The sequence below is a fragment of the Triticum aestivum genome, chromosome 7D (assembly GCF_018294505.1).
Source record: "Triticum aestivum cultivar Chinese Spring chromosome 7D, IWGSC CS RefSeq v2.1, whole genome shotgun sequence".
In the NCBI taxonomy this organism is placed as follows: Eukaryota; Viridiplantae; Streptophyta; class Magnoliopsida; order Poales; family Poaceae; genus Triticum; species Triticum aestivum.
Window position 1 is genome coordinate 511,314,200 of NC_057814.1, and position 55,441 is coordinate 511,369,640.

General features: G+C 48.7%; 2 protein-coding genes, 1 non-coding gene and 1 pseudogene across 10 annotated transcripts; 1 reads left to right on the top strand and 3 right to left on the bottom strand.

The window, feature by feature from the left end:
- Positions 1-1,131: 1,131 nt before the first annotated feature.
- On the bottom strand, positions 1,132-14,341 carry LOC123171212 (uncharacterized; annotated as a pseudogene).
- Positions 14,342-14,717: 376 nt separating this feature from the next.
- Positions 14,718-20,331, top strand: LOC123164407 (protein YIF1B). Of its 8 annotated transcripts, none has more exons than XM_044581869.1 (6): positions 16,289-16,728; positions 16,834-16,887; positions 18,723-18,898; positions 18,990-19,088; positions 19,189-19,340; positions 19,675-20,331. In XM_044581869.1, exons 3-6 carry the CDS (start codon positions 18,728-18,730, stop codon positions 20,054-20,056), a joined length of 804 nt encoding a protein of 267 aa, XP_044437804.1. In that variant the 5' UTR covers positions 16,289-16,728; positions 16,834-16,887; positions 18,723-18,727; the 3' UTR covers positions 20,057-20,331. The 8 variants fall into 8 exon arrangements, with proteins under 8 accessions (XP_044437797.1, XP_044437804.1, XP_044437800.1 ...); XM_044581868.1 differs by lacking the exon at positions 16,834-16,887 and adding an exon at positions 18,570-18,638 and having other exon boundaries at positions 16,291-16,728; XM_044581866.1 differs by lacking the exon at positions 16,834-16,887 and adding an exon at positions 18,562-18,638 and having other exon boundaries at positions 16,292-16,728.
- Positions 20,332-21,293: 962 nt separating this feature from the next.
- On the bottom strand, positions 21,294-23,750 carry LOC123164405 (G-type lectin S-receptor-like serine/threonine-protein kinase LECRK3). The gene has a single exon (XM_044581860.1). It carries the CDS (start codon positions 23,748-23,750, stop codon positions 21,294-21,296), a length of 2,457 nt encoding a protein of 818 aa, XP_044437795.1.
- An 11,377-nt stretch (positions 23,751-35,127) lies between these two features.
- On the bottom strand, positions 35,128-35,224 carry LOC123171781 (small nucleolar RNA snoR26). Its single transcript, XR_006485398.1, has one exon. It is a non-coding gene; the product is annotated as a small nucleolar RNA snoR26 (small nucleolar RNA).
- Between the last annotated feature and the right edge of the window lie 20,217 nt (positions 35,225-55,441).

Below are 55,441 nucleotides of genomic sequence, written 5' to 3' on the forward strand. Positions count from 1 at the left end.
TGCCATGTAAAAGAAAGAGTTGCCATCTGCTTACGTGCACACTACGGCAGTTGCCATGTACCATGCAAAAACACATGGCAACTCGGGTAAAAGAAGAGTTGCCATCTGCTTACAAGCAAAGCTAGGGCAGTTGCCATGTACCTGCAGAAACATATGGCAACTGCCAGCTTTGGGTGTGGGCTAGGAGACGGGCGTGTGGGCGAAGTGATAAACGCCCACACACCAGCCCCTTCTGCGTACGTGAAACTAGTGTGTGGGCGAATTGCTAAACACCCACACACCAGCCCCCCCGTGTGGTGAAAAAAGGACGTGTGGGCGACGGAATGAATGCCCACACACCAGCTTAGTCCTACGTGGCACACAAAAACTGCTAGAACGCGCCAAGATTCGTGCAGAATTGGTTGGACGAGGATCCATGCGTATGGGCGAGTTGCCAGACGCCCACGCGTGTGGGCGTTAGACTTTTCATATATCAAACGGTGGAGCAGTGCTGCTGCGTGCATCAGATGGCGTGAACTTCAGCATCGTTCAGAAAAACGTCTCTGTACTGTCGTGTGTATAGCAGGGTTCTTCCTCCACACAATCTTGGTCCATGTTTAATAGTCCCTTCCCAGGTTGAATGGAAGGAAACTAATAAAATATAAGTTTCCATCAAACCAAAAGTGAACATAATATCATTGGAAACTACATTCAAATACGAATCCGCTAATATAATTTTTATGATATGCATTAATATTTTGCTAGTTAAGGCCTCTTTTAGTTCATAGGATAGGATTATCGTAGGAATAGGAATCTTGTAGGAAATGAGATAACATGTATCTTAAATCCTATGAGTAGGAATAGGAAACGAGATGTCATTTAGTTGACACCAAGGAATTTTTTCCATTGAGTCTAGGCTCATTTTTATTTTCCTATGAAATGTGAAGGATAGGAACCAATCCTATGTAGGAATAAGAATCCATTTATATGAAGCAAAGGGCTCTAAAGGAAAAAAATCCTATAAGAATCCTATCCTCTAGAATTCCTATGAAATTCCTTCAAACCAAAGGAGGCCTAAATGTGTGGTAAAAAATTGACCCAAAATACGACGGGGGCTAATAAACTCGGATTGAGTTAATATCTATCATGGTCTTAATAAACCTGCTTTTCGAGCGATATGGACCAAGGTAGATCATACATCAACTCAGAGATATCATATCAAGCTAATATACGTTACTCCTATGTTCTATCATACAAACCAGAAACATATCAGAAGATTCAACCCTTAAATTGTAGGAACTAATATGATTCATCTCTCCAAACTCTGAGTCCATATTGTGATAGAAATAGATAAAATCTTCTGTTAGTGTGGCCATCATATCAGAATAATTGTAGGAACTAATAAGAAGATCATTCGGAGTGCCATGTTTTCCCTGAGCTATGATATTGAAACCTTCGCAGTGCCCACAATATTGTTCATCATATGGATGCACAATCTTTGCCCCAATAAACTCACAAAAAAACATCAAACTTGCATCAAAACAAAGAAAGGAACTAGATTATAAAGAAAACATATAACAATTTTGGAGCTGCAACAAAGAAATTTGGTCCCTTGGCTGTTGCCAAGAAGTTCGTGTGGAAGTACTCAAATGGGAACCTCTTCTTAAAAAGAGCAACACTTGATCCGCCGGGTACACTAGGATTCACACCTCAAATGATACGAATTTGTGACGCCCGGATAATCAAGCTACAGTAACCATCTACTAATGATGCCACCTTACCTCGGTTACTGTTGCTAATCTCGCGTTAGTTCGAAACTGATTCAAATTCACGTTCAAAATCAAATCAAACGGTAAAAGTTTTCAAACTTTAAAACTAAAATGTTCGAGTTGTGCCAAATAATGCAAGGGTAATTATGATGTAGAAACCTCACTTTTATAAAATGTTTAAAGGCTCTAAAATAATTAAAACGGTAGGTAAAACAATTAAGTAAATACCTTTTATAGTTAATATAATATTTTCTAAGGCACTGGTCTAACTTGATATGCTAATCTAGGTGCTAAGGACGTTTCTTTTCAAAACTAAAATAATTAGATCCTAAAATATAAACAGAAAAGGAAATAACGAAAATAAATAAAAGAACTAAAACTAAAACTAACCAGAAAAAAAGGAGAACCCCCCCCCCCCCCGCCATGGCCCAGATGGCCTCGGTGCCAAACAGGCCGGCCCAGCCGACGCCTACATCACCCCTGGGGCGACCGAACCCTAGCGGTCCCTCCCCAGTCGCCCCACTCCCCACTCCCCTCGCCCCCACTCGCCCCCCCCCCACGATCTGGATCGGGATTGCCCCAATCCCGCGCCGCCCCCGCGACCTCGACGACGGCGCCCGTCGCCGGCGCCGCACTGCTGCCGTCGCCTCCCCTCTTCCCTCCTTTGCGCCCCCCCGATTGGATCGGGGGATGGAACCGCCGCCGCCGCCCGGAACGCCACCGCCGCGGCCTGCCTTGTCAACGGCCACCTCGCCGGACTGCCTCCTCCTCCCCGCCGGACTGCCTCCTCGTCACCACATCGACGGTGTCCCCGCCCCCCTCCTCGACCCTCGTTGCCCCGTGCCCTACGCCCCCGGTGAGGCCCTCGGCCTCCTCTTTCCCCTCCATTCCTCTCTGCTCCTGTGGCCATGCCGCTCGTCGCCGTAGCCCGTGCTCGTCTCGCCCCCCCGGTGCTTGCTGCTGCCCCGCGCGCCTCCACGCGCTGACCGGCCCCGTCCTCTCCTCCACCTCCCCACGTTGCGCCTGAACGGCGCCCCGGCGCGCGCCTGGCTCCGCCCCGGCCCCTCGCTCACCGTGCCGCTCACTCCGCTGTGGCTGCGGCCACCTCCGGCGACGCGTCGTCGCCCGCTCGGCCCTCATACGGGTCGGGCGCCCGCAGCGCCTAGTCGGGTGCGCCCCTGCTGGCCGCGCCCATTTGCCCATACCCAACGCCCGTTAAGGCCCCTCTGGGTCACAGACATGTGGGGCCCAGCCCACAGAACGTTTAAAAAAATGGAAATTGAAAATAATAATAATAATAATAAAATAAATGAATAATAATTTAATTAGTTAATTAATTAAAGGATTAATTAACTTAATTAATTTTGGTTAATTAAACTAAACGACTAATTAAACTAATTAATCATGATTAGTTAGTCTAGTCAATGATGAACGGGACCCACACGTCAGTTTGACCAGTCAACACCCCTGTTGACTGCTGACGTCATGTTGACGTCAGCGTGCACTGTTCTGGATAATTTTGGATTAAAATAATTAAATAAATGCTAAAAAGTGATTTAAATCTTTTAAAATAAATATAAAATAAACCGTAGCTCAGATGAAAATACTTTGTACATGAAAGTTGCTCAGAACGACGAGACGAATCCGGATACGCAGCCCATTCGTCCACCACACATCCCTAGCATAACGAACACGCAACTTTTCCTCTCCGGTTCATTTGTCCGAAAACACGAAACTCTGGGGATAATTTCCCGGATGTTTCCCCCCTTCGCCGGTATCACCTCCTACCGCGTTAGGGTACACCTAGCACCGCGCATTGTCATGTCATGCATCGTCATGTTTATGTTTGCATTATATTTATTGTTTCTTCCCCCTCTTCTCTCGTTCGACACCGAGACCGACACCGCTGCTACCCAGTACGACTACGGTGTTGACGACCCCTCCTTCTCGGCTGAGCTTCCAGGAAAGCCCCCCCCTTGATCACCAGATATCGCCTATTCCTTCTCTATACTGCTTGCATTAGAGTAGTGTAGCATGTTACTACTTTCGGTTAATCCTATTCTGATGCATAGCCTGTCATTGTTGCTAAAGTTGCTACCCTTACCTGCTATCCTAAATACTTAGTATAGGATGCTAGTTTTCCATCAGTGGCCCTACATTCTTGTCCGTCTGCCATGCTATACTATTGGGCCGTGATCACTAGGGAGGTGATCACGGGTATATACTATATATTTTATATACATGACACATGTGGTGACTAAAGTCGGGTCAGCTCGTTGAGTACCCGCAAGTGATTCTGATGAGGGGGCTGAAAGGACATGTGGCTCCATCCCGGTAGAGGTGGGCCTGGGTTCCCGACGGCCCCCGACTGTTACTTTGTGGCGGAGCGACAGGGCAGGTTGAGACCACCTAGGAGAGAGGTGGGCCTGGCCCTGGTCGGCGTTCGCGGATACTTAACACGCTTAACGAGATCTTGGTATTTGATCTGAGTCTGGCCATTGGCCTATACGCACTAACCAACTACGCGGGAACAGTTATGGGCACTCGGCGTCGTGGTATTAGCCGAAGCCTTCGTGACGTCAGCGACCGAGCGGCGCGCCGGATTGGACTAGAAAGCCTGCTAGGCTAGGTCTGCTTCCGGCCGCCCACGCAACGTGTAGGTGTGCAATGGGCGATGGGCCCAGACCCCTGCGCCATAGGATTTAGCCGGCGTGCTAACCTCTCTGTTGTGCCTAGGTGGGGCTGCGACGTGTTGATCTTCCGAGGCCAGGCATGACCCAGGAAAGTGTGTCCGGCCAAATGGGATCGAGCGTGTTGGGTTATGTGGTGCACCCCTGCAGGGAAGTTTATCTATTCGAATAGCCGTGATCTTCGGTAACAGGACGACTTGGAGTTGTGCCTTGACCTTATGACAACTCGAACCGGATACTTAATAAAACACACCCTTCCAAGTGCCAGATATAACCCGATGATCGCTCTCACACAAGGCGACAAGTGGAGGATCGCCGGCTAGGATTATGCTATACAATGATACTTGGTGAACTTACCATCTACTCTCTTCTACATGTTGCAAGATGGAGGCTGCCAGAAGCGTAGTCTTCGACAGGACTAGCTATCCTCCTCTTATTCTGGCATTCTACAGTTCAGTCCATCGATATTGCCCCTTTACACAGATACCCATGCATATGTAGTGTAGATCCTTGCTTGCGAGTACTTTGGGTGAGTACTCACGGTTGCTTTCTCCCTCTTTTCCCTCTTTCCTTTCTTTCTGGTTGTCGCAACCAGATGCCGGAGCCCAGGAGCCAGACGCCACCGTCGACGACGACTCCTACTACACCGGAGGTGCCTACTACTACGTGTAGGCCGCTGATGACGACCAGGAGTAGTTTAGGAGGATCCCAGGCAGGAGGCCTGCGCCTCTTTCAATCTATATCCCAGTTTGTGCTAGCCTTCTTAAGGCAAACTTGTTTAACTTGTGTCTGTACTTAGATATTGTTGCTTCCGCTGACTCGTCTATGATCGAGCACTTGTATTCGAGCCCTCAAGGCCCCTGGCTTGTATTATGATGCTTGTATGACTTATTTATGTTTTAGAGTTGTGTTGTGATATCTTCCCGTGAGTCCTTGATCTTGATCGTACACGTTTGCGTGCATGATTAGTGTACGATTGAATCGGGGGCGTCACAAGTTGGTATCAGAGCCGACTGCCTGTAGGAATCCCCTTTCCAACTCCTTGGCCGAAGTTGAGTCTAGTCATTGCAAAACCTTTACTAACATGGCTGTGTGGCCTATGGGCCCACGTCGCCATTTGGTGGTATTAGGATCTTTTATTCCTTGTCTATACTCTGGGACTCTGATCTCTCTTCCATTCGGGTTAAACGATTTTGCTAACTCTAACTCTAGGTTCTCGTACCCACTTCCCGCCGGAGAGCCGCTTCATTCCAGATGATCGACTGCTTCACCAGAAGATTTCGAAGATACGCTCCGAAGTTCTCTCTAGACTCTGTGCCCGTCGCTTTATAATCTCGTACCATCGAAATACCATATGGATAATTCCTCGCACTTATCGAGTATCCATTCATCCCCAGTTGTTCGTATGCTTCATAAGATACTCTGAAATACTGTCCGACCTTCTGAGGATCCTCTTCAAACTATTGTTCTGCAAATACTTGTATGCTTACATTATGGATGCTCCCATATGACTAGCAATATTCATTTGTATCTTTTGACGCCGTCATTTTGATCCTATTGATTCAACATGTGTGCGAATGCACACAATCGTCAATTGACCCTTCTAAATATCTTTCCGGCTCAAACGTCATTTTGAACATGAGCTGGTTCTTGACCAAACTATTTGTCGTCGATTGTGCCTCTGGTTTATTCAACTTATCCATCCTTGATTAAGAGCGTCTGCTTCTGATCCTTCGTTTTGGAAATCATAATTCCTTTGTTATCTAAGCATCGAATTATTCAGATGTTCTATAATCTGATGCCCTTGCATTCTTTCTTCCTCTGATTGAGTACCGATACTCACATCAGCTCCGTTGTGGATCACCAGATTCATTGTTGGATTTCATTCGACATTGTCCTTCATATTCATTAACCTTGTGAGCCTTTCCGCGGGTATAAAATGCCTTTGGTAAATTGTATCCTCTGCTTTGTCAACCATGCTCTACTTTCGAGCTTGTATTATTTACTCCAAAATTTCTGGTATAGGTTCCTAAGATGCCCCGATGGGTTGAACCAATGCCTTCCCTTATCTGTGTGAACCCGAAAGATTTCACGGGTCATACTTATCTGGTATTGCACCAGGTAAAACTTTCAACAACTAATGTCATTTTCGAAAAGCGAGAGGTGAATGGAAGGATATACATTGAAGAAGTGGGAGTCGACCTTGAACTTGTGTTCATGCCCATGGACACGATGTAGATCCTATCATGGAACCTTCTTGTAATAATAACTATTGCCTTGATATAATATCATCTGGTATCTGTGAATTGATCCTTTGTAATCGTGGTTCCGACCATATTTTCTACTTGATCCCATTTCTCAAGCAAGTGAAAACACTTGTCTTCTGCGGATCAATACATCTCCGCAACCCCTATGTCAATCTTCCTTCGAGTAATCCCTCCAATATCTCGAGAATATCAACGAACTGTGTTGCTTCCTACGAGTCTTCATCTATTATTGCTTCTCACCGATTCCAGATTTCCCCCGGGTTCTGAGTTATTTCACTCGAGAACACCGATAAGTGAATCGATTCCGCACTCCGATTCAATAACTCTAAGTAATTTTCATTGCTTACGAGTTTAATAATCCTTCAAGTCATTCCTAGCCTGATCGGCTATATCATTGTGCTAAATTTTAACTGTGCTACCTGGTCCTTCTTCCCAGAGCATAATTTTCGACGATGAGATAACCTTACGCCATTCTTCCTCGTCGTATCATTTCGCCTTGAACAGCAAGCTTAATTTTGAGTTTGTGTCGTAACTGTGGTTCCAATAACCTTTCGCTTCATCATTCCTTTGACTTGATATCATCGACGATCGATTACATCTTCATGAAATCTCGCGACAAATGTGTCGTGAACATCATCAACCTCCTGAGCTCTTCCAAGATATCTATCGAATTCTTGATGAGAAATACCACCTTTTCCTCTCGATGATTTGTGTTATCATCGACCACTTTATTGCCTTCAGTTCAACACAAACTTGTTCGTGTTTGGTGGTATACCTTGAGTTCATTGCTATCCAACAATTCTTCTTCCTTACCTTGGAATATTACCATCTTTTATGTCAAGAATGTCGTGGGAATTTCACCATGTCTTGAGAATCCTTGATACATAGTGATACTTCTCACCACCACCATTATTTCTTGTTCCCCGTGTTGTTTCTAACGGGAATACCGACAATTGAACTATGATGTGTGAATTCAAAACTTCCAGCAACCCTCTTGCCTTGAAGTGAATGGTCGATAGTTTCATTCTAAGACTTTTTGGTTATTGATTCACCATCCTAACATTGATCGTGCTACTTGGCCCATATTTTGGGTGCACCTTTTCAACCAATGTTTAATTGTGTATGTTTTCCTCGAGCATACATCATTGTATCATTTGATCTGACTAATGTTATCTACTTGTTCACATGATTGTGGAAATCCATCTCTTTGGAAATCTCGATGTATTGTCGCTGAGTCCATCAGCCACATCCTCTTCTTCTCCTTGGTTTAATGATGAATTCATGATTCAGAACTTGCTTCCATAATTCATTTCCCGAGGATCTTGCAACGCCATCTTGTCAAATTGTGTTGCACCCCTTCCTTCTTAGACATCATGAGTCTGAGTTATACTAACACCAATCAGATCTTAATCTCGGTTAGATATGATGGTTGGAGCATATTTCCAAGAGTTATAACATTGGTCTTTATGTGACCCGATAAGGTGATGTCGTGCCTAGCACACCTGGCCGGAGGCCCTATTGTTACAGATTCCTTTTCAGCAAGGTTATCCATTCTTCCATGAGGAAATTGTAAGACTTATTCTACAAGTTATTCTTGATGGATCCTTTGTGTTTCCAAAGTCTGATCTTCACCTGATGACCATGCCAATGCTATCTCGAAGCATGCCTATGGTACTCCGATTTTCAACAAGAACATTTGAAGCCCAATGCTAAATGTTTCCTGCTTAATTATCCAAACACCGCTGTATGGGTAATGTCATGAAATTTCTCTCCCCTACCTAAAGAGTTTTCTACATTATATCCTAACATGGATATCATGCTCTGCTTGACCTTCGGAAGGATATACCCTTGAAATATGTGTTTAAACACATTTTCCTTTCCATTGATCTGTTTAATCTGATAGTCATATTTTCCTTTCCATTGGTTGGTTTAACGTTGCTTGTGATCTATATGATCTAAGCAGTGATATTCTCCTGCTTATGTAAACACCTCGACGTACAACTCTGTCAGTAAGACCCTGTTACTATTGTTGAAAACATTCCGGTAACCACCGATGGATAAGAACTTTGCCTATTTGTCCGCCTCGTTCAACAAGCAGGAATTGGTTCTCTTCGTCCCTCGCCCTTGGTACCGATGTTGCCGACATAACTGACGGGCTATCCTCTGACATGCCTTACTTACACGATCGTGCAAGACGTCATCGCCCTTCCTACTTTTAAACCACATGGTGGGCCCATAACCCACAGTTCCACAGGATCGAAACCTGACTCTCCTGAACATCCCTGTTTCGAAGTTATCCCTTCCGCTCCGTTTCGTATATAATTTGCGAGCCACCTTCCTAGTGATCTATTCTGGTATCAGACGCAATACTTACTCTCATTGCTCCGAACCTCTTTCTCACTCTGGTTCAGACTTCGAGCAACTATCTATCCGCTTAGGACCTCTTATTGTACCTTTGTACCTTACTCTCGATGTATTTTATTGGTTCAACTCGAGAGATACTCTTATGCTCATTCATGGGTTAACCCCAGATTGTTTCCCTCATAAGCATTCTGTCGTAGCTGAGCTGCCCCTTACCTATTCGTAGGTACGTTGGAGTTCCTGAAGAAAAGGACGACTTCACCATGATGACCTGAAGCAGAGAAATAAAGATGTCAATGTAATGGATCGACCTCTTTGAGAAGAGCAACCAAAGACGTGAAGATCCGTTAGAATTTCGTAACCAAAACTTTCCCCCTTACACCCCTCTTAAATCTCGGGACGAGATTTCTTGTAGTGGAGGAGAATTGTGACGCCCGGATAATCAAGATACAGTAACCATCTACTAATGATGCCACCTCACCTCGGTTACTGTTGCTAATCTCGCGTTAGTTCAAAACTGATTCAAATTCACGTTCAAAATCAAATCAAACGGTAAAAGTTTTCAAACTTTAAAACTAAAATGTTCGAGTTGTGCCAAATAATGCAAGGGTAATTATGGTGTAGAAACCTCACTTTTATAAAATGTTTAAAGGCTCTAAAATAATTAAAACGGTAGGTAAAACAATTAAGTAAATACCTTTTATAGTTAATATAATATTTTCTAAGGCACCGGTCTAACTTGATATGCTAATCTAGGTGCTAAGGATGTTTTTTTTTCAAAACTAAAATAATTAGATCCTAAAATATAAACAGAAAAGGAAATAACGAAAATAAATAAAAGAACTAAAACTAAAACTAACCAGAAAAAAAAGGAGAACCCCCCCACTGGGCCATGGCCCAGATGGCCTCAGTGCCAAACAGGCCGGCTTAGCCGGCGCCTACATCACCCCTGGGGCGATCGAACCCTAGCGGTCCCTCCCCAGTCGCCCCACTTCCCACTCCCCTCGCCCCCACTCGCCCCCTCCCCCCCCACGATCTGGATCGGGATCGCCCCGCGACCTCGACGACGGCGCCCGTCGCCAGCGCCGCACTGCTGCCGTCGCCTCCCCTCTTCCCTCCTTTGCGCCCCCCGATTGGATCGGGGGATCGAACTGCCGCCGCCGCCCGGAACGCCACCGCCGTGGCCTGCCTCGTCGACGGCCACCTCGCCGGACTGCTTCCTCCTCCCCGCCGGACTACCTCCTCGTCACCACATCGACGTCGTCCCCGTCCCCCTCCTCGACCCTCGTTGCCCCGTGCCCTACGCCCCCGGTGAGGCCCTCAGCCTCCTCTTTCCCCTCCATTCCTCTCTGCTCCTGTGGCCGTGCCGCTCGTCGCTGTAGCCCGTGCTCGTCTCGCGCCCCCGGTGCTTGCTGCTGCAGCTGCAGCCCCGCGCGCCTCCACGCGCTGACCGGCCCCGTCCTCTCCTCCTCCTCCCCGCGCTGCGCCTGAACGGCGCCCCAGCGCGCGCCTGGCTCCGCCCCGGCCCCCTCGCTCACCGTGCCGCTCGCTCCGCTGTGGCTGCGGCCACCTCCGGCGACGCGCCGTCGCCCGCTCGGCCCTCATACGGGTCGGGCGCCCGCAGCGCCTAGTCGGGTGCGCCCCTGCTGGCCGCACCCGTTTGCCCATACCCAACGCCCGTTAAGGCCCCTCTGGGTCACAGACATGTGGGGCCCAGCCCACAGAACGTTTAAAAAATGGAAATTGAAAATAATAATAATAATAAACAAATAAATGAATAATAATTTAATTAGTTAATTAATTAATTAATTAAAGAATTAATTAACTTAATTAATTTTGATTAATTAAACTAAACGACTAATTAAACTAATTAATCATGATTAGTTAGTCTAGTCAATGATGAACGGGACCCACACGTCAGTTTGACCAGTCAACACCCCTGTTGACTGCTGACGTCATGTTGCATTGTTCTGGATAATGTTGGATTAAAATAATTAAATAAATGCTAAAAAGTAATTTAAATCTTTTAAAATAAATATAAAATAAACCGTAGCTCAGATGAAAATACTTTGTACATGAAAGTTGCTCAGAACGACGAGACGAATCCGGATACGCAGCCCGTTCGTCCACCACACATTCCTAGCATAACGAACACGCAACTTTTCCTCTCCGGTTCATTTGTCCGAAAACACGAAACTCTGGGGATAATTTCCCGGATGTTTCCCCCCTTCGCCGGTATCACCTCCTACCGCGTTAGGGTACACCTAGCACCGCGCATTGTCATGTCATGCATCGTCATGCTTATGTTTGCATTATATTTATTATTTCTTCCCCCTCTTCTCTCGTTCGACACCGAGACCGACACCGCTGCTACCCAGTACGACTACGGTGTTGACGACCCCTCCTTCTCGGCTGAGCTTCCAGGAAAGCCCCCCCCCTTGATCACCAGATATCGCCTATTCCTTCTCTATACTGCTTGCATTAGAGTAGTGTAGCATGTTACTACTTTCGGTTAATCCTATTCTGATGCATAGCCTGTCATTGTTGCTAAAGTTGTTACCCTTACCTGCTATCCTAAATACTTAGTATAGGATGCTAGTTTTCCATCAGTGGCCCTACATTCTTGTCCGTCTGCCATGCTATACTATTGGGCCGTGATCACTAGGGAGGTGATCACGGGTATATACTATATATTTTATATACATGACACATGTGGTGACTAAAGTCGGGTCAGCTCGTTGAGTACCCGCAAGTGATTCTGATGAGGGGGCTGAAAGGACAGGTGGCTCCATCCCGGTAGAGGTGGGCCTGGGTTCCCGACGGCCCCCGACTGTTACTTTGTGGCGGAGCGACAGGGCAGGTTGAGACCACCTAGGAGAGAGGTGGGCCTGGCCCTGGTCGGCGTTCGCGGATACTTAACACGCTTAACGAGATCTTGGTATTTGATCTGAGTCTGGCCATTGGCCTATACGCACTAACCAACTACCTGGGAACAGTTATGGGCACTCGGCGTCGTGGTATTAGCCGAAGCCTTCGTGACGTCAGCGACCGAGCGGCGCGCGCCGGATTGGACTGGAACGCCTGCTAGGCTAGGTCTGCTTCCGGCCGCCCACGCAATGTGCAGGTGTGCAATGGACGATGGGCCCAGACCCCTGCGCCATAGGATTTAGACCGGCGTGCTGACCTCCCTGTTGTGCCTAGGTGGGGCTGCGACGTGTTGATCTTCCGAGGCCGGGCATGACCCAGGAAAGTGTGTCTGGCCAAATGGGATCGAGCGTGTTGGGTTATGTGGTGCACCCCTGCAGGGAAGTTTATCTATTCGAATAGCCATGATCTTTGGTAACAGGACAACTTGGAGTTGTGCCTTGACCTTATGACAACTAGAACCGGATACTTAATAAAACACACCCTTCCAAGTGCCAGATATAACCCGGTGATCGCTCTCACACAAGGCGACAAGTGGAGGATCGCCGGGTAGGATTATGCTATACGATGATACTTGGTGAACTTACCATCTACTCTCTTCTACATGCTGCAAGATGGAGGCTGCCAGAAGCGTAGTCTTCGATAGGACTAGCTATCCCCCTCTTATTCTGGCATTCTGCAGTTCAGGCCACCGATATTGCCCCTTTACACAGATACCCATGCATATGTAGTGTAGATCCTTGCTTGCGAGTACTTTGGATGAGTACTCACGGTTGCTTTCTCCCTCTTCTCCCTCTTTTCTTTCTTTCTGGTTGTCGCAACCAGATGCCGGAGCCCAGAAGCCAGACGCCACCGTCGACGACGACTCCTACCACACCGGAGGTGCCTACTACTACGTGCAGGCCGCTGACGACGACCAGGAGTAGTTTAGGAGGATCCCAGGCAGGAGGCCTGCGCCTCTTTCAATCTGTATCCCAGTTTGTGCTAGCCTTCTTAAGGCAAACTTATTTAACTTATGTCTGTACTCAGATATTATTGCTTCCGCTGACTCGTCTATGATCGAGCACTTGTATTCGAGCCCTCAAGGCCCCTGGCTTGTATTATGATGCTTGTATGACTTATTTATGTTTTAGAGTTGTGTTGTGATATCTCCCGTGAGTCCCTGTTCTTGATCGTACACGTTTGCGTGCATGATTAGTGTACGATTGAATCGGGGGCGTCACAGAAGTTTATAGTGCACCTATAAGTAACAATGCAGAAGAGGGCAACCAATATGTGAAAAAAGGTTTTGACCAAATGAAAGTAATTGGTGCATGTTAGAATTCAGAAAGAAGAAAACAGAAAACATAAGCAAATGTACCAACACCTTTTTGCTGAGAGTAGGCGCTCAATGCCGCCTTGACCTTTTTGACAAATAAGTTTTGGTCGCGCCTAATTTTTTTTCCGGAACTCTGAAATGAACCTTTTTTGGTATTTTCTCAAGACATGTGAGTTTGAGGGCGCCTAGGTCACTTGGTGAGCCCGCTCCTCGGACTTGGTAGGTGGGTATTTATGTGGCAGAGCCATGATGAGGCATTCAACTATGTTGTTAGTGAGTGTGCCCTGCAATATACTAGTGTAAAAACACTCTTATATTATGGGACGAGGGGAGTACTAGCTAAGAACTTGGTGGACTCCGTGTTCAAGGATGCGGCAAATTTCACGAGGGCCATGAAACAACCACTGCTTGCCTATAGGCGTCTTGGTAAGTGCCAGACATAGAATGATCATGCTTCATTGCCTCACGGACGGCCTTGTGGACATCATCGCTCCTGAACAAATACCAGATTGCATCGTGCTCTGAGATAGAGGGGGACAGGTGTGAAGGAAGGCAACAAGGCCGTAAAGAGAACAACACTCAAGGCGTGTGAGCATGTATGTGCATATCATATCCACCTTAAATTGCAGCTCAAACTTTTGGGGCGTAGGAAACATGGAGCCATACTAGATGGTGTTGAGGATAATGTTGGAGATAGGATCCTTGAGGCCATAACATTATCCACCCCTGAGGAGGCTGCAGTGGTGACACTTGCGTAAGCCATCCCGAGGCAGCTTGGCAAGTGCCTCTGTGGTCTATGTTGTCTGCTCGCTTCTCTTTCCCTTCTTATTCTTCTTCTTCTTACCACAAAGACGATCCAGTGATAGGCTGGTGAGATCATCCATGCTTGTAGGCCCTTTCCTGAGCAACCAAGCCAATCGAGCGCCTCCCTATAGAAACCATGGATGTAACCGAGCAGAGCGCATATATCGTGCTTCTCATCTGTGAGGACAGAAGGACAACAGTCACCGATGAAGCGGTCACGCTTGCCATGCATTGTTAGTCGAGTTCTTTATTTTTATTTTGCGCATGTTTTTCCTTTTTCCTTTTTCTGTTTTATTTTCATGTTTTTTTCTTCTTCCGCATTTGATGATTTTTTTCCAATCCATCCACATTTTAAAAAAAAATTGACGTTTTTTAAATTCGATGATTTTTTTTCAATTCAATGAACTTTTTCAAATTTGATTAGCTTTTCCAAATTCGATGAACCTTTTTCAAGATTGATGAATTTTTCCTTCAAATTTGTGATTTTTTTTTCAAAATCGATGAACTATTTTTCAAACTTGATGAACTTTTTTGTCAAAGTCGACGAACTTTTTTCCAAAATTGATGAACTTTTTTGAAAACTGGTGAACTTTTTTTTGAAAACGATGAACTTTTTATAATAAGAATCGGTAAACTTTTTAAGTTTGTGCACTTTTATTTAAAAATGATGAAATATTTCTCAAAATCGATAAACTTTCTTTAAATTCACAATTTTTTAAAAATAAATAACAATCTAAATGATAAATAAATTGCATGGCCATACCATTTCATATATTGTTGGTGCTATTTAAATGAGAAGTGTCCAATGGTTGTGGTGATCAGATTAGATCGTTTTTCTCTGGTCCCTGGTCGATGGAACCCTAGCCGCCGCCAGGAGAGGCCATCTTTCAGCGCCGTCGTCCGGCGGCTCCCCTCCGCCGACGACCGAGGTCGTCGGTGGTGAGGGGGGGTAGCCGGATCCACGCACGTGGATCGTTTTTACTCCCTTTTGTAGTCTAGGTTTTTAGGTTGTTCATCGTCTTGGCTTCGACGGCGACGATGACAGCGTTGAATAAAGATTCTTTGGATCCTTCCCCGACGAGGCCATCGGTCCTATGGTTGGGCATGGATTTGGAAACCAGTCTGTTCAAGCAAGGATGGCTTGGCGGCGGCGGCATCCTCGTGGTGGACCTGTGTTCTCGAGCTCCGCTGTTGCCACGGCGTTTGCTCCAGCGTCGGCGTGGAGCTTGGAAGGTAATCCAGGAGTGGATGCAGATTGTGTTGGAAATATACCCTAGAGGCAATAATAAAGTGTTTATTATTATATGTCCTTGTTCATGATAATCATTTACTATCCATGCTATAATTGTATTGATTGGAAACTCAAATACATGTGTGGATACATAGACAATAACATGTCCCTAGTGAACCTCTACAGAACTAGCTCGTTGATCAAAGATGGCTATGGTTTCCTGGTCATAGACATGACTTGTCATTTGATAACGGGATCACATCATTAAGAGAATGATGTGATGGACAAAACCCAAACTATAACGTAGCATATAATCGTATCAAATTTGTTGCTATCGTTTTCTGCATGTCAAGTATATGTTCGTATGACCACGAGATCATGCAACTCATTGACACCGGAGGAGTACCTTGTGTCCTTCCTCCACCGAAATTGCCGTGCAGACGACAGTACACACACGACATGCACCCAACACTTATATCAAACGGTGGAGTAGTGCTGCTGCATGCATCAGATGGCATGAACTTCCGCATCATTCAGAAATCGTCTATGTACTATCGTGTGTATAGCAGGGTTCTTCCTCCACACTATCTTCGTCCATATTTAATAGTCCCTTCCCAGGTTGAATGGAAGGAAACTAATAAAAGATAAGTTTCCATCAAAGCAAACAGGGCCCTTCCCTCGCCGTCGGAGCTTGCCCTCCTCCTGCATAGGAAGGCGTGCCCGGCGCCTCCCTTCAGGCGGGCTCGGGGGCTTTCACCTGGAAAGCATCCGACCTGACCGGTGTGCCGAGAGAGGTGTTCAGGCATCACTTGGAAGTGTGCCTTGACGCGCGTCCCCTGAAGCAAGGAGCACAACGGCAGGCAGAGACACAAGAGTTCATCGCTCTGGAGATTTACAAGCCGCAAGAAGCTCGGGCCATCCGTGGCGAGCGTCGGCCTGCGCGTGGGTGAGACGAATGCCGTTGAAAATACGACGGTTGCGCTCCTTTCAGATAGTGTAGAAGAAGCGGCCGTGACTTTTGACCGGGCCCAGGTGGCGGCCGGTATTGGTTGATTTGTACTATTTCCGTTGGTCACTTAGGGGTTTTTGCCATGTTTTTCAAAAAAACATGAAACCTACTATATGAACCCTCTTTTTCGTCTGAGATGAAAAGACAGTGCTATTGTAGGTTCCTTGAGAAAAAATAATTAGGAGCTCGAAAACTGGTTAGACCGCTGGACATGTTCTTCTAACCAAATACGCAGGCCCAGTTCACTGGGGAAAAACATTTTTTATTTCGTACAAGGCAGAGGACGCCGCGGAAAAAATATTCCCCCGTTTCCCTCGCCGAGAAATCCCTTCCTCGAGCACGCGCGAGCAAATCCGTAGCAAAGCATCACCGCAGGTAACTAAAAAAAAATTCCGTTAGCCATTGATTCAGTTCGAGTTCTTGCTCTCAGATCTTTGCCGCATTCCTGCAAATTATCACCCCCTCCCTCCAAACGGGAAGCTGGATCTTGTTCCACCAGTAGGGGCGGCGATCTGGTTCGAATCTGTTCTTGACGTAAGTACGAATTAATTGCGCTCCTTGCCGATGTTTGAAGATGCTTAGTAGCGCTATTGGTGTTTATAGATTTCTGTGGTTAGTGTCCTGTGCGGGCGTTTCGGTGGGATCTGATCTGACACTAGAGACTGGGGATTGAACTGCGGCTCTGGTTGCCGGACTAGCATAAGGCCCCGCTTGGATGGCCGTTTTTGAGCCCCAAACCAGCGTAAAATACGGATCCGAATTGTTTTCCCCTCCAGCTGGGAAAACGCGCTTGGTTGGTCGTTTAGGCGCAACCCAAAACGATCGTTTTTTCATTTACACCCGTAATACACTTGTAAGTAATTAGTGTCTCCGGGGCTCTGTATTTTTTCCGGCCGGATTTCTTTGGTGGCCGGTAAGATACAACTGTATCTTTAATACACGCGGAAAGCTAAAACGGCCATCCAAGCGGGACCTAAGGGGCGATATTATGTTGGGCCGTTAGACTTACACATGCTTCAACTCGAGTTACAAGATGTAATCCAGGATTTGTTTTCAAATTATTGGCTTCCTGACGAGGCTCTGCATTTGAAATCTGGGGTATTTATTTCGTTTGAGTAAAAAGCAGCTGAGGCGGAAGCAGCACAATCACACCCAAAAGAAATGAAAGAGAAAATACAAGAGAAACAAATGCCGACAACGGTGGATCGACAAAAACATGAAGAAGCCTTGTGGCCGCTGCATCCACCAGAGATCGCCCACCAAGCTCCGAGCCTCCAAAGCACCGTTACCAATCAACACCTCCAAGAAGGAACATGACGATGACGACGTTGCTGCCAAGGGTTTCCCCCGGTACGCGGTGAGGAGAGAGGAAGGGTAGCCCCGACGCCCTCCAGGAAGGTCTGGCGGCACCCTCATGCACCACCGCGTCGGTGTCGGCCTAGCCAACAGGGATTTCTCCCGATCCCAACCTTCACCTCAGGCACTCCGGAGCTCGCCACCAAACAGACCCCTACCCTGCGCCAACCCGGTCACGAAGCTTCCCACGCTGTCTCACCACGGCACCGTGAAGCATGTCCTGCACAATGAAGAAGAGGAGCCGGGACTAGGGCAGCAGCACCGTCGGCACGCAGCAGTTGCAAACTTTAGAGAGGAACGCATGTGAGGTTCAAGTTGATCCTTCTAATGTCTAGGCTTCCTACTCTTATCGGGTGCTCGGCATTTCTTGTAAACATTTGGTTAGTGGTATTTATCTGTAAAGCTGTGCTCACAACATTCAAATTAAGTTATCTTAGATCTATGCTTATGGATGCCATAATTTGTTCATAGTTTTAGGTATTCAAGGGAAGCTTTTTTTTTGTTGAGAGAAAAGGCCCTGTGTCTCAAACTCTCAATGCATTGATAGAAGAAGTTTGTGTGAAAAAGAAGGTGTGGTGAAACTAGACTAGCTACTTGTGGTTGCCCATTGCATCATTACTAGACACTGCGATTGGGCTAGCCTACGGGCTGACGAACGATGATAAGATATCATGCTATTTTTCCCTCTCTTTCAAATTAGCTTTACAGTACATGTTCTCTTCAACATCGTCACATTCTGTTGTAAGTTGGCATATGGCTGCTAGTCATATCTGGGTCGTGGTGATCCATCTATTATACTTTTTCTACAATGTTTGTGTCATATAAAATCATGGATGGACATTATGAAATCAGTTTCGTAGGGTTTTTCTTTGTATATAAGAGCAATGGTGGGCTATATTGTCAGGATTCTAAGGGATGCAGTTAAAGTGGTACGTAGTTTGTAGATGACATGACCATTCACAATTGATATCTTGTTGTCTGACTATTGGTTTGAACAATCTTTGTTTTTTCAGCCCTGATGGCAGAAATGAACATTGATCTGGGAGGATTGGCAGGCAGGCCTACTACTTCACAGGCGGATCCTTTTCAAAGTGCTTTGTATGGAGCTGGACCTGGACTCATCCGAAGTGGACTAGGAGCGTACAGTGAGAAGTTTTTAGGTTCAAGCTCTGACTTTATGCAAAGCAATGTAAGCCATGGGTGCATTTCATTCATAGATGTACCTGTTTGATTTTCAAATAAAACTATTCAATGTAAGTTTTGCTTGATTGCACATACAGATCACTCAATATTTGTCCAATCCACAATATTACTTTCAAGTGAACAATCAGTATGTGAGGAACAAGCTGAAGGTTGTCTTGTTTCCTTTTCTGCATCGGGTAAGGACTGACTGCCTCCTTTTTCTCAAGAACCTCTTTCATGTCGTACCTGCAGATTTTGAGGTCTCATTCAATCCTTATATTGTTTCTCTTCCTTCAGGGACACTGGACTAGGATAACTGAGCCAGTGGGAGGAAGGCTGTCGTACAAACCTCCAGTTCAAGACATCAATGCTCCAGATCTGTACATCCCTCTCATGGCTTTTGCCACCTACATTGTAGTTGCTGGATATGCCTTGGGTGTTCTTGGAAGGTAACTGCACACCCAGGACAACTTTTGATTGTTGTACTTGTAGGACTCTAGAAGAAATGTGCAGTATGACTCTATGAGCGGTATAATGTATGTATCACTTGGTTGTATATATGTGTCACTTCATTATAGTGAGTGCTGTAAGGCAAGTGGTTCTGTTTGTTAGTTTAAGATAAGAAATAAAATGCAGATACTAGCGAAAGGTTGAAGGGTAGAGATTAACTTTTGTGATGCACTATTTTATTTCTCTAGAGGAAAACAGTGCTCCTTAATGTTCAGGATATCCTTAATGCTTCAGTGGTGCTTGTCTGATTAATAACATTGTTCCTGAATGCAGGTTTACCCCGGTGGCACTGACTATACAGTTCACAAAAGGGTTACTCGGTTGGTTTATGCAAGTCATCCTCATTAAAGCTCTACTTTACTCACTTGGAAGTGGTGAATCGCCGTTGCTTGACATTGTGGCATATGCTGGCTATGGGTTTGCCGGTACCTCACTTGCGATGCTTGTCCGCATCTTCTGGAGCTACTCATACTATTTTGTGCTGCCGTGGTTCTGTATCTGCACTGGAGTGTTCCTGGTTAAGACGATGAAGAGGGTTCTGCAGGGTGTATCGAGGACTTATGAGAGGCATCCTAGCAGGAACCACTACTTTCTTCTATTCCTCGTGGCTGCGCAGTTCCCCATGCTTTTTTGGCTAGGCAACATCAAGGGCTGATGTTCCAGTCTTATCTCAGAACAGGGATATTTTTTTCCTTTTTTTTTCTTCAAGGCGGAGGCTAAAACTCGATCAGAATAAAGTTTGAGGTTTTGTCTTACTGATGAACTTTTGTATAGCCTTGTCTATAGTTCAGGCTCTTATTGGAGTGGTAAATTTCTTGATAGAGGACCTAAAAAATATGCAGTCAATGTTATCTTATTGGCCTGCAAAGGATGTTGTTACTTTCCATGATTTATGACTAGCTGAAGACAAATGCATACATGAATTTTGAACATTGGATTGTAACTTATCCTAAAAGTACATCTTCAATTGTCACCGTTCATATTTGTGCCATCTGCTAATATTTTGCAGCTGTTATCTTGTAGGCCAACTGGCTAAGGCCTACATAACCGGAATCTGGAATCTATTATATTACTAACAGAGTAAATATGATCTTCGGTAACTAAACTTATTAATTGAATCAAATTGATCATTGTTCCCTAACATGTGGTTTGGCATCAATCTTGATTAAGTTCTTTGCCACGTCACGGTGCTTTGAAGTGACTTGGTACTGCCAATGTGACAAAGGCACACCAAGGACGCACATGGACAATGAAATTTGCATGCAAATGCGTTTATTTATTCACCCTTCATGCCTTTCTTTCTTGTTATTATACTCACCTCAACTCCAAGGTTATTATTCATTCACCTTACCATTGTTCTGTTAGTATCTGTTCGACAAATGAGTGATAAGCATTTCTTTGCCTCTGATTTATGAACTTATATTAGTTGATCTTTGGCCGAATATCTATGAAACACCCAGATGGGTTTCCCTGAATTATGACTCATTGCTCTTATGGGAAATGCCCAACCAAGTTCAGTTTTAGTTTACTAATACTTTCCTCTCTGGCAGGTAGAACTGAATGAATTGCTGACATAATTTTCAGCCAAATCTTGCTGCTGCTGCTTTCGCCATGTGGTATGTTTTCCTAAACCATTATACACACTTAATTTGAACCCAGGAAAAATATCCTGGGACTTCAAAAAGAAAAAAAAAATCAAGATGAATTAGTGCTCAAACCAAAGGATTATTGCATAGGTGGAGCACAATGAAGTAATACTTAATAGAAGACATGTAATAGCTACAAGGCATGATTGATGTCTAGCTACACCATCTAGAGTTACACAATGGTGAAACAATTACCATTCATGAAACGTAAAAAAAATCATTTCGAAACTGCAGCCTATCAGAATATCACTCTATCTCAAGATTAGCACCACCTGGCAACAGAGTGCTCCCGTCGACCGAAGAGGTCAACGGCGATGAACAGTCGGAGCTTGTAGGAGCAGGTACAGTGTCGACCTCAACCACGCCCTCCAGCATCTGCACCACCTGGTGCATTGTCGGACGGAGCGAAGGATTCTGCTCAATGCACCTGAGTGCAACACGCATGAACCTCTCCACTCTGACCAAATCCTCAATGGTGTCGTCTTCATTATGCAACAAAACCTCAATCTTGCCATGACAGACCAACTGACCAGCCCACCAAAACAGTGTGACTGAATCGTCACCATCCAGCCCAGTCACTGGCTCCTGGCACTTCCGGCAGCATATCATCTCTAGTAGCACAACGCCGAAGCTGTAAACATCAACCTTGGTGTCAATGCGCCTATCACTTTGGAACCACTCGGGGGCAATATAGCCCCTTGTGCCCCTGATGTTAGTCACCGTGGTGTGCATCTGCTGGTCACTAAGAAGCTTTGCAATCCCAAAATCAGTAATCTTTGGATTTTTCTTGTCATCTAACAATATATTGTCAGGCTTGATGTCACAATGAATGATTGGATAATTGCATCCTTCGTGTAAGTACTCTAGGCCCTTGGCAATACCGAGTGCTGCCTCGGCACGCCAACTCCACATTGGTCGCTTAGGCTGGAAAAGGAAGCTCCGAAGGGAACCACCTGGCATGAACTCGAACACCAACATCCGTTGCTCCTGCTCTTTGCAGTAACCAACCATGCGGACTAGGTTCCTGTGGTGGATCTGGCCGATGGACTGTACCTCATTCGCGAACTCCCTCTCGCTGTAACCATTGGAGCTGATGAGCTTCTTCACTGCTATGTCAGGAGAGTGTAGCGACTTTAACACCCCATGGTAGACCTCGCCAAAGCCACCTCTGCCTAGCAACTTACAAAAGCCATTGGTGGCTCTGTAAAGCTCTTTTGCAGTGTAAGCCCTCACAAAGTCATGGTTGGCGTTCTTCTTCCTAAGGTACCAATGTAACATGAGACTACTTATTGCGGATAGCAACACGAACCCCGAGCAACCGAGTAATACATAAGGCAATATCCTCGGTGGCGCCAGCTCCAAGGGACTGCTCGTCCGTACCTTTATCAATGCCTTCATGACGACGTCTCCTCCTTGCCGTCCATATCCTGCCAATGACACCATCTTGGCACAATAACTGTCATCATACATAGCAGCGGCGCAGAGGCAGTCATTTAGGCAAGAGTCTGCACACTGATCCTCTGTGGTGTGCGAATATCCTTCATATGGCGAGTTTCCCCAAGTGGTGTTCGGGAGCTTGACAACCCCAAACTCGGCGGAGCGGTTCTTCCCGTCACAACTCTGCGACATGAACCCCTGTGTGCAGCCCATGTACCTGAGCTGAGAATCGACATAGGAGTAGCCGCTTGGGCACTCACAATCGAGGCGGTCGTTAGGACCATACACACAGTATGAGTTGGGGCCACACAAACCTTGCATAGAGGTTTTTATCTTGCAACCTTCGGTTGGGAACTGTCCCGTGACTGCCCACGACAAGTTTCTCCTTCCCATGGCGTTCTTCGGTCGGGTGTACATGCGGAAGATGCCATCTGGATCGAGTGATGCGTGCTGGTGGTAACCAAACCTAGACTTTGGATGGGGGGGTATCAGGTCAACCACAGTGCTGTCATTGCTCTGATAGTACAGATGGCCCGATGAGTCAAAGAAAATAGTCATGTTGCCGGCCTGGTTGTCCGGCTGGTAGGTGTTAGTGCTCCAATATGCGTTGTGCGAATCCAGGTTGCCGGTGGCAAGGTTCGTGAGGTACAAGACGATGTTACCATCGCCTTGCACCTGCAGGCTGTAGCGGCCGGGGAAGAAGACCATGTCGGAGCGCCTGGACAGAAGAGCCTTTCCAGAGCCCAGCGATTGACCCGGGAGGAGTGTGTCAGTTGGGTGCTGGAAGCTCTCCCAGGTGATGGGCATTCCCCCGGTAGCGAGTAACTGGAGGTTGCCCGAGTCTTGCAGCGCGAGAATTGAGCCGGCTTGTAGGCTAGGGTCTGGGTTTGTCCATATTATGCTACCGGTGTTGTCAGTGAGGGAGAGCTGTGGACCGATGCTGAACACGGACAACTCCGTGGCCATCACGGCCGAGCCTGAACCCAGGTTCTTGGCATACCACACCACCTTCTCCTGTGCAGGGTCGGGCGCCTGGGTGAAGTTGAAGTTGAACCAGACAGCAAGGAGGAACTTGCTGGGGTCAGAGTCGAGGGCCCGGAAGCCGAAGGCAAATTCCCCTGACGGGGAGGTGATGTAGCCAGGGGGGCTGAGTGTCGATCCGGTTGTGAGCCTCTGCGCTGCAAGCAGATGAGGCTGGTGGAGCAAGAGCGCGAGGAAGGAAGCAAGGTGGAGAACAAAAGGTAACGATGCGCCTAATGGCTTCATTTGGGATTAGCTTCTTGCTGGCTTCTAATTAGCTTCTTGCATGATCAGCGTGCCATTGTGGTGTAAATAAACATGATACGATCCAGCAAGTCTTGGTGCCTCGTATGGCATGCTTTCCTTGGGTGGTTGGCGAATGTCAATTTGTCAAAAGGCCACGAGGAATTCTGCTGCACCTTCCGTCAAAATGGTAAGTTCTCAGTCAACTCAGTGTAACTGACAGCTGCCGTGAAGTTTAGGGTACCGATTAGCTTAATATAAGCCATCGATCGACCGCGCAATTTGCTGACCGAAAAGAAGCTGAACATTTCAAATTTGCTGACTGAAAGTGAAAGGAAGCTGAACATTTCCTCTCACGTTTTTGCCCAGTACGTACGCTTGCAGATGGATCACTTTATTGACTGTATAAGGTAATATCAAGTACTCCCTCCATAAAGAAAGTGTTTAGACCAATACTTTAGTGATCTAATCATTCTTATATTTCTTTATGAAGGGAGTATCAACAACTCATTTCCCATGTTAAATTCACCTTACTCTCGTTACAGCTTTGGATGTGTTTGCTGTGTGTACGGAGTAGTATCTTCTAGTGTCTGATGTAAAGAAAGTGTATCAACTGATCTTGGTTGGACTAAGCTAAGTTTTGTCGGGTTTGGCGGAAGTGCTTTGGTCTTGTCGCCATTCCAAACGTGCCACCACTGATCATGGACACACTTGAGGATTGGTGGTGGACAAGGAGCAGGCCGGTCTCAGTTAAGGAAAAAGGCGAGAGCAATTTTAACATAGTCCTCACCTCTTCTTTTCACATGGGAGGTAAGAAGGTAAGAGTTATTCAGACCCGCTAAATAAAATCAACGGTTAAGATCTACTCCCTTCATTTGAAAATACTTGTTGGAGAAATGGAAGGGAGTACTATACACTCACCTCTCATGTGAAAACGTAAGGTTAGAGGGACCATGTTAAAAACGCTCGGCGAGGCTTTGACTGGAGTTTATGGAAGCACCACCGATCAGTTATGCTTGTATGCTGCAGTTTATGGAAGCAGAGGAATGCGCCCGTGTTTGGCAATGCTTCCCAGCAGCGTTGTGTCGATGGTCTTTGTGTGCAGATTGTTGACGAATTCGCAATATTTCTTAGCGGGTAGCTAGCCCTCTTTTGCCGTTGTTTCCTGGTGTTTTGGTGTCCTTGCTCTGGTCGTTGGCGCCCTGATGAGGATGTTGTATCTTTACGCTGCAATCTGCGTACTCTTGAAGAAGAAAGGTGAACGTAATATCACCATCTAGGGTTTCTCTTTCCCTCCTCTAACCCTTGGCGGCTAGAGTGAACTCTCCTCTCCAGGTTTCAACGGCGGCCGCTGGCAGGGAGGAGAATTCCGGTGCCTCTGCCCGCTTAGTAATTTAGGTTAAGTGTTTTTTTTAGTCCTTGCAGGTGCGGCGATTGGACGGATGGCGGCGCTTCTTCTTTGAGTTTGTTTTTCGGGCTCCGATTCTCCTCGAGTTCGTTCATTTGGACGTAGTCGACGGAGCTCCGGCGTAGATTCCTGCCATCTTCTTGGACGGTGAGGTTAGGGTTTTCCTTAATGTGACGAGATTTGGTGTCAGGTGTTTCAGATCTATTCAAGGGTTCAACGACGGCGACTGCGGCTCCAGGGCGATGGTCCTTAGGGGCACGTGCACGAAGACTTCCCGGCTGTCATCGACAAGGTCAAGCCGGCTCCGATAGGGGAGCGGCGACAGCGGCGCGTCCGCGGCTCGTTCTGACGGTGATAGTGGGCGTTTGGTGGTCTCGGAATCTCGATGTAATTTTTATTATGTTTGAAGTGTTGTGTACTTTCGATGTACTTTAATAATAGATCTAAATCATTTTCGCAAAAAAGAAGAAGAAGAAAGGTGTATGAACCCTTGTATTGGTTGTGGTTGTGCACCGGACCGTCCTCGATACGGTAGTAGAAATGCGTCGGCGAGTCAAGGGAAAAGAGCCGCTCTCCTAGTACGCGTTGTACGAGTCTCCAGAGTCCAGACTACCAGTGGCAAGTTTCAGGAGGTCGTTTGTGTTCACGTACAGGCCGAAGAGGCCACGAGACAAGTCCGTATCCGAGTGCCCCCATGGCCATGGACTGCCCCGGGACGGGAGGAGCGTATCGGTCGGATGCCCAAAGCTCTTCCACACGGCGGTTGCCTGTGTCCTGGAGCACGAGGTCAATGCCGGCCGGGTCTAAGACTGGGCCTTTCGCGCATCACAGTACACACACGACCTTGTAAAATGGACCGAGCCCCACGCCATCGCACAAAAATCGTACAATTCTGTCATCTAAGTCTAGATCATTACAATTCAGGTGGGTCACTGCAATTAGCGACAACCAAAGTCCAGGAAAAAGGATCGTCATCTAAGTATAGATAGATCGTTACAATTCTGCATCGCCATGTTGAAAATTATATGGATCACCTGATGTGGCATCTATTTGTCACGTGTGATGACGATGTTAGCAATGTGGGCGCTAGCAAGCCCACTTTGACGGACATCGCTCACATGCATAAACCAGCGTTTGGTTGCCCACGAACTCTGACGGGACAAATCTGGGTTGCTTGGTTACTTGGGCTGCATGGAGAAAGTGGCCCACACTAAACTCAAAGCAGTCGAGAGCCTAATCCAGGAGGAACACTCACGGCCCATAGCCAGACCCTGGAGGGACTCTTGAATTGACGGTTTCAAGGGAGCCATGCTCCAGCTAGCGCAAAAAATGACTTACGTTCCTAGGTGGTGACTTTGACGGTGTGAATGGTATGTTCTCTTCGCCTTCCTTGATCTTCTTCAGGTAATCCATTTTAATCTATACAATGGTGTTTCGATTGAGATAAGCTCTACACGAAAAAGATGCGCATTGATGTTGTGATTTCATTCTTGTGACGAATTTTATCAATTTTGCCGCACATGACTGGCCATTTAAAATTTGGTTTGACGAGTGGCTTCATCTTGCCGTTTTGCACAATTATTGTGGCTTAAGTTTTTTTTGTTTCGACGAACATATATGGATAGATATATATCTCCCTGTTGTATTTGTACTATAACGTGTTCATGTGTGCTTGTCATGTGAATGTGTTCATGCGTGCCTGTTGTGTGGCCACCGTTTCAGAAAGTTGTTCCAAGTGTGATGGTGTGATGTAAATTCATCATGTATACAAAAGGTGAGAGTAACCATCTGCGCATGTGTAACCAAACAACCAAACGTTGCATTTTGGGAACATAGAGATGCAACCAAACGTCATGGTTGGCGTTTTTACTCCCATGCAAGAAGAGGCAATGTGGACAACCCAACAATATGTAAAACACAGGCAAGTTTCAGGAGGTCGTTTGTGTTCATGTACAAGCCGAAGCGGCCACGAGACAAGTCCATATCCGAGTGCCCCCATGGAGACTGCCCCGGGACGGCAGTTGCCTGAGTCCTGGAGCACGAGGTCAATGCCGCATTTCATGCCAGGGTGCCAGTGCTGTCAGCGAGGGGGAGCTGACCAACATGACGGCCGGGGTCAGTCTAGGTCATTCACGCATCACCCCACACACACCACCTTGTAAAATGGATCCGAGCCCACTTCATCGCACAAAAGTCATACTTATACTGTATCAATATCGAGGGAACCTGATGTTTTTAGTCGCAGGTACGAACGACGCCCCCGCGCGTCCCAACCGCTTGCTAAACCTGCACGGTTCTTCTTTGCTTTTTTCTGATTTTTTTCTCCTCGCTAGTCCTGTTGCTCGTCTATTTTTTTCTCCCAGATCACATTTTTTTTAGATCATGCTTTCGAAAAGATCATGTTTATAACCTCGGCTTGATTAGATGGGCATATGACTCTCTATCCCAAATCAGGCGGGTGACTGCAATTATCAACAAAAAAAAAGGATTGTCATCCAAGTATAGATCATTAGAATTCTGCATCGCCACGTTGAAAGTAATATGGATCACCTGATGTGGCATGTATTTGTCACGTGTGATGATGTTAGCAATGTCCAGGTGCGTCTGCCAGCTGGCCCACTTTGACGGACATCGCTCACATACATAAACCAGCTAAGAAGTCTGAGTTTACCATCATAGGTTGTACTCGCAGACTCATCATCGTAAATTAGATAGCTTCAATGTTGTACGGGTGGACTCATCGGCATCAAGGCTAGGGGTTTGTGGACGTCACATGCGAGCTTGGTCTAATATACCAGTTGTCCTCTAATATCCTAATTCAATTACAGATCACATAAATAAAATATGGCATTTTTTTACATGACTACATTGACAAAACATATACCTGGATTGGTGCTAGATAGTAGCTCAATATATAGACCCAACAAATGTGTTATTGATTCACACTTTCAGTATGCAAATGACAATGCATTAACATTTCATGCCTAAAGTTAGTTCAACATGCAGCAGGTATAGGTAGAGGCGTCATACATACATATATGATGGACCTATACCAAAGAGTTCACACTATATGATAGATCTCAATTGCATCATTTTTTGAGAAACATCGATTACAACTGGAGCGTTTGGTTGCCCACGAAACTCTGACGAGACAAATCTGGGCTGCTTGGAGAAAGTGGCCCACACTAAACTCAAAGCAGTCGCGAGCCTAATCCACAAGGAACACTCACCGTCCATAGCCTGACCCTGGAGCGACTCTCAAATTGACGGTTCAAAGGGAGCCATGCTCCAGCCAGCGCAAAAAATGGCTTACGTTCCTAGGTGGTGACTTTGACGGTGTGAATGGTATGTACCCTTTGCACGGTATGTTCTCTTCGCCTTCCTTATCTTCTTCAGACAATCCATTTTAATCTATACAATGGTGTTTCGACTTGAGATAAGCTCTACACGAAAAAGACGTGCACTGATGTTGTGGTTCCATTCCTGTGATCAGTTACTAGTTTTATTGATTGTTGATCTTCAATTATGTTTATGTTTGAATTTTTTGGACAAATTTTATCAAATTCACCGCACAGGACCGGCCATTTAAAAGTTTGTTTGAGGAGTGGCTTCATCTCGCTGTTTTGCACAATTTTCGTAGCTTAAGTTTTTTTGTTTCAACGGACATAAATTTATAGATCTATATCTCCCTTTTGTATTGTACTATAATGTGCCCATGTGTGCTTGCCATGTGAATGTGGTCATGCGTGCATATTTTGTGGCCACCGTTTCAGGAAGTTGTTCCTAGTGTGATGGTGTGATGTAACACTACAGGAATCAGCTATTTTGCCGTCTGCCACGGCGGACGGCAAAGACATGAACGGCGTACGGCAAAGACCTTTGCCGTCAGCCACGGACGGCAAAAGGCTCCGACAAAGTAGGCTACGGTAAACAGCTACTTTGCCGTCTGCTTCCTGGCGGCTGGCTCTTTGCCGTCTGCCGCGGACGGCAAAGAGAGCGGACGGCAAAAATTACGCTGTCAGTCCGTTAAGTGGCTAACGGCAGGCCTTTACCGTCCGCCGCTGACGGCAAACTTTCTAGTGCCTTTGCCGTCCGCCGCTGACGGCAATAACAGTTTGTTTGTTTTTTTTTCAAGACAAATTACCTAAACAACATAAAAAAAACTACTCGGCGTCGCTATCGAGGTCAATCACAGCCGGGCCGTTGCCGCCGTCATCGTCGCTGCTGGACCGGTTCGCGACGTCGTCCCAGTCCACCGGGACGTCGTCCGAATCCTCTTCCTCCTCCGCCATCGCCGCCTGCGGCGCCGCCATCGCCTCGGCCGCCTGGATTGCGGCCGCAATCTCGGAGGCTTCCTCGGCCTCCCGCGTCGCCGCCGCGGCGGCTTCTTCCGCTGACCGCGGTAGGGCCGCGAGCAGTCCGGGCGTGTCCTCCGGGTCGCCATCCTGTCGGAGCGCCGCCACCTCCGGCGGGATCACGGCCTCGGCCGAGGCTGGTGGGGCGGGGCCAGGAGGCGGGGCGCGCCCGTGCCCGCGCAGGCCGGAGGGCCCGGCTTCGCCTGTGATGTCGCCGACGGGGAGTCCACGGGCGGCGCGCTTGAAGGCGCCGATAACGTCGTTGAACCGCTTGCCCTTCCAAAACCGGCGGCGGTTCTTACGGTTGAACCGCCCACCGGGGTGCGCGCTCAGCTCAGCGTTCGTCGCCGGCGGGCCCTGCGTGGGGTAGCCGTCGGCGGAGATCCTCCACGGCCGCGGCACCTTCGCCGCCGGCGGCACGAACAGCCCGAACCGGAAGAGATCTTCCGTCTGCCCTTGTGTGAGGCTCGAAGGCCAGACGCCGCCCGGTGCCGCGCCGTCGGAGTCCGAGTCGCTGGACGCCATCCCGCGCAGATCGGTGAAGAGAACGCGCGTGTGAAGAGGGAGAGGAGGGATGGACGGGCGGTGTGACCAAACTCGCCGCGCAGGGCGGGTTTTATAGCGCCGGGAATTAATGCGGCAGGGAGGCGACGGGACGCGGCAGCGGTGGCGTGCGGCAGGCGCGGTCTCCGACGACGCCGTGGCGGGGCGGAGCGGGGCATTAAACTGCGGCAGGGAGGCGACGGGCCGTGGCAGTGCTGCCGTGCGGCAGCGGCGCGGGCTCCGACGGCGCGGCGCGGTCTCCGACGGTGGCAGCGGCGCAAGATGGGACGGGGCGGCGCGCGGAAGACGAGATCCCATGCAGCTGCGTTGATCGCGAGCTGCCGCGTTGATCGCGGGCGAGTGGATAGACCGTGTGCGCAGTGGCCGGCCGGGTCGGTTGGACTACTAAATATCTACGCGTGGGCAGGCGGGTTGACCAGACGAAAAAACTAAACTAAAAGTAATCTAAACTAAAAAACAGAAAAAACAGAAAAAAAGGAGAAGAGGGGTGGGGCTCACCTGCGGCAGGGGTGGGGCGCTCGCCGATGGAGGGGCGCTCGCCGACGGAGGGGCGGCGGGGTGGCGCTGGCCGGGCGGAGGGGTGGGGGGCGACGGGGCGAAGGGGGCGACGGGGCGGCGCCAGGCGGCGGGTGGGGGGGCGACGGGTGGCGGGGCGACGGGGCGGCGGCGGTGGGGTGGGATGTGGTGGGATGGGATGTGGTGGCGGGGCGCGTCGGGGAGGAAAGAGAGGGAGAGAACAGAGAGTAACGGGCGGGGGGGGGGGTACGGGCCGTTAGGTACTCTCCTTTTTGCCGTCCGCCTTTTTGCCTCTTTGCCGTCTGCGACGGCAAAGAGGTGGGGCGTTAAGTTTTTTCCAAACGGGCGGGGGTGGGGGCCACCTCTCTCTTTGCCGTCTGCCAGCGGATGGCAAAGAGCTCGCGGATGGCAAAGAGCTTCTTTGCCGTCTGCTTTTAGGCAGCTGATGGCAAAGAGCTTCTTGGCGTCAGCTAGCAGACGACAAAGAGCTGGCAGATGGCAAATTAGCTGATTCCAGTAGTGTAAGTTTATCATATGGACAAGAGGTGAGAGTAACCGTCTGCGCATACGTAACCGAACAACCAAACGTTGCATTTTAGGAGCATAGAGATGCAACCAAACGTCATGCTTGCATTTTTGCTCCCATGCGAGGAGAGGCATTGTGGGCAATGAAACAATGTGTAAAACACAGGCCAATAATCCTACCCATTTCACAAAGTTGTTCCAAGTGTGGTGGTGTGAGGTAACTTCACCATGTGAACAAGAGGTAACCACCAGTGCACACTTAACTAAACAATCGTTCGTTGCTTATGGGGAGCACCAACATGCAATCAAACGCCATGCTTGAGTTTCTACTCCCATGCGAGGAGAGTCAATGCGTACAACCAAACAACATATAAAACATGGTCCACAACTCGTATCACCGCAAACAGGCTCTACCGGTCTGAGGAAGCCCGAAAAGACAAAAACGGTGCGAGCAACCAAACACGCCTAAGAACTCCAATGAGGGCGGGTCTTCGTCATACACACAACATAGTTCACAGGAGCATCCCAGCACGAACGGCGTCATTCGGTCGCGAGAGCCTCCCGACGCATATGACCGTTCACGCGCCAAGGTGTGCTAGGAGCGGATGTTTGCTTCCTATTAGAATTCTTACTGTTTTTAGTGTAAGCTATCAAACATTTCTCTAAAAAAATGTTATGGGTGGCGCGAAGACAGGGCTTCGCTATATGCCGCTTATAGTGACCCCGAAGGAGTACTCGCCTACGGAGCCCTCTAAATTGGTCGGCCCAACACGGGAGGAGCGCTCGTGTCCAGCGCCTGTTTTTATTTTATTTTATTTTCCTTTATTAGATTTACCTATATTTCAAAAAAATGTCATTAAATATAGAAAATGCTCATTACGTGTTCAAAAAAATGTTTATACAATGTGAAAAAAATGACATACTTCAAATAAAATGTCAATAGCATTAAAAATGTACGTACCATTTTGAAAATGCTCATGTGTTTTGGAAAAAATGTTTATGAATTTTTTAAACATTTTTACACAGTATAAAATGTTCATGTAATTAAAAAACATATATCTACTACTTAAAAAATAATAGTCTTTTTTTTCTGTCAAGCAGAGTGCTTTATCCAATCATCCATCGTTTCCCTAAGTATCATTCCTTTGAAATCTTCCTTAATTGTCCCGTGTTTGATTCGCCAAATAAAATTATGTTTCTTTGATAAACCAATAAGTGATTACAAAATAAAATCCTAAAATACGGGTAGGTAAATCACAAGCAGGGTTTGGTAAATATTTATTTACACAATCACATTAATATGAGCTGGTAAATCACGGGTTAACATACCAGAATATTTATATCCCGTTGCAACACACGGTCTATTATCTAGTGATGTACCTAACATTTAAAAAGAGTGTTCATGTGTTTCAATCAAATGTGTCGCGACATTTAAAAAAATGTTTATACAATGTAGAAAAATGGTCATGGAGTATAAAAATAATGTTAAGTACAATTCAGAAATATGTGACATTTTAAAGAAATATTCACACGTGAAAAAAAATTGTGACATTAAAAAAAAGGTTTATACAATGTAAAAAAACAATCCCATAGTTTAAAATATCATACTATTAAAAAATCAACATGTATTTGGAAAATGTTTAACATGTGTTCAATTTTCTTAAAGTATTTGAAGAAAATGTACATCATGTTTTTGGAATATGGTCACTGTGTATCAAAAAACGGTTCACACGTATATTATGTACAATGTGCATTGAAAGAAACTAGACAAGTGTTGGAAAAGGGGAAAAAAGGAAAGAAAAAAAGAAAATAAACAGCGAAGAAACGCATAAAAACCAAAATGCCGATGAAGAAATGAAGAAAAACGGAAAACCCGGTATAAAAAACACCAAAAAAAAAACTCCAACATTACCCTGAACGCAAGACGCTTCGTCCCGCCCGCGTTACCACCAGTCCACCACAGTGCCGGCTATGGCATGGAAAAAAATAATAATACCCCCGTCTCCGATTCGGTGAAGGGCTACTGGCCTGAGTTTGAGGATGTCAAACTCGCCGTCAGGAGCAAGGGGAACTGAATCAAACTCGCCGTCAGGAGCAAGGGACGACATGCCGAAGCGCCCGCTGCCGCTTCAGCCATGCGGGCACAACACCACCGCAAAGCGAGGGAACCACCGCGACCGCCGGCGGCAGCCGCGGCGCCGCCATGTGTATCTGGTGGTGGATGACTGTGAGAGAGGATACAGCGTCCGCAAGATAGACGTCGGCACCTTCAGCCCGCAGGCGGAGGCGGCGGGCCGGGAGCCGGAGCAGCTGCCCGAGCCTGCCGTGGCGCGGTTCGAGGGCCACCACGGCCGTCTGGCGTTCTTCGGCGCGCACGGCACCAAGATACTCGCCATGCCGGCCTACGGCGCCGCCGACTTCCCCGTCTACGACGTCGAGACGTCGGGGATCACCCTCTGCGCCCACCCCAACGGCCGCAAGATCTGCGGCCCGCCCTTGCTGGCATCCGTCGCCGGCGCGCTGTACATGATAGTCGAGTCCTCCCTGGCCGTCCTCGACGCCCAGCCGCCGCCCAACGGCGACGAGTGCAAGGCATGGGCCTGGACCTTCCTGCCGGCGCACCTCCCATCGTTCCAGTCGCCAGACGTCAAATCGTTGGCCGTGCACCCGGACGGGCGGACGCTCTTCGTCTCCGCCAGGCGGAGAACGTTCTCGCTGAACACCAGGAGCCTCGAGTGGACGTGCCGGGGCAACTGGGCCATGCCTTTCAGCGGCGAAGCATACTTTGATCGGGACCTGGATGCCTGGATGGGGCTCTGCATCCATGAGGGCGGCTTCGGCCATGTCTGCTCCTGCGACGCCGTGCCCGTCGTCGCCGCCGGTGCCCTCCAGACCATGCCGGCGTGGAAGCTGGGGAAGGACCGGCTGTTCCACGCAGACCGCGAGAGGCACCTAGGCGCCACGCTCCTCTTCATGGGGGACGACACACGACAGCTACTGCCTGCTCGAGTGTGTCTCGGCCGACGACCAGGACGAGGATGAGTACGCGGCCCACCGTGTGTACCATATCACTACGTTCGGTCTCAATTACGATAAAGATGGAGAGCTGAGAGCTACCAGGCGAAGGGCACACGCCTATGAGATGACAGACGCACATGAGATGAATGAACTATACAAGCGTCCAACTGCATTCTGGATGTAATTAATTAAGTTACTTGTAGGACTTAATTGTGCTGGAAATGGTATTATGATTTGTGCTGATATTTCAGATTTTCCTACAAAGTTTCATCTTTTGTAATGTGTTGTTCACTGAATATATCCTCCCATTTGCAAGCTCGGTCTGCAAAATGACCCTCTTAGCTAGCACATATAAAATGTTTATTTTTGTGTTTCTTAAGCCTCCTTTGTTCATAGGATAGGATATGACTAACTAAATCTCATGGCTGCATGCATCATTATGATGCAGAGGCCGGGGATACGCCTCCATTTTCAAAAAAAAAGACTAACTAAATCTCAATGAATATGACTGAAGAAATATTGAGCAACTGAAGAAATAGCAATGAATATGACTAACTAAATATCAATGAAAATGATTGAAAAATAATAAATAAATATGACTAAACAATTACACTGAATATGACTCAAGAGAAATTGATAAACTGAAGAACACTGGACAAAACTGAGTAAATATACTGGATATGACTGAGTACATGACTTAAACACAGCAGAAAAGAGGAACTACTGGAAGACAGAACAAACTTAAACTGAAAAAAGAAACTGTGAAGATGGAGTGAAGAAGAACAAATTTACGACTCATAATCTTTTCAAGTAGAGTAGCTGAGGAAATCTAACACGTAATTTGAAACACATTTCTTACATGTCATACAGACTTGAAGAAAGATTGCGAAGACATGGTTTTATTTACTTGAGGAATTAAAAAAAAATTAGGGGCCAAGAACTTACTCAATCATTTGGGGAACAAGAGCTTAAAGAGAAAACATGAAACAGAAAGGAGCATCTCAGAATATTATCCCCAATGCTTCCTTCACTGGTAAACCTTAGCTCAAAGTGCAAGGATGAATACAGAGGAAGCACATCACAAATGCTCTAAAAAGAATCAAAGCGTATACCACAAAGAGATCATAATGCTAGTGTGTTAGTAAGATTGCACAACACAAGCAGAGGTCAAAGACTGTTTAACAACCATGACTGAGATCACACCAATGGTCTTCTGACATGACAGGTTGCAATTTTGGGGATAATGGCTTCTGACTGCTATTGGGGATGGTACACACATATAATCTTCGACCAGGAAAACAATGAATACCGATGCATTCTTTTGTAAGTATGTGCAACTACAGGTCTTAACTCTTCAACTCTGTGATTGCTGCTTGTCGAGTTGAGTTTGATGGTTCTCAAGTTCTGGCCTGCCATCTATGATCTCAGAAACTTGTTTGATCCAGGTGAGATTCTGAGATCACTATTCTGGATGCAGTTGCAAACTTTAGAGAGGAATGCCTGTGAGCTTCAGGTTAATCCCTCTAATGCCTACGCTTCCAAGATCCTACTCGGCGCTTCTCGTGTGCCCACTGCCCGGCATTTCTTGTGAACATTTGGTTAGTGGTATTTATCTGTAAAGCTGTGCTGACAAAAAAAAATTAAGTTATCTGTTGATTTTATGCTTATGGAGCCATAATTTGTTTGTAGATTTAGGTATTCAAGGGAACCTTTTTTTTTTTTGAGAAAAAAGCCTTGTGTCTTGATGCATTGATAGGAGAAGTTTGTGTGAGAAAGTTGTTGTGAAACCAGACTAGCTACTTGTGGTTGGCCATTGCATTAATAAACAGTGAGATTGGGCTAACCTACGGGATGAACAATTGTAATATATCATGTTATTTCTCCCTGTTTCGAAGTGTTAGCTTTACAGTACATGTTCTCTTCAACATCGCCACATTCTGTTGTAAGTTCGCATATGGCTGCTAGTCATATCTGGGTCGTGATGGTCATATCTATTGCACCTTTTCTACAATGTGTGTGCCATCCATATGTAAAATCATGGATGGACATTATGCAAAGTTCAGACAGGAAGTATACACATGAGCTATTGGCAACAATGATGCAGGTATGCATCAGGATTCAGGATTTCAGAAAACATGCTTTTCGGCGCCTGCGACAAATAAATTCTGCATTGTGAGGTGTAAACTTTTTCTAGACCGAGCACACATATGTGTTCTTCTCCTGAAAAGTAGCTATCATTTGAGGAATAGTTCAAGCACAGAAGTAATCTTCCTCGATCAAGAATAAAATTTGTTATTAGGAGGGAACATACAACAGATGGAAACATAGAAAGAGATCTAGTGGCAGATGCTTGCATGCATCATACTGATCTGATCCAATGTTTTTACATGAAACAAAACCCTTGCATTAATTGATCAATTGTGATCATAATGCACAGTAACTAGTGGCCAAATTAAGAATCTCACTCGCGCTACTGGAAAACATGCCGGTGAAATACTCCTACACACTTGCAAACTAGATTACACACTTTGCTTCCTCTATTTTTCTCAGCTAATTAATAAGAGTACCAATGCCGACTCTGCTTCCTCTGCTTTGCTTCCTCTGATGTAAGACTACCAAGCAGCAAGCCTGCACTACACTGCTGATGATTTCTTCTTCCCTTTGCTTCCATCACTTGAGCATCGCTTGAGCAACGCCTCCATGCATGTCCCGTTGATGAGCCATCGCAATGAGTTGAGCCTGATAACGCCATGCTTCCTGCCTTGCTCGGAGCAGCTCCTCGGGGGACTTGGTCACGTCGGAGGGATCGATCCACGGGTCGTTGAACTGCACGGTGTCCACCATCTGCTCCACCTTCCGCCGGGCCTCCGCCCGGCTGCGCTCGATGTCACGCCGACGGCCGGCCTCTTCTCCTTGGGCGGCAGCACGAGCCATGGCGAGGCGGGCGTTCTGGATCAGTTCGCGCATGCTCGGTTGCGTCGCGGTCTCCGGCGAGCTGGCCACGGGGTTCTTGGTCGCCGTCGGGCTTCTCGGATCCTCGCCGCTGCTGGTGGTGCCGGGACACGGAAGGCTGCTGCTGTTGATCTTGGCGGCGACCGCGGCATGGAGGAGCTGGCCCCCGGAGCAGGCACCGTGTAGGCGCTTCGCCAGTGGCTGCCCGTCGCGCACGGGCATGGGCCGCTTCGGCCTCTTGGCATCAGCGGCGGGGTTCGCCATCAGGGCAGGGTTTACGCGCACGCGGGAGGAGCAGGGGTGGAGGTCGGCGGCGGCGCTGCGTCCCGGGAGCAGAGACGGCGGGAGCGCCGTGGTGCCACCCATGGTCACGGCAGAGACGGCAGAGCAACGATCAACCGATCCGGCGTCGGGAGAGAGAAGAAGATGGGTCGAGGGAGGATCGGAGGCGATGTCAGATTGATCGGGAATTGGGGAACGGGGCCAGCAAAAAAACAAGGACGCGGGAGACAGAGATGTGGCGGCAAGCAATTTGAATCCGAGTCGGCCGAGGCGACATAGCCAAAACGCGCACTAAATGGATCCAAGGCTGATCGGAGGCATCTTTCCAACTAGTCTCTAGACCTCCCTCGTACGATCTCGCTAGAAAAGATCACAGGAGCAACCCACGTTCCCTCGCAGCCTTCCTCAACGCGATTTTAAAAAAACGATCACGACCCACTCCCGTCCCACGTCCCCTCTCGCAGTCTCCCCCACCTCTCGCTCCCGATCCCTCCTCTCGATCTCGTGAGAAAAATCACCGCCGCCGCCACCGCCCCCACACTCCGCCGCCGCCGCCCCCACACTCGTATGCCCCGATGAACTGCCCATCTCCATTGTCGTCTGACGCCCGTCTCGGTCGCCGTCGTGCATGCCGCCCTTGTACGATCTGCTCGCCTCCGCCACCGCAACAGCCTGGGCCGATCCCCTTATTGAGCCCATCTGATGGCGACGCCAACCCATCTTTTGGTGCTGCATGCGGCGACAATGGCGAACGAGAAGAAATCAACGTATGCCACCACCATCGCCGGCTTGCAGGGACCATTGACCGCAGGTTCGAGATGATGCACGACGAGGCGGCGAGGGCCACAATGGTCAACATCACTTCAATCATCAGGGAGCAAGCTGATGGCATCAAAAGTAAGTAACGATCATTGGCTCGTACCTTACGTGATTGCTCGATCTCCTGCTTGTTCACATGATTGCTCTCTTGCTTGTTCCCTGTAGAATCGCATTAACTATTGGTGGTGACTGTGACTGTGCGGTGCACGCATCAGTGGCGCATCCAAATCCACTCCACTAATAAATTGTCCTCTCCATTATAAGATTCGGTAAATTTTGGCGGTGGTCACTGGTATGCCGGGAAGCTTTCAGTTTGGATCTTGTTGGCTTTCAGTTTGGATCTTGTTGGCGATTCTCCATGTAGCCTTGTTGGTTCTGAATCCAAAGTGCATAGTAATCCTGAAGAGTTTGACTCTTTGAATCAGAGGAAACCAAGGTTAGCATTAATCCCCACAATAACTTGGCCTGCATGCAGTAATATTTTGGGAGTGGAGAAACAGAGCAAAAATTCCACATACATACACTTGACATCTTCAAAGGGAGATTTTCAATGATCAATTGGAGGGCTTCTAAACATTTTTACTTATGCGTAATTTTATCATGTCAGGAGCCTGCTCTGTTAATCCACTCAAAACCTTTTGCATAACAGAGCCAGAGAACGATGCCAGTTATCTCTACCATGTTGTTTGTCATTGCGATTTGATTTTTCTTTCTTCTGTAGCAACACACTGTACTTATACATGTAGAAGAACAACATTAGTGATGAAAGCTCTTGGTTTCCCAGGCACACTCGGATATGTATTGGTATAGGTGAAATCTATGATGGTGAAAAAGATTAACTGCATCGAATACAAAGTTCCCTAACATAGCGTATGTGCATAAGGATGCCTTTATCTGATGGTGAACTACACCTCTTCCAAAAAACACTCCACCCAAAACGAAGCCCTGGACTATCTTGTTTCTGTCATAGGTGATGTTTTTATTCCCTGTTCTGATGGAAACATGGCTAATGTTTTTGAAGGACACCACATGCATGTCTATTTATGACCTTCCTAATATGAATATCGTTTCTTCTTGCCACCATGGATATGCATTAGTATGACATGGTTAGCTGGGCCGAACGTGAGAAGAAAATATAAATATTTGCATACACACAGGGTTGTAGTGTATAGCTCTCATGTGAATGCAGACATTTGTTTTGACGAATCGTGACTATCGTGAGCAAGAATGAACCCAGCAAAATAATTTATTTATTTTTGTTTGTTCCTTACGATCCAATCAATGGACCGGGTTCCACTATCAGCAAAATAATTACTGAAGGTTAACTGAAAAGTGTATATCTTGCAACTGTATGTTAATGGGCTTCCACATGGGTTCATCATTCCGAACCAACATCAACTGTTGGGACTCTGGCATATATTTCTCATCAATATGGTCGCAAGGTATAATCCATTCTCTTTCTGCTTTAAACTGTCTCATGCATACTCTGCCATATGTTGCCTAATTATTTCATTTTGCTAGGCCATAAAAGCTTTACTTGCTTTCTGAATCTTACATCCACCTTTTGTTGGCATGATTTGTGCATAGTCTTTAGGCGCAACTGTTTAAATATTTTATGTTTTATTTGCTGAAGCACTACTAATTTGTCTTTGGATGGCAATAGATGATGTGTGGATGTGGGGCCTTCCTTTATGCGATGTTGGTTGGTACCTACACTTTTGATCCATAAGATCACAAGAATTTTGAAATGAAAACTGACAAGTCAGGTAAGTTGCCAGCCGTTCAACTTTGCAATTCCACAAGTTAATACTGAACTCATATTGCACAGATTATTAGGTGTTCAGTGTTCAATTCCAGACTGTGCATGCATATCTAGAGTCCTGAGTCGTTATCTCAAGGATCTTCTTTGCCAACACGGGCTATGATCTCGACATAGACAATGGCGGAGAGATAATATATGCTCTGTATCTTGTAAATGTATGTGCAGAAGTAGCTGCAGCCTTCCACCTTATGAACAAGTTCTGTCAATGGTCAGGAGGGGCGAGCCCATCAAAGATTATGTTCAAGGCTACAACTTGAATCTGAATCTCTATTGCTATGTAAATATGTGGTTCGTGCCAAGAAAATTCAGTTAGTTGTGTGATTCTATTTTTGGTGTTCCTTTCTGTTAAAAGTTAAAACCGTAAGTCAAATATGTTTCTTACCAAAGTCAATTGCATGAACATTGAACATGTCAAAACTGAACAGTGTATCGAGCACCCATCCTGTATTACAGGATGGAAACATATATACATCATTTGTACATGGCGAGCGTGGAGTGATGCCAGTCTGCCAGCCAGTCCAGATTCTGAGCGGGGCAAGCGGGTGTGCGAGTGGTAAGCATCGGACTATCCCCATTATATTCTGAGCGATCCATAGGAAAGTAATTATCTTATATGTGATTCTTTTTTCAAATTAAATTAAATTGCAGTTGTCTTAAGTCCAGTATAAAAACCCATTAGGTTGTAACTACCATTACTGATCGATACAAGAGTTTTAGCTTCTTGTCAGATTTGTGTAGCTCTTGTGTCGGGAAGAAGAGGATGGCTGTTTTGTTGGTAGTTATGTTTTTTCTAACACTGAAAAATAAAAAAGAGTTAATGATCTCCGAGGAGCGCACCAGTGCCATTAATGCTTAGTGTTAACAAAACTTTGTGTCATGGTTGAGAAAATCCATGTTATTTTCTTGTAATTGACAATGTTTGATTGTACATTTAGTTGGGTTGATATGTATTTGATAGAGGAACAATATGGTTGAGTATTCTGTGAGTAGCTCACTGGTTTTGCATTCACTGCCAATGGATGGGTACAAACTTTTGGATCAAGGTGTGTAAGACATCAATTATCTATGTTGACGTGAGCCACCCCAACCCCACGGCAGTGTTCTGGTCCAAGAGCCAAGTGCGGTATGAGCTTGACGAGAGCTGCGAGGTGGGCATGGTACACTGCTGATGGCTGCCAGAGGAGGTTGTGCAGCAGTTGTGGTCGGGGCGGACACCATCATCATATGCGCATGGTTGGTGTATTCTTCCTTGGACTGTGAGGTTTGTATTGGCAACTTTAAGGGAAAATACGCTTTCGAACATGGTGGTAATTACACCTGGTTACGTATCTTATTTTTAAAAATTTCAGAAAAAGTCAAAACATTCCAAAACTTTTCCTAACAAACTTTCTGGCGTACAAAAATGTTCTGCAACAAAACATTCCCTAAAAAATCCTGACAAAATTGATATATATTCTCTGACAAATAGAGTGAATAGTACAGTGTATATAGCGACAAATTCATTTTTTTATGCCCACAACAACATGAAAGTCATTTCTTCATGAAAGTTTTTATACGAGCGCAGCAATAAATCTACTTTGTTCACAAAAAGTTTCAGATTTTTTTTTCCGAAACGGAGGCAAAAGCTTTGCCTCATCTCATTAATAAAAAAGAAGAGAGTTGCCCGGTTAATAAACGGAAAACCGGGCAAAAACCGTCACAAACCGCTGAGCGGCACACTCATAATCACACACCCACCTCACATAGAGAGTCTCGTCAACATCACACACCGGTGTCATCGTCATCACTTCTCCCCAACAGGCGTCATCACCCTCCCTAATCTCCGAGCAAGCGACTCCGACTTCTCCGAAGACAAATGTAGACCCAACCCACATCGTAGAGGCTATGTGAAACACAAGAAGCCCCGCGCCAAACTCAGCCACCCGCGCCAAGGACAGCACAACTCCGACTCTGAAAGATAGCTCCGAAGGAGAACTAGGCAAGGTTGGCGCCGCGGAAGACCACCGAACAGACCACCTGTTGCCTGTCATCGTCGCCACACGGGCCCCGCCGCCACAGCTCCGACTTCACCGCAACAAAACAATCCGAGGTAATCTGCCCACGAACACGCCGAAGAAGAGCCGACTATCGCAACCATTGTCGCGGCTCCGACATCGCACACACCCATCATCGTTGCCGCAGAAGCCTCGACGCCAACTCCACCAACTTCCATCGGTCCCGCTGGATGATGCCTAGCTCCAAAGACGAAGCCCTCGAGAGGGGATACGATGCTAGAGCACCGTCATCGTCCGATCCCATGGATCTAAGGTTTCCCCTGAAGCTGCGAAGATTGGAGCTGAGAGTACCTCGAGGATGCCAACAAGAAGGAAACGACGCCTGAAAGCGTCGCCATCGCCGGTTCCGGACACGCCGGAGACAAGCTTTCGCCCGGGTCAACCTCTCGAGCTCCGCACATCATGCATCAGCAAGCCCTCCATCGAGCCACCGATGTCAAATCCGGCTGGATCTGACCACCCTCACCCTTCGCGACCTCCGAGCTGCAGATCCGCGCCGCCCCGCGCGCCCAGCACCTCAACACTGCGTTGCCTCCACCCGGGCTGCCGCACTGCCCGAGCAGCAGCCGCCGACCACGCCGCTGCACATCCTCAAGACGACAGAACCAAGCCGCCGGGCACCTCGTGCCGCACCTCCCCACACGGACGCACCGCGACCCGGCCGCACCCGCACCTCAAGCTTCATCTCCCGTCTGACCACACCCAGTTTCAGATTTTTTTTGACTTTCTTACAAATTACTATTTTAAAAAACAAATTCGGGTGTAATTATACCTGAGAGCCATATGTTGCCGTCCCAGCTTCAAGCCATGTTTGGCATTGCTGCCCGCAACGATTCTCTCGATCGAGCGGGACTCAGTTGGTGCCTTATTTTAGTGAAAAGCAATCACAGTTCTTATATTTTTAATTAATTGTGTTATGAATAAATACATAAATCTCATCATCAAAGTCTTTATTCTAACCTTGAGGTAGGAGGATTCATACGAGTGAAACTATGAGCTCTAATGCAATGCTAAAAAAGGAGAGGACTTTGCAATTTCTGATGTATGACATTGCTAAATTGTTTTAGGGATTGTTGAATTTGTCAGAGGGAGTGGATGACAATGCTGCAAGCCATTTGAAGTCAGGGACGATGGGAATGACTATGGTAATTTGGCGAGTTAGACAGAAGGCATATGGATTTGGAGCAAGGTGAAAATGTAATAGCTGAAGCAGAGCGACTCATGATATATTCATTTGTTTGTTCGTAGGTTAGGGATGATAGAAATTAGTATGTAGGTGGATGCGAATGACTACGACAATTCTACGAACTTGAAGAAAACATAGGAGGATTTATAGTGCGGTAACAAATGACTCAATGACTGAAGCGTTGAAGCTGAATGGCCTTGCGATAGATCACATGTTAGCCCATGGCAACGCACGGGCATTCAACTAGTAGCACTAATGTCTGAATCCGAGTCGGCCCAGGCATAACGAGTAACTCCTCAGAAAGCACAAATGTAATACGTAGTTCCTTATGCTTTGTTAACTTTCCCGACTTCAGTTCAGAGTTAAACATCGTAACCAGCATGGTGCATTAGGAACTTCTTTTTTTCATCTTGATGAACAGCTCTTATTTTGAGATCTTGATGTGTTTGTGGTGTGTTTTCCATGTCCACAGAGGTACATATCTTAACTCTGAGCTCTGTTGTTGCTGTTTGTCAAGTTGAAGAAGTTTATAATTTCTCATTTCTCAAGTTGAATGTGCCGGCTAAGTATCAGTTTTGGTTTGCAAACAGTTCTTCTCGATTCTCATGCCCTTCTCCATGTCCCCAAAACTGTTCCCAAATATGAGAAATCCGGGCTAAACTTCGCTGAAGTGGAATAGTAACAACAAAGCATGAAACATCGTATATCTAAATTACCAAAAAAGGGTTTCCCCCGCTTTGTATTATAAAGCAACCATCACCGATTACAATCATCGCAAACAACTCAACACCACACCATACCACCACACAACACACCTAAGGCTGGATACAACAGGTAAAGGAACAACCACGAAGCTGAAAGTAGGACCGGTGGTTGGTGACGGTTGTGGCGTCCAGACTTCTACGACAAAGATGATGTTGAGAGCGATGTTGGCGACGCGGCAATGGTTGCGGTAGTCAGGTCTTCTCCGGCATGTCCGTGAGATTGTCTCAGTTTGTTTGTTGATGTGGAGTCGAAGCTGCGATGGCGGGACCTGTGGTATACGATGACCGGCTGCAGGTGGCTCATTCGGCGATCTTTTGTGGCGCCAGCTGTGCCTGGTTTTTTCCTTCAGAGTCGGAGTTGCGCTCTCTGGATCGCAGTGGCTGAGTTTTGGCACGAATCTTCATTCAGCTTCACACGTCCGCTACGGTGTGGGTTGGGTCGATGATCGCCTATGGTGAAGTCGAAGTCGTTTGCTCAGAGTTTAGAGATGGTGATGGTGCCTCTGGAGGAGTGATGTCGATGACGCCTGTGTGCTGTTTCAACGAGACCCTCTTTGGAGTGGTGTGCGCGGGGTTTCTTATGTGTGCCGCTCAGCGGTTGTCATGGTTCTCGCCCGGTTCTACATTATTAAGTAGGCAATCTGGTTTTTGCTCGGTTTTTCCTAATTAACTGAGCAGCTCTCTTCTTCTTAATGAAAGCAGGAATTCTGCCATTTTGGAAAAAATCCCCTTTGGTTTACATGAATTTTGTAGGATTTTTTTGAGCCCTTTGCTTTGAACGAATAGAGGCCTATTCCTGTATAGAATATGAACCAATCCTTTGTACTCCCTCCGTAAACAAATATAAGAGCGTTTAGACTACTAAAATAGTTGTCTAAATGCTCTTATATTTATTTACGGAGGGAGTATTTTCAAAGAAAAAGAAACCATTAGCCTATCCAATGGAAAAAATTCTGTTGAGGTGTAGATATTGCATGTGTATTTCTTGTACAACAAGCCCTCCTCCTTCCTTGTATAGTTGAGGACGTGGCTCCCTTATGTACTGTCGGATGTGGGGTTCCGGCAAACCCTTAAGGTTCGAACACTGGGGTGCGGGCGAAGCCTTTCCCTCCCACCGATCTACGCCCTAGCTCGCTAAGATCTCGCGGACGAACTCGATGAACTCACAACACAAAGAGACACGGGATTTATACTGGTTTGGGCCACCGTTGTGGTGTAATACCCTACTCCAGTGTGGTGGTGGTGGATTGCCTCTTGGGCTGATGATGAACAGTACAGAGGAAAGAACAGCCTCCTGAGGTTGAGGTGTTCTTGTGCTCTACTAGCTTGTGCGTCGAGGATGGAGTGGATCCAGTCCAAGATGAGATGCCTACTACTATGGTGGCTAGACCTATTTATAGGGGCCCTGGTCCTCTTCCCAAATATTGAGCGGGAAGGGAGACAACAACGGCGGGCAAATTTAAAGGGGGACAACTAGTACAAGCTAGCCTGACAAAAGTGGTCTTCGCCTGTAAAAGGCTCTGGTGGTGACGCCGTCTTGGGCTCCACGATGACCTCCATCTTGCCGTCCTGCTGGTCTTGGTCTCGTTGCACCAATATAACAACCTTTGCCTGATGCCTCGGTACTCCTCACCTGCGCTGGCCTCCTTAACACCAAAGAGGAAACAAGGACGCTGTGCGCGCTGGCGCCCGCCTGGTGCCGATCGTCATGGCTCACGTCATGAGAGCCTCATGAGGTTTGCCCCGCCTTGATATCTCCGCTCCTTGTGAGCCTGCCTGGCTAGGCCACTCCTGAGGAGGTCTTGCGTCGTCCGCCTCGTGAGGCTTGGCCCCTCGCGAGGGTCTCGAATGCCTTGTCGATGAAGATGGGTCGTACGGCCTGCTGGCTTAGCCATGCCGCGGGCCGCAGGCAGGCAAGTCTGGGGACCCCCGTTCCCAGAACGCTGACAGTAGCCCCCGGGCCCAAGGTGCGCTCGGGCTTGGCTTCGCGGCGAAGCCAAGGGTCAAGTTCGAAGCACAGCGGGTCCCCAAAGCCTGCGGCCTCGGCTGACGCGTGGCGGTTGATTGGACGTGGGCGTCTCCGCTTCCCCACGCTGCCCTTGAATCCGCCTGGCTATGCAGCCCCCGCCTCTCGCACAGTTATTCTTCCTTCGCCCACGCCCGGCTCCTCCAATCTCCCTGCTTCCTCGAGGCCCTGCTTTGCCCTTCCAATCTGACTTGCGCTCTGCCTGCTTCATCGCCATGGCGCCAAAACAGGCTGAAAAGGGGGAGAAACCTCTGTCTTTGCCGACCGCGCCTCCGCCCTTTGAGCCTGCGCTCGGCCGGCCTCGGGTGCTCAACAACGAGGCCATGGACAAGGTGCGTCCCACGCTTGCCTCCAGCTTCAACGAGTGGGGAGAGACGGTGGCTTGGCCCGCGTCCCGCACTCGCATGGATCGGGCAGCCACTGAGGTCCCGATCTTCATTGATGCCCTCTGGGCTGGCATGATTCCTCCCTTCTCCGCCTTCTTCAACGCGGTGCTCGAGCATTATCAGATCCACATGCTTCATCTCGACCCTCAATCTGTGACCCTCCTTGCCGTCTTCGCCTTCTTGTGTGAGGCCATGGTGGGCATCGCTCCTTCCGTGGCCCTGCTTCGCCATTTCTTCTCATTGCATCTGACCGGTCCCCGGCAGAGCTCGGGGTGCGTGGGCTTCCAAGTCGTGGCCGCGACTGCGGGCGCGGGGATTGACTTCAAGCTTCCTCCATCCACGAGTGAGTTCCGCATACAGTGGGTGTTTGTTGACGCCGGCGTGCTCAGCCCTTTGCTCCAAGTTCCGACGGGACCTGCTGTTCCAAACTCCGGCTGGGGCCATCAGAAGCTCGCGAGCCCCCGCCTTGCCCCTGTCTGGGCTAGGCTGAGGAGGTTGAAGGACCTCGGCGTGAATGCGCCTATGGTGGTGAAGGAGTTCATCAAGCGTCGAGTCGCTCCGCTTCAGCGCCACTCCCGCCCGATGTGGGACTTGCTCAGCAGCCAGGATCATATGAGGTTTCAGGAGAAGGGGCTTCCTCTTGCGATGCGGCAAACGGTGCTCACGATCCTGTCGGGTGTGCCTCTGCCGGACGACATGCCCAGGAATAGTGGCCTGTTGTACCGCTGCGAGAACAAAGCCGCATTTGCCGCGAGCATGCCTTCCTTTGATGAGTGGGGGTTGCGCCCAATCGGCCTGGTGGGGTCCTTAACACCAAAGAGGAAACAATGACGCTGCGCGCACTGGCGCCCGCCTGGTGCCGATCATCATGGCTCACGTCACGAGAGCCTCGTGAGGTTTGCCCCGCCTTGATATCTCCGCTCCTCGTGAGCCTGCCTGGCCAGGCCACTCCTGAGGAGTCTTGTGTCGTCCGCCTCGCGAGGCTTGGCCCCTCGCGAGGGTCTCGGATGCCTTGTCGATGAAGATGGGACGTACGGCCTGCTGGCTTAGCCATGCCGCGGGCCGCAGGCAGGCAAGTCTGAGGACCCCTGTTCCCAGAACGCCGACATGTACTTATATATATGTGCATATGCACCCGATCAATATATCGTGAGTTGCACATATCTTCTACATGGTATCAGCCTCCCTTCGATCCTCCTAGCCCTAGACGCGCCGCGCCGCCGTCGCTACCCAGCCGACGTCGCCGCTAGCCCCCCATCGCTACCCTGCGTCGATGGCTCTCCCGCTGTGACGCCCCCGATTCAATCGTACATTAATCATACACGCAAATGCGTATGATCAAGATCAGGGACTCACAGGACGATATCACCACACAACTCTAGACACAAATAAAATAATACAAGCTTCATATTACAAGCCAGGGGCCTCGAGGGCTCGAATACAAGCTCGAAAGCACAAGAGTCAGCGGAAGCAACAATATCTGAGTACAGACATAAGTTAGACAAGACTGCCTTAAGAAGGCAAGCACAAAAGAAGCAACGATCGAAGAGGCAAGGCCTCCTGCCTGGGACCTCCTAACTACTCCTAGTCGGCGGCGGTCTCCAAGTAGCAGTATCCGTCAGCGGTGGCATCTGGCTCCAGGGATCCACCATCTGGTTGCATCAACCGGAAAGGAGAAGGAAGGGGGAAAAGGGGAAGCAAAGCAACCGTGAGTACTCATCCAAAGTACTCGCAAGCATCAGATCTATACTAAGGCCTTGTACAATGAGAGGTGCTTAGAGAAATAAACCAGGCTTTTCTTAAGCACCGATGCTTATTTGTACAGGATAGATGCTTAACTAAGCGTCTCTCCTGTAGAAATAGGCACCGGTGCTTCAGAAAAATCTGGTTTATTTTTCTAAGCATCTCTCTAAGCACCTCTCATTGTACAAGGCCTAAGTATGCATTGGTATCAAAGGGAAGGGTTGTATCTGTGGACTGAACTGCAGAATGCAAGAATAGAGGGGAAGGCCTAGCCTATCGAAGACTAGCATCTTCAAGCAGCTCCAAGCATCTTGCAGCATGTAGAAGAGTAAATAATAGCAGTTTAATTAACAAGCATGTTGTAACATTAATGCCCGGAGATCCTTCCTCGACTCCGTGCGAGAAAGCAATCCCGGAGCAACATATCTCAAGTATCCATTTCTAGTTGTAAAAGATCAGGATATAAGTCTGAATGTCCATTACCGTGGACACGGTATTCGAATATATGTCTTCCCTGCAGGGGTGCACCGCGTTTTCCAACACGCTCGATCACTCTGGCCGGACACACTTTTCTGGGTCAATGCCCGGCCTCGGAAGATCAACATGTCGTAGCCCTACCTAGGCTCAGCAGAGAGGTCCCCGCCGTTCTACATCCTAAGCACTCCGGGGTCTGGGCCCATCGCCCGTTGCACTCCGGGTCGTTACGTGCAGGGCGGGTCCAGGCTCCACCACTACAGGATGGTGTCGGCCCAGCCATGCCGCAATGCTAAACTGGATGTCTGACAAAGCTTCGGCTGATACTGCGACGCGAAGGCCCATAACTATTCTCGCGTGGTGGTTAGTGCGTAAATGCCAGAGACCAACTCAGAACAAATACCCAAACCTGTTAGTGCTTTATTAAAAGAAGTGACGGCTGTCGGGACAAGTCCGGAGCTATCACCCCTTCCTGGGTGATACCGCTAAACAGCAAGCCGCCACTGTAACAACTCCTCGGGTGCTCTCCGGGCCTGCCCGACTTCCACCAATGTCTCAAGTAAAGTCAAGGTAACCGTGTGTCCAGACATCAAGGGGAAAACCCGAGGAATCACCCCCGGTGGATTCCACTCAATGTAATCATCAAGGTGAACGTAAGAGGGACCACCCTCGAGGTTCACACTTGAGGTGTTGCATGACAGAGCCATATCGAGAATGGTGAAAGAGGAAATCACCCTCGATGACCACGACCGAATAGCTACACTACAGAGATCTCATCAGGAGTGATGTATGAGGTTCACCCTCGGCACTCGATGGTAACTTTGCAGAGTCGAGCAACAAAAAGGGGCGTGATGTGATGTGTGGTGTCGGTGTACAAAAAAGAGGGGTGCACTTTTGTACCCCTTTACCTGTGCACGGGCAGTCGGAGCTGCGCCCGCGGTCACACCAAGCAGAACGGGGGAGGTGAGCCAAGGTAAGACCAAAGCCCAAGATAATTAGAGCGACGCCAAGGCCAAGACCACAAAGAGCAGAGGGACGAAGCAGGTTCCCCCGGCAAGACCCTTGCCGGGGCAGCCTCAGCAGCCCCGGCAAGACCCTTACCGGGGCGGCTCGCCCCACACCAACAGAGCAAGCCACCCTTGAGCCCACGGTCCCCAACACCATCATCCACGTGGGGCCAGGGCTCGGGAAGGCACCTCTGTGGTGGCATGCAGATCTTTGTGAAGACATATTCAAGATCAGATGAGGTTTAGAAGACGACGATCCTCGGCAAGATCCTTGCCGAGGAAGGCCACCAGACCCCCGGCAAGGTCCTTGCCGGGGACAACAGCGCGCCGCGGCAAGGCCCTCGCCAAGAATGCCAGCAGGGCCACCGCCAGGCCTGCGCCAACCAAGTTTCTGCCGTCGTTCGGATGCAGCTGCCAGCTCAACCAGCTGAGCAGGCACCTGCGTGGCAACATGCAGCTCCCGGGCCAACTCGTCAAGCGCCTGTGTGGCGGCATGCAGATCTTCGTGAAGGCTCCACCATCGCGCCACCCCAGCTGCCTGCCTGCCTACATGGCACCGCATGCCTCACTGGCCAGGGCGCGTGTCGAAGCGAGAAGGAGCGGTGACGGACGGGATGGGCCTCGCCCCCGTCCCCGATAAAGCAAGGGGACACCTAAGCTACGCATTAAATGCGTCTTGTCCTGTAATATGAGCGATAAGCTCAGGGCACTATACGCCTTTCCACCTCCTGTGTGCCACTGTGGCAGCCCCTTTCGACTATAAAAGGAGGCCCATGGCATACTGGAGAGGGATTCGGCTCTTTTGAACCACGCACTGATCACAGCTAGTTCGAGAGCTCAAGAACTCTCTAAAATACACCCACCAAAGCAGGACTAGGGTTTTACGCATCCTCGCGGCCCGAACCTGGGTAAACGATCCTTGTGCTGTCTACTAGCCCTGCTCTTCTCGCAACCCCGCGCCCCGGCAACCGTAGTAGGGATTCTTGTGATCCCATAGGTGTCGTTCCACACCGACATGTGGTGTCAGGCTCTGGTTCTCGATCACGTTGATCAAGTCGTCGATGATGAAGCAGGGGCAACAAGGACAAGGTGGAGGTCACTGATGGATCACTAACCAACCTATACTAAGCAGTTTAGGATAAGCAGGTAGGTAACAATAGCAGGTACAAAAGCAGGCTATGCATCAGAATAGGAGCAATCAATAACAGTAGCAAAATCTAATGCAAGCATGAGAGAATGGAATGGGCGATATCGGGATGATCAAAGGGGGGGCTTGCCTGGAAGCTCCGCTGAAAGGGACGAAGGGTCGTCGTCGACGTAGTCGATCACAGGGACATCAACAGCGGTCTCGGGGTCTACCAGAGAGAAGAGGGGGAAGAAACAGTAAATATAATGCAAACAGATGCAACACATATGCATGACAACGATAACACGCAGGGCTAGGGGTGTTCTAACGCGGTGCTACACGATACCGGCGAAGGGAAATAACATCCGGAAAGTTTTCCCAGAGTTAGGCATTTTCGGACAGACGAATCGGAGGGGAAATGTTGCATGTTTGCTATGCTAGGGATGAGTGACAGACGAACGGAGGGTGTATCCGGATTCGTCTCGTCGTTCTGAGCAACTTTCATGTATAAAACTTTTTCATCCGAGTTACGGATTATTTTCTATGATTTTTCAAAGATTTAAACAATTTCTGGATTTATTATTATTTCGAAATTAAAGACTAAATGCTAGGTGCACCCAGCTTTGCATACACAGAAGTGTAACAGAGGCTGGTAGGTGGGCCAGGGGGGCCCGGTTGACCAGTCAACGTTTGACTGGTCAACGAGGGGGGGCTCCTGTCATTGACATATCTAGCTAATTACAGATTCGGTAGTTAATTAGCAGGTTAAGTTAATTAAAAAAACTTTAATTAAGTTAATTAATTTATATATTTATTATCTTTTTTTTGTTTTTCTATTTACAGAAAAGGGCGTGGGGCCCCGCCGTCAGAGGCCCAGGGGCCTAACGGGGCGGGTGGCTTAACGGGCGCAGGGGAGGGAGCGCCCGACCCGAGCGAGGGCCGAGCGGGCGCGGCTGGGCGCCGGCGCGATGCTGGAGCGCGCGAGGGTAGCCGGGCGGGAGCGGGCGACAGCGGGCTTGGAGCGGACGCGGGCGAGCGCAGGGGAAGAGGGGGGCGGCGGTCCTTGGCGACGCGGGCGGCGACAGCGGTGGTAGAGGAGCGTGGCGAGGCCAGGGAGTGCACGCGCAGCAGCAGTCGCGTGGTGCGAGGGCGGCGCGAGGCTGCGGGCGCGCGGGGAGCTGCGGTTGCCGGTGTGGGCAGCATGGGCGAGCGACACGGCAAGGGCCGGAGACGCGGGTGCGTGAGCTGAGCGCGCGGCGAGCAAGGCGAGGGGAGGCAGAGCGCTAGGTTGCAGCATAGCGCAGCAACAACAGTTCAGCAGCAGAGCAGATGCAGGGCAGCATCAGCAGCGCAGCTGCGGCAGGCGCGGCAGGAAGCGGGCGAGGGCCGACGGGTGCGGTGCTCGGTTGTGGCGGGCAAGCGCTCTAGCTACGGTGGTGACGCGAGCGACGGCGGCGATGATGAGCGGGGCGACGACTACGGGCGGAGCTCGACAGACTCAACGATGGGGATGGCCAAAGCGAAAAGGGAGGCGCGCAACCGGCGTAGCGGCTCACAGTGAGGACGACGGGCTGGGCAGTGAGCTCGGGGAAGGCTCGAAGACGATGATCCCCGACGGAGATCCACGGCGACCGAAGGTGGAAGATGTCCTCGATCCCGTCGCTGTAGGGGTCCTCGGTGTCGACTCGTTGCTGGAGACGACGTAGTAGACGATTGCGGTCCCTCTGGATACGACGCAGCAGTGCGAGGCAGGCGGTGGCCGCATGTGCGACGGCGGCACGGCGACGACGGCGTCGGGTGTGGTGGAGGAAAAGGGGATCTAGGTGAGAGGGAGGAGGAGAGGGAGGCAGAGGGCGAGGTGAGTAGGGGGAGTGGGGACCGAGGAGGCGGGGAGCGGCGTCCTTATCCCTCCCCGTCGGCGTGGCAGCGCGGGGAGGTGCGCCTGGTCCGACGGGGACGAACGGGAGCGCCCCGGTCGGCTGTACAGGGAAAGGAGGCGATCGACGGAGTTAGGTGAGCTGGCTAGGTGGGAGTGGGCCGAGGCCCAGGAGGAGCCAGGGGGTCTTTCTATTCCTTTTATCTTTATCTTTTGCTTTTATTTTATATTGTTTTCTTTTAACAGCCTCCAATTGCATTTAAATACGCCACCAAATGACTTTGCAAATATGTGGAGGTGGACAAAACAAATACTAGGAAAAATTGAGCCCTGCCACAAAAAGTTTGGGAGGCTTTTGAAATGTTTTGGATTTTTCACAAATTAGAAAATCATTTTAAATTACTAGTTTGCCATGTTTTAAAAGTTTCAGGACATTTAATTATTTTATAAAAAGATGGTTTCTCCACCAATATTACTTATGATTTAATTGCCAACCCCAGAACATTTTAGTTTTGACAATTGAAAACTTTTATAGTTTGATTTGATTTCGAATTTGAATTCGAACATGATTTGAATCATCGCGAGCTTAACAACAGTAACAGTGATGACGTGGCCTCATTAGTAGAAGATTACTGTAGCTTGATTATCTAGGCGTCATACCCGCCACCGTAGCCTCCCTCCTGCTTCGCGATCCCACCCACGCCGCCCTCTTCTGCCGCGCTCCGCTGCCTACCTTCACCCGTCCCAACTTGCCCCGCAGCCTTGCCGCTAAACCCGCCCGCCCCAACCCTAAAAACCCTAGGCCGCGCCTCGCTGCTTTCCTCTAGCCGCTCGCTGCACCCAAAACCCTAACCCCATGCCGGCCGACCCCTTGCCACGTCCGGGTCCGATCTCTTCAACGGCTCCCTCCACTCGACTCCTCCGCCGGTTCTCGGCCGAACACCTTCGACTCCTCCGCCGGTTCCACCACCTCCCTCCCCGACCCTGCCTATATCCGTGATGTTCCTATCAAACGTCGCGTTCCCTTTATCCTCTCCCACAAAGAGGCGAATTTTTATGCATGGAAGACATACTTCAATCTCCTCTTTCGTGAGTATAACCTGCAGGATCACATCGACGGCACCGCCAACCTGTTTGTCCTGAACCGCGACGCCGACTGGCTGGCGATCGACGCCGCCATCATCCGGTGGCTCTTCCTCACCGTGTCCAAGGACATCTTCCACACCGTCGTTCGCGACAAGGATGATGCATGCACGGTGTGGAACAAGATCGTCGGCCTCTTCACCGACAGGAAGCTCCAATGGATCGTCTTCCTGTAGCAGGAGTTCTTCGGTTGTCATCAAAACGACTCCTCCGTCGACGACTACTACATGCGCCTCAAGACCCTCTCCGATGAGATCAACAGCATCGGCTTCAAGGTGGGCGACGAGCTGCTCCTCTCCACCCTCATCGCCGGCCTCAATGAGGACCTCGGCAACGCCGCCTCCAACCTCACACTCATGGCGAACCCTACCATCGAGCGGGGGGTGGCGTGTCTCTGTCTCGAGGAACGCCGGCTGAAGCATCTTCGCTCCCGCGCCGTCCACACTGCCTTCGCCGCCGGCTACTCGCGCGGTGGCCCTGCACAACCCACGGGCGCGCCTCCTGGCTTCACGGCGCCCTACCAGCCCCGGCCAGCGGCTCCTCCTGCACCGACCGGCACCTATGGCGCCCTGTACCAGCCGCGGCCCTCGGCTCCCGCCGCTCCCGTGGCTCCTCCCCAACAACAGCCAAGGCAGCAGCGCCAACGGCGCCGCGGCCGCGGCAACGGCCAGCAGCAGCAGCGCGCCGGGCCTCCTCAGCCGCATCAGCTGACGCCGCCCTGGGAGGGAGGGGGCGGCCACAACCCCTGGTCTGGGTTTGTGCATGCCTACAACATGCCAATGCCACGCCCGCCCGCTCCGAGTCTTCTAGCGCCCGGGCCGTCCGGCCACCAGACCTTCTTCGCCGGGCAGCAGCCGAGCCCTGTCGTCCCGCAACCCTACTACTCCACCACTCCGGTTGGCTATGGCGGGCCAAACCCTAGCGCTAGATCCACTGGCTACTCGGGCTACCCCACCACACCGGTCTCCTATGACCCGGCCCTGCTCACTGCGCTTCACCAACAGCCCCCGCCCAGTTCATATTCCGGTGGTGGTGACTGGTTCATGGAGACCGGTGCATCTTCGCACATGGCCGCTTATCCGGGTAATCTCTCATCCGTGTCTCATATCCACACTTCTTCTCTTATCATTGTCGATAATGGTGCAGGTCTTCCTATCACTCATGTTGGTTCCACTAGCTTTCCCTCCACCTCTAGACCACTTTATCTCAATAATGTTCTTGTGTCTCATGAACTTATTCAGAATTAGTCTATGTTCGTAAGTTTTCTCGTGATAACTCTGTAACTGTGGAATTTGACGAAGTTGGTTTTTCTGTTAAGGACGCCCTCACCCGAATGGTTCTTCACCGCCGTGACAGCCCCGGCGATATGTAACTAGCCACCATCATCCACACATGTTGGACCGATCCCTCTTTCCGCTGGCGTCAATCTTTGGCACGCCCGTCTTGGTCATCCTAGCTCCACAGCACTTCGTCAAATAATTACGGATTTTTATTTTACATGTAATAAAACGGATGCGCACTCTTGTCACGCATGCCGTCTAGGCAAACATGTGCGCCTCCCTTTTAGTGCTTCATCCACAGTTGCATCGTTACCTTTTGAGTTAATCCATAGTGATGTCTGGACCTCTCCCATTGCTAGTAATACTGT

Excerpts from the sequence above, each read along its gene's own strand:
- LOC123164405 (XM_044581860.1), bottom strand. The coding sequence starts at position 23,750 with ATGAAGCCATTAGGCGCATCGTTACCTTTTGTTCTCCACCTTGCTTCC.
- LOC123164407 (XM_044581862.1), top strand. The coding sequence starts at position 15,208 with ATGGTTGGGCATGGATTTGGAAACCAGTCTGTTCAAGCAAGGATGGCT. Across the intron at positions 19,089-19,188 it reads TGTTTCCTTTTCTGCATCGG|GGACACTGGACTAGGATAAC; the intron begins GTAAGGACTGAC and ends CTCTTCCTTCAG. Across the intron at positions 19,341-19,674 it reads GCCTTGGGTGTTCTTGGAAG|GTTTACCCCGGTGGCACTGA; the intron begins GTAACTGCACAC and ends TCCTGAATGCAG.